The sequence below is a fragment of the Mus musculus genome, chromosome 4, assembly GCF_000001635.26.
Source record: "Mus musculus strain C57BL/6J chromosome 4, GRCm38.p6 C57BL/6J".
Lineage (NCBI taxonomy): Eukaryota > Metazoa > Chordata > Mammalia > Rodentia > Muridae > Mus > Mus musculus.
The window spans coordinates 21588796-21660884 of record NC_000070.6 but is presented as its reverse complement, the minus strand read 5'-3'; the positions used below and the strand labels follow the sequence as shown (position 1 = coordinate 21660884).

General features: G+C 41.7%; 1 non-coding gene and 1 pseudogene across 1 annotated transcript; both read right to left on the bottom strand.

The window, feature by feature from the left end:
- Positions 1-32433: 32433 nt before the first annotated feature.
- On the bottom strand, positions 32434-32580 carry LOC115490055. Its single transcript, XR_003955489.1, has one exon. It is a non-coding gene; the product is annotated as a small nucleolar RNA SNORA48 (small nucleolar RNA).
- Gm11875 (predicted gene 11875) lies at positions 33700-34593 on the bottom strand (annotated as a pseudogene).

Genomic DNA, 72089 nt, shown 5'->3' with positions numbered 1-72089 from the left:
TTCACGAGAAAACATGGCTTCTTTAAGCCACCAGTTTCTAATGAACTGCAACACCTCTAACTGGTAGATAATAACAAATGCTATATGGAACACACCTTGAACTTTGGATTTATTAGTTACTTCATCTTTAGGAACCATCTTTTTGTTGTTTGTTTTGTTTGAGACAGGGTTTTTCTGTGTGACCCTGGCTGTCTTGGGAGTTGCTCTGTAGGCCAGGCTGGTCTCAGATTCACAGAGATCCACCTGTTTCTGTTTCCCAAGTGCTGGCATTAAAGATGTGTGCCAATACTGCCTGCCAGGAACCATCTTTTGAAAACAAGGCTGGAAACAGAAAATAACAAAATCGAACAGAACTTTCTTTTCCTACTTAGTGATGGGATCAGGTGGGTGAATGTTTGCCATCCACACGTTCCAACAACACGCGTAAAAATTAATAATGTATAGACTTTTTAGCTATTTTTTTCCTTTATAGATTTCATAGATTCATAGAGTGCCAGAGTAGCTGAGTTTTGTATTTGGTATTATGACGGTTAATCTTGGTTGTGGACTTAAAACACCCGGGAAGAATCAAATCTCAACTGAAAAAGTGCCTTGAGTAGATTGGCTTGTAGACATTACTGTGCAGCACTTTCTTGATGGCTAAGTGGTGTAGGAAGGTGCCATTCCTTAGGGTAGGGGTAGGGCTGGCCTACATGACAGAGGTAACGGAATGTGAGCCTGGGAGCAAGCCAGTGAGTATCATTCCTTTGGGGTCTCTGTTTCAGTTCCTGCCTTGAGATCCTGCCCTGGATTCTCCCCAAGGGTCTAAAACTTTTAAGCCAAATAAACCCTTTCCTCTACCAAGTTGTTTTTGGTCACGGTTTTTAATCACAGCACCAGAAAACAAACTAGGAAAAGGATGTTGAGATACCTTACATAATAGCATTTTTATTAACTTGAAATATTTTCCTTTCAATACTTTAGCATATACAAGCATAGTGTTGTCTTTGATTTTAAAATGAGTGAATATATGAATTTTTGTCTTCACTCATTTTCAGGTTCTTTTATTCACTTGCTCACTCAAGCATTCACAAAACCTTTACTGAGTGTCTGGTTAGTGCTATGCAGTCATTAGCATTATGAACACGTGGATGGCCAAGAGATCGCTTTGGTTGCCGAATGGGAAGGAACTGTGGAGTGAGACTAGACCGATTACCTGGGTGATGTTAAGGAGTATATTCTTTGGGATACAAAAAGTTCAAAGTCTCTTGGGAATGTGATGGAGAACTAGATACTCTTATAGTAATAACTAGTTTTCAATGCAGTGATGATGTTAATTTATTATCAGAGTAAGATGATAGAGTTTTTAATTTGTTGTGAGTCTCCCAGATATCTCCGATGCTTATGTAGTTTGCCTTGGCATCCATGGCACATACATACACCTAATTTAGTGTGAAGTAAGTGGGTGATCTGGAAGACCTTACTTTTACTAACACGTTGTGACTTTAGACATATCAAAATGTTATTAAGTCACAGGTTGGGTTTATAGGTGGCTGATGATTGGGGCTAATGAGGATGCAGAGGGACTTGGTATGGACTATTAGTCACTCATGGTGATGTGTATATAGAAGAAGAGCCCAGTTCAGGGTCCATTTCTTTAATCAAGAACTTCTGGGTTTTCCTTGTGGTTGTAATTGCTCTTAGTGCATTTTGTACACATGTACATTTGTATTTGATAACCAGTCTGCCATCTTTATTAAAATGTCGGCTCTCCCAGGATGGACAAAGCTTCAGGGTATTGGACCCCAAGCTTTCATTTGTTAGGCACAAACTCTACTGCTCACCTATGTCTCCCAGATGTTTGCATTGCAATAGGGTCGATTTTAGTCTCATTGTGTTGATTAATTAACACATAGTAGTTCTGATTTTTTCATAGTAGGTACTGACCTTAGAACTTTTTGTGTTTTGAGACAGGGTCACATGTAGCTCAAGCTGGCTTTGAATTCACTATGTAGCAGATACCAGCATGGGAAGATTCCAGTTTTTCCAATTTTCTTGTCCCCCACTTCCCAAAAGAGAGCTGTGGTTACAGGCATGTGGCATTATGACTGGGTTGATTCTTAATTAATTAATTAGTTAATTAATTAATTTTGCTTACCAGGCAAATTGCACGTCAGAAAGTATTTCTGTGGCTTTTATATTCATTGGATGTTTTGATTATTGTCGTAATCTTATGAATCTGTGTTCACTACTTAACAGATAAGGAAAACTAATAAGTTGTAACCCCACCCCTAGTCTACATTTACATTCATCCAACAAATTTATCAGTGTCTACTTTGTGCCAGATATCCCTTAACTGTGAGTGAGTGTGGCAATCCATCCTTTTACGTACCTTACAGTTTAGTAACAGAAGATAACCAGAACAAATAAACACAGGGTCGGGGGTGGGGGTGTGTACAAAATACTGGGGCTAATAATGCAGACAAAAATTCAGCAGTGTGGCAGAAGGGATAGGGAATGTGTATAAATCATCCTGTCAAAGGGCTGTTTAATGGGGAAGTGGCATTTAAGACGAGGACTGAATGACCAGAGGAACCAGGCATTGTGTATCCAAGGGAGATTCATTAAAGCTCAGGACATGGCTAATGTGAATGCCTTTGGCAGCTATAAATCTGGTACTTCCAAAAGAGAAAGCCCATCAAGATGAGAGACAGAGTGGGATGTGCCTAGGCACCTGAGGTTGGTAAAAGGGAGGAAAGTCAGGGTCCTGGAAGTCACAACGAAACTGCTGACTTTGATTTGAGTGTGGTGGGAAGCCATTAGAGAGCTTTAGTCAGGGAAGGGAAAATTTAAGAGACTATTGACTCCTGAATAATGATTGTGTGAATCCCAGAGTGAACCAGAAAGGCTGCGTGGAACATGATTGTGGCATTTCAAGGAATAAGTGACAGTGAGATAGGTATTAGGTGAGCAGTAAAGGTTGTCCTGCAAGTAGCCAGCATAAAGTCTGGTTACTGAGAATAAGCAAATCCGTGTAGCATAACGCACCTTATTTGACATCCCAGAAGTCATGAGAATGGATTGTGACGGATGACAAATAGAGAATAAATATAATTTAATATTTAGGCAAGTCAATGCTAGTTGCTTAAGCCAAAGGTTTCATCCTGAGGTTGAATTAGTTCTTCAGTTGAGCTTTTCCCATCCCATCCTCACCACTTCTACCCTTATAATGTCAGTAGGGTAAGACTCAGCAGGCACTGTGCTGGACTTGCGGCCAAAAGATCAACAATCCTGAGTAGGTCTTTATTTCTTCCAGCCTTGTCAAAACTGACAACTGGTAATCAAAAAAAAAAAATCTGTGCTGATTTTTTTTTCCATTTTTTATTAGGTATTTAGCTCATTTACATTTCCAATGCTATACCAAAAGTCCCCCTTACCCACCCACCCCCACTCCCCTACCCACCCACTCCCCCCCTTTGGCCCTGGCGTTCCCCTGTACCGGGGCACACAAAGTCTGCGTGTCCAATGGGCCTCTCTTTCCAGTGATGGCCGACTAGGCCATCTTTTGATACATATGCAGCTAGAGTCAAGAGCTCAGGGGTACTGGTTAGTTCATAATGTTGTTCCACCTATAGGGTTGAAGATCCCTTTAGCTCCTTGGGTACTTTCTCTAGCTCCTCCATTGGGAGCCCTGTGATCCATCCATTAGCTGACTGTGAGCATCCACTTCTGTGTTTGCTAGGCCCCGGCATAGTCTCACAAGAGACAGCTACATCTGGGTCCTTTCGATAAAATCTTGCTAGTATATGCAATGGTGTCAGCGTTTGGATGCTGATTATGGGGTGGATCCCTGGATATGGCAGTCTCTACATGGTCCATCCTTTCATCTCAGCTCCAAACTTTGTTTCTGTAACTCCTTCCATGGGTGTTTTGTTCCCACTTCTAAGGAGGGGCATAGTGTCCACACTTCAGTCTTCATTTTTCTTGAGTTTCATGTGTTTAGGAAATTGTATCTTATATCGTGGGTATCCTAGGTTTTGGGCTAATATCCACTTATCAGTGAGTACATATTGTGTGAGTTCCTTTGTGATTGTGTTACCTCACTCAGGATGATGCTCTCCAGGTCCATCCATTTGGCTAGGAATTTCATAAATTCATTCTTTTTAATAGCTGAGTAGTACTCCATTGTGTAGATGTACCACATTTTCTGTATCCATTCCTCTGTTGAGGGGCATCTGGGTTCTTTCCAGTTTCTGGCTATTATAAATAAGGCTGCTATGAACATAGTGGAGCATGTGTCCTTCTTACCAGTTGGGGCTTCTTCTGGATATATGCCCAGGAGAGGTATTGCTGGATCCTCCGGTAGTACTATGTCCAATTTTCTGAGGAACCGCCAGACTGATTTCCAGAGTGGTTGTACAAGCCTGCAATCCCACCAACAATGGAGGAGTGTTCCTCTTTCTCCACATCCTCGCCAGCATCTGCTGTCACCTGAATTTTTGATCTTAGCCATTCTCACTGGTGTGAGGTGGAATCTCAGGGTTGTTTTGATTTGCATTTCCCTGATGATTAAGGATGTTGAACATTTTTTCAGGTGCTTCTCTGCCATTCGGTATTCCTCAGGTGAGAATTCTTTGTTCAGTTCTGAGCCCCATTTTTTAAGGGGGTTATTTGATTTTCTGAGGTCCACCTTCTTGAGTTCTTTATATATGTTGGATATTAGTCCCCTATCTGATTTAGGATAGGTAAAGATCCTTTCCCAGTCTGTTGGTGGTCTTTTTGTCTTATAGACAGTGTCTTTTGCCTTGCAGAAACTTTGGAGTTTCATTAGGTCCCATTTGTCAATTCTCGATCTTACAGCACAAGCCATTGCTGTTCTGTTCAGGAATTTTTCCCCTGTGCCCATATCTTCAAGGCTTTTCCCCACTTTCTCCTCTATAAGTTTCAGTGTCTCTGGTTTTATGTGAAGTTCCTTGATCCACTTAGATTTGACCTTAGTACAAGGAGATAAGTATGGATCGATTCGCATTCTTCTACATGATAACAACCAGTTGTGCCAGCACCAATTGTTGAAAATGCTGTCTTTCTTCCACTGGATGGTTTTGGCTCCCTTGTCGAAGATCAAGTGACCATAGGTGTGTGGGTTCATTTCTGGGTCTTCAATTCTATTCCATTGGTCCACTTGTCTGTCTCTATACCAGTACCATGCAGTTTTTATCACAATTGCTCTGTAGTAAAGCTTTAGGTCAGGCATGGTGATTCCACCAGAGGTTCTTTTATCCTTGAGAAGAGTTTTTGCTATCCTAGGTTTTTTGTTATTCCAGATGAATTTGCAAATTGCTCCTTCTAATTCGTTGAAGAATTGAGTTGGAATTTTAATGGGGATTGCATTGAATCTGTAGATTGCTTTTGGCAAGATAGCCATTTTTACAATGTTGGTCCTGCCAATCCATGAGCATGGGAGATCTTTCCATCTTCTGAGATCTTCTTTAATTTCTTTCTTCAGGGACTTGAAGTTTTTATCATACAGATCTTTCACTTCCTTCGTTAGAGTCACGCCGAGATATTTTATATTATTTGTGGCTATTGAGAAGGGTGTTGTTTCCCTAATTTCTTTCTCAGCCTGTTTATTCTTTGTGTAGAGAAAGGCCATTGACTTGTTTGAGTTAATTTTATATCCAGCTACTTCACCGAAGCTGTTTATCAGGTTTAGGAGTTCTCTGTTGGAATTTTTAGGGTCACTTATATATACTATCATATCATCTGCAAAAAGTGATATTTTGACTTCCTCTTTTCCAATTTGTATCCCCTTGATCTCCTTTTGTTGTCGAATTGCTCTGGCTAATACTTCAAGTACTATGTTGAAAAGGTAGGGAGAAAGTGGGCAGCCTTGTCTAGTCCCTGATTTTAGTGGGATTGCTTCCAGCTTCTCTCCATTTACTTTGATGTTGGCTACTGGTTTGCTGTAGATTGCTTTTATCATGTTTAGGTATTGGCCTTGAATTCCTGATCTTTCCAGAACTTTTATCATGAATGGGTGTTGGATCTTGTCAAATGCTTTTTCTGCATCTAACGAGATGATCATGTGGTTTTTGTCTTTGAGTTTGTTTATATAATGGATTACATTGATGGATTTTCGTATATTAAACCATCCCTGCATCCCTGGAATAAAACCTACTTGGTCAGGATGGATGATTGCTTTAATGTGTTCTTGGATTCGGTTAGCGAGAATTTTATTAAGGATTTTTGCATCGATGTTCATAAGAGAAATTGGTCTGAAGTTCTCTATCTTTGTTGGATCTTTCTGTGGTTTAGGTATCAGAGTAATAGTGGCTTCATAAAATGAGTTGGGTAGAATACCTTCTACTTCTATCTTGTGAAAAAGTTTGTGCAGAACTGGAGTTAGATCTTCTTTGAAGGTCTGATAGAACTCTGCACTAAACCCGTCTGGTCCTGGGCTTTTTTTGGCTGGGAGACTATTAATAACTGCTTCTATTTCTTTAGGGGATATGGGACTGTTTAGAAGGTCAACTTGATCCTGATTCAACTTTGGTACCTGGTATCTGTCCAGAAATTTGTCCATTTCGTCCAGGTTTTCCAGTTTTGTTGAGTATAGCCTTTTGTAGAAGGATCTGATGGTGTTTTGGATTTCTTCAGGATCTGTTGTTATGTCTCCCTTTTCATTTCTGATTTTGTTAATTAGGATTTTGTCCCTGTGCCCTTTAGTGAGTGTAGCTAAGGGTTTATCTATCTTGTTGATTTTCTCAAAGAACCAACTCCTCGTTTGGTTAATTCTTTGAATAGTTCTTCTTGTTTCCACTTGGTTGATTTCACCCCTGAGTTTGATTATTTCCTGCCGTCTACTCCTCTTGGGTGAATTTGCTTCCTTTTTTTCTAGAGCTTTTAGATGTGTTGTCAAGCTGCTAGTATGTGCTCTCTCCCGTTTCTTCATGGAGGCACTCAGAGCTATGAGTTTCCCTCTTAGAAATGCTTTCATTGTGTCCCAAAGGTTTGGGTACGTTGTGGCTTCATTTTCATTAAACTCTAAAAAGTCTTTAATTTCTTTCTTTATTCCTTCCTTGACCAAGGTATCATTGAGAAGAGTGTTGTTCAGTTTCCATGTGAATGTTGGTTTTCTGTTATTTATTTTGTTATTGAAGATCAGCCTTAGTGCATGGTGATCTGATAGGATACATGGGACAATTTCAATATTTTTGAATCTGTTGAGGCCTGATTTGTGACCTATTATGTGGTCAATTTTGGAGAAGGTACCATGAGGTGCTGAGAAGAAGGTATATCCTTTTGTTTTAGGATAAAATGTTCTGTAGATATCTGTCAGATCCATTTGTTTCATCACTTCTGTTAGTTTCAGTGTGTCCCTGTTTAGTTTCTGTTTCCATGATCTGTCCATTGGTGAAAGTGGTGTGTTGAAGTCTCCCACTATTATTGTGTGAGGCGCAATGTGTGCTTTGAGCTTTACTAAAGTTTCTTTAGTGAATGTGGCTGCTCTTGTATTTGGAGCATAGATATTCAGAATTGAGAGTTCCTCTTGGAGGATTTTACCTTTGATGAGAATGAAGTGTCCCTCCTTGTCTTTTTTGATGACTTTGGGTTGGAAGTCAATCTTATCAGATATTAGGATGGCTACTCCTGCTTGTTTCTTCATACCATTTGCTTGGAAAATTGTTTTCCAGCCTTTCATTCTGAGGTAGTGTCTATCTTTTTCTCTGAGATGAGTTTCCTGTAAGCAGCAAAATGTTGGGTCTTGTTTGTGTAGCCAGTTTGTTAGTCTATGTCTTTTTATTGGCGAGTTGAGACCATTGATGTTAAGAGATATTAAGGAAAAGTAATTGTTGCTTCCTGTTATTTTTGTTGTTAAAGGTGGCATTCTGTTCTTGTGGCTGTCTTCTTTTAGGTTTGTTGAGGGATTACCTTCTTGTTTTTTCTAGGGCGTTGTTCCCGTTCTTGTATTGGTTTTTTTCTGTTATTATCCTTTGAAGGACTGGATTCGTGGAGAGATAATGCGTGAATTTGGTTTTGTCGTGGAATACTTTGGTTTCTCCCTCTATGATAATTGAGAGTTTAGCTGGGTATAGTAGCCTGGGCTGCAGTTTGTGTTCTCTTAGTGTCTGTATAACATCTGTCCAGGCTCTTCTGGCTTTCATAGTCTCTGGTGAAAAATCTGGTGTAATTCTGATAGGCTTGCCTTTATATGTTACTTGACCTTTTTCCCTTACTGCTTTTAGTATTCTATCTTTATTTAGTGCATTTGATGTTCTGATTATTATGTGTCGGGAGGAATTTCTTTTCTGGTCCAGTCTATTTGGAGTTCTGTAGGCTTCTTGTATGTTCATATGCATCTCATTCTTTAGATTTGGGAAGTTTTCTTCAATAATTTTGTTGAAGATGTTTGCTGGACCTTTGAGTTGAAAATCTTCATTCTCATCCACTCCTATTATCCGTACGTTTGGTCTTCTTATTGTGTCCTGGATTTCCTGGATATTTTGAGTTAGGATCTTTTTGCATTTTCCATTTTCTTTGATTGTTGTGCCGATGTTCTCTATGGAATCTTCTGCACCTGAGATTCTCTCTTCCATCTCTTGTATTCTGTTGCTGATGCTCAAATCTATGGTTCCAGATTTCTTTCCTAGGGTTTCTATCTCTAGTGTTGCCTCGCTTTGAGTTTTCTTTATTGTGTCTACTTCCCTTTTTAGGTCTAGTATGGTTTTGTTCATTTCCATCACCTGTTTGTATGTTTTTTCCTCTTTTTCTGTAAGGACTTCTACCTGTTTGATTGTGTTTTCCTGTTTTTCTTTAAGGACTTGTAACTCTTTAGCAGTGTTCTCCTGTATTTCTTTAAGTGATTTATTAAAGTCCTTCTTGATGTCCTCTACCATCATCATGAGATATGCTTTTAAATCTAGGTCTAGGTTCTCAGGTGTGTTGGGGTTCCCTGGACTGGGCGAAGTGGGTGTGCTGGGTTCTGGTGATGGTGAGTGGTCTTGGTTCCTGTTAGTAAGATTCCTCCGTTTACCTTTCGCCATCTGGTAATCTCTGGAGTTAGTAGTTATAGTTGACTCTGTTTAGAGATTGTTCTTCTGGTGATTCTGTTACCGTCTATCAGCAGACCTGGGAGACAGATTCTCTCCTCTGAGTTTCAGTGCTCAGAGCACTCTCTGCTGGCAAGCTCTCTTACAGGGAAGGTGCGCAGATATCTTGTATTTGGGCCTCCTCCTGGCCGAAGAAGAAGGCCCAAAACAGGACCTTTCTCAGACACTGTGTTGCTTTGGCAGTTCCCAGGTGGTACAGACTCTCACCTAAGCAGACTAAATTCCTAAGTTCCTTGGAGTCCCGGGACCAAGATGGCGACCGCTGCTGCTGTGGCTTAGGCCGCCTCCCCAGCCGGGTGGGCACCTGTCCTCCGGTCCGGAAGGTGGCCGGCTGTCCCCGGCCCACACAGGGTGCTGCCTCAGCGCCTCTGTGCTTCTGCCTGTTCCAGAAGCTGTCAGGTTCTCTGGCGCACCCTCTCACCTGTTCAGACTAATTTCCTAAGTTCGGCGGGTCCCGGACCAAGATGGCGACCGCTGCTGCTGTGGCTTAGGTCGCCTCCCCAGCCGGGCGGGCACCTGTCCTCCGGTCCGGAAGGTGGCCGGCTGTCCCCGGCCCACACAGGGTGCTGCTTCAGCGCCTCTGTGCTTCTGCCTGTTCCAGAAGCTGTCAGGTTCTCTGGCGCACCCTCTCACCTGTTCAGACTAATTTCCTAAGTTCGGCGGGTCTCGGACCAAGATGGCGACCGCTGCTGCTGTGGCTTAGGCTGCCTCCCCAGCCGGGCGGGCACCTGTCCTCCGGTCCGGACGGTGGCTGGCTGTCCCCGGCCCACAAAGGGTGCTGCCTCAGCGCCTCTGTGCTTCCGCCTGTTCCAGAAGCTGTCAGGTTCTCTGGCGCACCCTCTCACCTGTTCAGACTAATTTCCTAAGTTCGGCGGGTCCCGGACCAAGATGGCGACCGCTGCTGCTGTGGCTTAGGTCGCCTCCCCAGCCCGGTGGGCACCTGTCCTCCGGTCCGGAAGGTGGCCGGCTGTCCCCGGCCCACACAGGGTGCTGCCTCAGCGCCTCTGTGCTTCTGCCTGTTCCAGAAGCTGTCAGGTTCTCTGGCGCACCCTCTCACCTGTTCAGACTAATTTCCTAAGTTCGGCGGGTCTCGGACCAAGATGGCGACCGCTGCTGCTGTGGCTTAGGCCGCCTCCCCAGCCGGGTGGGCACCTGTCCTCTGGTCCGGAAGGTGGCCGGCTGTCCCCGGCCCACACAGGGTGCTGCCTCAGCGCCTCTGTGCTTCTGCCTGTTCCAGAAGCTGTCAGGTTCTCTGGCGCACCCTCTCACCTGTTCAGACTAATTTCCTAAGTTCAGCGGGTCCTGGACCAAGATGGCGACCGCTGCTGCTGTGGCTTAGGCCGCCTCCCCAGCCGGGTGGGCACCTGTCCTCTGGTCCGGAAGGTGGCCGGCTGTCCCCGGCCCACACAGGGTGCTGCCTCAGCGCCTCTGTGCTTCCGCCTGTTCCAGAAGCTGTCAGGTTCTCTGGCGCACCCTCTCACCTGTTCAGACTAATTTCTGTGCTGATTTTTATACAATGAATATATGCTAGTTAACAAAATGGGGTGCATGCTGCCTTTCTGCTCCTAATGGGGCAGTGGGGGAAGTAGCAGCAGCAGCAGGCGTATGCTCCAGCTAAGAACACAGTGGAAGTTGAGTGCTATAAAACAGATATGCCAGACTTTGCTCCTGGAGTGTATTCTTGGCTTAGGCATTCACCTTGCGCTAAGCTCTTGTCAATTTTCTTAGTACTTATTTTTTTTTTTATATGAATGGTATGCCTGCGTACCACATACACTCTTACTGCCTGCAGAGGCCAGAAAAGGGTACGAGATCCCCTGCAGCTTGAGGAACAGGTGGTTGTCAGCTGCCATGTGGGTGTTGTGAATTGAACCTGGGTCCTTTGGCAAAGCAGCCAGTGCTCTTAATCACTGAGCCAACTTTCTAGCCTCAACCTCGAGATTTTACTTTTAATTTTAGGGCCCTCCCTCTTTAATTTTTTCCTTTTAAAAATGTTTACTTATTTATTTACTCATTTATTTAATGTATGCGAGTACACTGTAGCTGTTTTCAGACACACCAGAAAGGGTATCAGACCCTATTATAGATGGTTGTGAGCCACCATGTGGTTGCTGGGTATTGAACTCAGGACCTATGGAAGAGCAGTCAGTGCTCTTAGCCACTGAGCCATCTCTCCAGCCAGCCTAGCCTCCCTCTTTATTAACAGAAAAGGTTAATCTGTCTTTGAGAGAAAACATTAAAAAAATCGAGATCCAATTTTCTTGAGATTTTATGGAGGTAGTAAGGGAATCTTGTTAAAGAGCCCAGATTAGTCCAGAAAACATAGATCAGAAAACTAAAAGAACACCAAAAAGCAAGCCAAGTCCAAACTAGGGATCATTTTCTTTTCTTCTTTCCCTCCCTCCCTCCCTCTTTCTCCTCCTCCTTTCTATCACTCTTTCCATTTCTTTTTTCTTTCCTGTATGGGAGATTGAAGCCAGGGCATCACACATCTGTGAAAACTGTCTACAAACTGTAACAGGGTTATAACCTGTAAGGTTGTCTGTCCATTACTGCACATGTAGATGTGTGTATGTATGTGTGTGTGTGTGTGTGTGTGTGTGTGTGTGTGTGTGTATAAATAAAAATGAGACCCTAGTGGGAAAATGTTATCACCGGATTTTAAAAACTTAACAGTATGTTATTATATCTTTCAGCCCTAGCAGTTTTTTTTTTTAAGCAGCATCTATGAACTATCTTTTCAGAGTAGCCATAATTGTGACAATCAGGGACCTTAAATTGCTCTGTGACTCAAAGTTTTCCACTAAAAAGCTCATCTTTAGTGGTTCTTAACCTCTGGGCAGCTCTCTCTAAAATCATCAGGGTCCCATAAGGTGCCCAGTGACCCTTGAAAGTAGCTGTGAACTTGGTCCTATGATGGAAATTCTGAGAAGCTGAGCTGCTCAGATTGGCTGGATTGGCTGCTCAACCCCAATCCTGTATCTCATCAGATTGTTCTACATAGTCTCACAGGAGCAAAGGATGACAGTGTAAGACCACAAGGGCCAGACAAAAAGAGAGACGCTCCAAATAGCTTTACGGAGATGTCAGTTTGTCACACGTGTTGGAGCATCAGGCAGTGGAAGTGACATTCTAAACATCATGCTTTTTTTTTTCTCTCTGCATACTAAAAATGCTCATGTTAATTGACAGCAGATAAAAGGTGAGGGCATACAATGCTCACGAACTCATTTTAAAGCCTACAGGTAAAAGACTGAATTCTTACGTGAAATAAATGGCTTTCCACTTAATAAACTGGAGTTGTTCCAAGGACATCTTTTCATTAATGGAGCAGGTGCAGATGAAGTTTTGAGAAACTTGTACAGTATTTTAAAAAATAAAACATTTAATTAACAAGCTTGAAAACAGTGACACACTTGAAGTGGGAATAAGACAATTGTTTTATATCAAACAGTGCAAATCCAATTTGTGTATGTAACTGCATTGAAAAGCTTTAAAATATTAATAAACCACTGTGGGCTTTAAGAAAGAAGTTTTCATTTTCTTTCAAGGTTTTCTCTTGAGACAAGTTCTAAACCAGAAAGGATGTTGAAAAGAATGCAAAAAAGTACATTTTTCCTGAAGGTCCAAAAATCTTATCTACAAGAAACAAAGGCAGAAAGGAGTTAGAACGCTTATAAGCACTAAAATATAAATTGTGTGTGGATTATTGTTGTTAGAGTTACTCGGAATTATAGTCTCTCTCTAGTACTCTTCAGTAACGTGTTATTAGGATTCAACAGATTTGATAAAAAATTAATGTTAAAGATACACATTGCTTTCCAACTGATTTAATCATGGATATACATAAATTATGTTATGATAATAATAAAAAATTCAAGAAAGATATTATTTCAAGACAAGCAAATTTAGCTTTTTTTTTTAACATTAAAATTTCCATAAAGTATTCTGAGTGTAGCCTTTGCCACCGAGTGGTCTGGTAGCAGCATGGACTGTGGGTCATAATGAAGTTCACTCGAGGCTTCGGGGATTGCACAGCTCTTAGGCCATTTCTTCCCTAGTGACCTGGTTAAAATCCCCAAAGGAAATCTCAGGCTAGGCACTCTGCAAAACAGCTTCTTCTGTTTTACCTTCTTCAAGAGGGTAAACCCTCCTGAGGACAGCTGGCCTTTAGTCTGAGCTTCCACTCAGGGCCTACCACCTTTCATCTGCATCTTCCATCTGAGAAAAGAGAAATTACAGGGATGGGAGAGCCTGCAAGAAGGCTGGCCTGCACTTGGAGGCTCACCGAGGCTGACAAAAGATTTGACTCTTTGATTCCTCCTGACAAAGCTCCATCCTGGAGAAGTTATCCCAAAGCTACCAAAAGAAAAGTCACTGTGCTCAGGTTGCTGTTTCTTCAGACACTCACAGAGAAAGCCCAATCTTCTCATGTATAGGATGCTGGCTATCCTTCAGTCCTAAGCCTTTTCATAGCCACTCTGCACTCTCATGGTAGCAAATAAGTTAGACAGGGATGATGTCTGAGTAAGAGGTGACTCAGTTTCTCTTTTCTGAAACCCATGGATCATAATTCCATGTGCTTGAATTGCCATGTCTTAAAATTATAGCGCCTGGACTCTCATTCTACTAACTAAAATTTATTATTAAAAACTTTATTTTATATGTGTGGATGAATGTTTTGTTTGCATGAATGTATACACACCATGTGCATGCTTAGTGTCCAGGCAGGTCAGAAGAGGGCATGGGATGCCCTGGAACTGGAGTTTTGGATGGCTGTGAACCACCATGTGGGAATTACACCTCTATAAGAACAGCAAGTGCTCTTAGTTGCTGAGCCATCCCTGCAGCTCCCCCTAATTTGTTTTGTTTAGCAATAATAAAAAACACCATCAAAGAGTAAAAAAGTGGAGCAATAAATAGAAACGAACCAGCTCAACACAAAGCATCTTAGATATTCCCATTAAATGATGCTACTTATTGCTCATACCTTAAAGTCTCCCATTTCTCTACTGCCTGCTGAGATCCCACTTTATACAAATTTCCTGTAAAGCTGTCCAGGTTCATGTCTCTTGGGCTCCCTGTAGCATCTTTTCCTGTCTAACTCCTCAATTCTTTCCAGACCAATTGTTTAACCATTGACTCCTTAGTTTTACCATTTCTCTGTTTCCAACCTTTCGGTATCTCATGCACTGTCACACCTTAGTTGTTCTTGTCTTCTACACTGAATGGAGCTACAGAAACGTGAGATGATGCCTGCCTTTCTAAAATAAAACAGTGTTTCATATTTTGGTATTTAATGATGATGCATTGCACATTTATAAACTTCTTCTTGTCCTGTTCTTAAGAGAACATTATATACCACATGGAAGAACCATAAAGATTTTTAGAAACGGTAGCAGGTCTCATCCAGGAACCAAGAACTGTTAACTAGCTTCCATGTGGACTCTCCATCTTACTGAAGCTGTGGATACAAAGGGAGCTTGTTTGTGATATTTGGTAGAACCTTTATTTCTAGGACTGACACAACCAAATAACTCTATACTACATGTTTCATAGACTAGAATAGCATTCATATTGAAGGAAGAAGCATGTATTTAACTACACACATACGCAGCTATTAGAAAGCAATTTTGATAGGATAATTCGGCCTCTAGAGTAAATGTATGCAACTTTTGAAATAGGAAAGTCAGAGATAATTTCTTTTTATTTTATTTTATTTTATTTTTTATTAGGTATTTTCTTCATTCACATCTCCAGTGCTATCCCAAAAGTCTCCCACACCCTCCCCCCTCACTCCCCCACCCACCCACCCACTCCCACTTCCCAGCCTTGGCATTCCCCTGTACTGAGGCATATAAAGTCTGCATGACCAATGGGCCTCTCTTTCCACTGATGGCCGACCAGGCCATCCTCTGATACATATGCAGCTAGAGACACGAGCTCCGGGGGACACTGGTTAGTTCATATTGTTGTTCCACCCATAGGGTTGCAGATCCCTGCCAGCTCCTTGGGTACTTTCTCTACCTCCTCCATTGGGGGCCCTGTGATCCATCCAATAGCTGACTGTGAGCATCCACTTCTGTGTTTGCTAGGCCCCGGCATAGTCTCACAAGAGACAGCTATATCAGGGTCCTTTCAGCAAAATCTTGCTAGTGTATGCAATGGTGTCAGCGTTTGGAGGCGGATTTCGGGATGGATCCCCGGATATGGCAGTCTCTAGACGGTCCACCCCTTCGTCTCAGCTCCAAACTTCGTCTCTGTAACTCCCTCCATGGGCGTTCCGCTCCCAATTCTAAGAAGGGGCAAAGCATCCACACGCTGGTCTTCCTTCCTCCTGAGTTTCATGTGTTTAGGAAATTGTATCTTATATCTTGGGCATCCTAGGTTTTGGGCTAATATCCACTTATCAGTGAGTACATATTGTGTGAGTTCCTTTGTGAATGTGTTACCTCACTCAGGATGATGCCCTCCAGGTCCATCCATTTGCCTAGGAATTTCATAAATTCATTCTTTTTAATAGCTGAGTAGTACTCCATTGTGTAGATGTACCACATTTTCTGTATCCATTCCTCTGTTGAGGGGCATCTGAGTTCTTTCGATCTTCTGGCTATTATAAATAAGGCTGCTATGAACATAGTGGAGCATGTGTCCTTCTTACCAGTTGGCACATCTTCTGGATATATGCCCAGGAGAGGTTTGCTGGATCCTCCAGTAGTACTATGTCCAATTTTCTGAGGAACCGCCAGACTGATTTCCAGAGTGGTTGTACAAGCTTCCAATCCCACCAACAATGGAGGAGTGTTCCTCTTTCTCCATATCCACGCCAGCATCTGCTGTCACCTGAATTTTTGATCTTAGCCATTCTGACTGGTGTAAGGTGGAATCTCAGGGTTGTTTTGATTTGCATTTCCCTGATGATTAAGGATGTTGAACATTTTTTCAGATGCTTCTCAGCCATTCGGTATTCTTCAGGTGAGAATTCTTTGTTTAGCTCTGAGCCCCATTTTTAATGGGGTTATTTGATTTTCTGGAGCCCACCTTCTTGAGTTCTTTATATATATTGGATATTAGTCCCTTATCTGATTTAGGATAGGTAAAGATTCTTTCCCAATCTGTTGGTGGTCTTTTTGTCTTATTGATGGCGTCTTTTGCCGTAAAGAAGCTTTGTAATTTTATGAGGTCCCATTTGTCAATTCTCGATCTTACAGCACAAGCCATTGCTGTTCTATTCAGGAATTTTCCCCCTGTACCCATTCTTCGAGGCTTTTCCCTACTTTCTCCTCTATAAGTTTCAGTGTCTCTGGTTTTATGTGGAGTCCCTTAATCCACTTAGATTTGACCTTAGTACAAGGAGATAGGAATGGATCGATTCACATTCTTCTACATGATAACTGCCAGTTGTGCCAGCACCATTTGTTGAAAATGCTGTCTTTTTTCCACTGGATGGTTTTAGCTTCCTTGCCAAAGATCAAGTGACCATAGGTGTGTGGGTTCATTTCTGGGTCTTCAATTCTATTCCATTGGTCTACTTGTCTGTTGCTATACCAGTACCATGCAGTTTTTATTACAATTGCTCTGTAGTAAAGCTTTAGGTCAGGCATGGTGATTCCACCAGAGGTTCTTTTATCCTTGAGAAGAGTTCTTGCTATCCTAGGTTTTTTTGTTATTCCAGATGAATTTGCAGATTGCACTTTATAATTCATTGAAGAGTTGAGTTGGAATTTTGATGGGGATTGCATTGAATCTGTAGATTGCTTTTGGCAAGATAGCCATTTTTACAATGTTGATCCTGCCAATCCATGAGCATGGGAGATCTTTCCATCTTCTGAGATCTTCTTTAATTTCTTTCTTCTGAGACTTGAAGTTCTTATCATACAGATCTTTCACTTCCTTAGTTAGAGTTACACCAAGATATTTTATATTATTTGTGACTATTGAGAAGGGTGTTGTTTCCCTAATTTCTTTCTCAGCCTGTTTATCCTTTGTGTACAGAAAGGCCATTGACTTGTTTGAGTTAATTTTATATCTAGCTACTGCACTGATGCTGTTTATCAGGTTTAGGAGTTCTCTGGTGGAATTTTTATGGTCACTTATATATACTATCATATCATCTGAAAAAAGTGATATTTTGCCTTTATCTTTTCCAATTTGTATCCCCTTGATCTCCTTTTGTTGTCTAATTGCTCTGGCTAGGACTTCAAGTACAATGTTGAATAGGTAGGGCGAGAGTGGACAGTCTTGTCTAGTCCCTGATTTTAGTGGGAATGTTTCCAGTTTCTCACCATTTACTTTGATGTTGGCTACTGGTTTGCTGTAGATTGCTTTTATCATGTTTAGGTATGGGCCTTGAATTCCTGATCTTTCCAAGACTTTTATCATGAATTGGTGTTGGATTTTGTCAAATGCTTTCTCTGCATCTAAGGAGATGATCATGTGGTTTTTATCTTTGAGTTTGTTTATATAGTGGATTACATTGATGGATTTCCTTATATTAAACCATCCCTGCATTCCTGGAATGAAACCTACTTGGTCAGGATGGATGATTGTTTTGATGTGTTCTTGGTTTCAGTTAGCGAGAATTTCATTGAGGATTTTTGCATCGATATTCATAAGGGAAATTGGTTGAAGTTCTCTATTCTTGTTTGGTCTTTCTGTGGTTTAGGTATCAGAGTAATTGTGGCTTCATAGAATGAGTTGGGTAGAGTACCTTCTGCTTCTATTTTGTGGAATAGTTTGTGAAGAACTGGGATTAGATCTTCTTTGAAAGTCTGATAGAACTCTGCACTAAACCCATTTCATCCTGGGCCTTTTTTTGGTTGGGAGACTATTAATGACTGCTTCTATTTCTTTAGGGGATATAGGACTGTTCAGATCATTAACCTGATCTTGATTTAACTTTGGTACCTGGTATCTGTCTAGAAACTTGTCCATTTTATCCAGGTTTTCCAGTTTTGTTGAGTATAGCCTTTTGTAGAAGGATCTGATGGTGTTTTGGATTTCTTCAGGATCTGTTGTTATGTCTCCCTTTTCATTTCTGATTTTGTTAATTAGGATGCTGTCCCTGTGCCCTCTAGTGAGTCTGGCTAAGGGTTTCTCTATCTTGTTGATTTTCTCAAAGAACCAGCTCCTCGATTGGTTGATTCTTTGAATAGTTCTTCTTGTTTCCACTTGGTTGATTTCACCCCTGAGTTTGATTATTTCCTGCTGTCTATTCCTCTTCGGTGAATTTGCTTCCTTTTGTTCTAGAGCTTTTAGGTGTGTTGTCAAGCTGCTAGTGTGTGCTCTCTCTAGTCTCTTTTTGGAGGCACTCAGAGCTATGAGTTTCCCTCTTAGAAATGCTCTCATTGTGTCTCATAAGTTTGGGTATGTTGTGGCTTCATTTTCATCAAACTCTAAAAGTCTTTGATTTCTTTCTTTATTCCTTCCTTGACCAAGGTATCATTGAGAAGAGTATTGTTCTGTTTCCACGTGAATGTTGGCTTTCTATTATTTATGTTATTATTGAAGATCAGCCATAGTCCATGGTGATCTAATAGGATGCATGGGACAATTTCAATATTTTTGTGTCTGTTGAGGCCTGTTTTGTGACCAATTATATGGTCAATTTTAGAGAAGGTACCATGAGGTCCTGAGAAGAAGGTATATCTTTTTGTTTTACGATAAAATGTTCTGTAGATATCTGTTAAATCCTTTTGTTTCATAACTTCTGTTAGTTTCACTGTGTCCCTGTTTAGTTTCTGTTTCCACGATCTATCCATTGATGAAAGTGGTGTGTTGAAGTCTCCTACTATTATTGCGTGAGGTGCAATGTGTGCTTTGAGCTTTACTCAAGTTTCTTTAATGAATGTGGCTATCCTTGCATTTGGAGCATAGATATTCAGAATTGAGAGTTCCTCTTGGAGGATTTTACCTTTGATGAGTATGAAGTGTCCCTCCTTGTCTTTTTGATAACTTTGGGTTGGAAGTCGATTTTATCAGATATTATAATGGCTACTCCAGCTTGTTTCTTCAGACCATTTGCTTGGATAATTGTTTTCCAGCCTTTCACTCTGAGGTAGTGTCTGTGTTTTTACCTGAGATGAGTTTCCTGTAAGCAGCAAAATGTTAGGTCCTGTTTGTATAGTCAGTCTGTTAGTCTATGTCTTTTTATTGGGGAGTTGAGTCCATTGATATTAAGAGATATTAAGGAGAAGTAATTGTTGCTTGCTATTATTTTTGTTGTTAAAGTTGGCATTCTGTTCTTGTGGCTGTCTTTTAGGTTTGTTGAAGGATTACTTTCTTGCTTTTTCTAGGGCGTGGTTTCTGTCCTTGTATTGTTTTTTTTTTTTTTATGTTATCCTTTGAAGCGCTGAATTCATGGAAAGATAATGTGTGAATTTGGTTTTGTCATGGAATACTTTGGTTTCTCTATCTATGGCAATTGAAAGTTTGGCTGGGTATAGTAGCCTGGGCTGGCATTTGTGTTCTCTTTGGGTCTATATAACATCTGTCTAAGATCTTCTCGCTTTCATAGTCTCTGGTAAAAAGTCTGATGTAATTCTGATAGGCCTGCCTTTATATGTTACTTGACCTTTTCCCCTTACTGCTTTTAATATTCTCTCTTTATTTAGTGCATTTGTTGTTCTAATTATTATGTGTCAGGAGCAATTTCTTTTCTGGTCCAGTCTATTTGGAGTTCTGTAGGCTTCTTGTATGTTCATGGGCATTTCATTCTTTATGTTTGGGAAGTTTTCTTCTATAATTTTGTTGAAGATATTTTCTGGGCCTTTAAGTTGAAAAATCTTCATTCTCATTTACTCTGATTATCCGTAGGTTTGGTCTTCTCATTGTGTCCTGGATTACCTGGATGTTTTGAGTAAGGATCTTTTTGGCATTTTGCATTTACTTTGATTGTTGTGCCGATGTTCTCTATGGAATCTTCTGCACCTGAGATTCTCTCTTCCATCTCTTGTATTCTGTTGCTGATGCTCACATCTATGGTTCCAGATTTCTTTCCTAGGGTTTCTATTTCCAGCGTTGTCTCACTTTGGGTTTTCTTTATTGTGTCTACTTCCCTTTTTAGGTCTAGTATGGTTTTATCATTTCCATCATCTGTTTGGATGTGCTTTCCTGTTTTTCTTTTAAGACTTGTAACTCTTTAGCAGTGTTCTCCTGTATTTCTTTAAGTGAGCTATGAAAGTCCTTCTTGATGTCCTCTACCATCATCATGAGATATGCTTTTATATCTGGGTCTAGGTTTTCAGGTGTTTTGGGGTGCCCAGGACTGGGTGAGGTGGGAGTGCTGCGTTCTGATAATGGTGAGTGGTCTTAGTTTCTGTTAGTAAGATTCTTACATTTGCCTTTCGCCATCTGGTAATCTCTGGAGTTAATTGTTATAGTTGTCTCTGGTTAGAGCTTGTTCCTCTCGTGATTCTGTTAGCCTTTATCAGCAGACCTGGAACACTAGCTTTCTCCTGAGTTTCCGTGCTCAGTGCACTCTCTGCAGGCAAGCTCTCCTCTTTCAGGGAAGGTGCACAGATATCTGGCTTTCGGACCTGCCTCCTGGCAGAAGATGAAGGCCTGCAACAGTGCCTGTTCCAGAAGCTGTTAGCTTCTGTAGTCCACACTCTCACCTGCATAGACTAGTCTAAAATGGATCCGGGAATCAAGATGGCTTCCTTAGGTGTGACTTTCCATTTGTTAGAAATGCTGTTATAAAAAGATGAATGACAGCATAATGGCAAAACAAGGATGTCATACACTGAGGATAGGGATGAGGACTTACAGTTCCAGAGACATAAGAATCCATCATCACCACAGCCATTGAAACAGAAGCTAAGAGGTCACATCTTAACACAAAAGCAGAGAAGGTGACTTTGAAATGGCCCAATACTCTAAGCTGAAAACCCATTCCCTGAGACATTCTTCTTCAGCAAGGCTGCATCTCCTAAGCCTGCCCCAGCAAGCAGTCAACTGAGGAAGTATTTAAATGCCCAAGGATATGGGACACATCTCATTCAAATCACCACATTGCATTAGATTGTGTTTGTTTTTTGCTGTGGCAAAGTACTTGAAACAACTTCAGGGGAAGAGTCATAGCTTTAGCAGTTTTGGGTTTGGTCTGTAGTTCCTGACTCCCATTGGTTTCTGGATCCACAGTGAAGCAAAATACCACAACAATGGTTTTCTTGCCAGAGGCTACTTACAGCTTGGTGAACAGGAGGCAGAGAAGGAAAGGGAATGTGACCTAGTTAGTTTTTATTGTTAACTGGATATAAACTAGAATCATCTGGGCAGAGAAAACCTCAAAAGAAAAAAGAATGCCTGGATCAGATTGGCCTGTAGGCATGTCTGTGGGACATTGTCTTGATCAATGACTGATGAAGAAGGGCCCAGCCCATTGTTGGGAGGTCCACTTCTAGGCAGTTAGTCCTGAGCTGTATAAGAAGGCTAGCAGAAGAAAGTCCCAGAGACCTGGGATGTGAGAGGCTACCAGGACTCAGTGGGTGTGACATTAGTCAAAATGCCCAACAATGGGGAGATGAAACAGGAAGAGACCACCTCTAGTAGACATGGCCCCCAGTTGAGGCAGGGAGCCCCTCACCCATCTTCAAAACTTTTAACCCATAATTGTTACTGTCTAAAGGAAATGCAGGGAGAAAAATGGAGGAGAGAGTGAAAGAAAGGCCACCCAGTGACCTGACCAACTTGGGATCCATCCCATGAGTGCACAACAAATCCTGACACTATTCTTGAGGCCATATTGTGCTTGCAGACAGGATCCTGGCATGGGTGTTCTCTGAGAGGCTCTAGTAGCACTGCAACAAAGGCAAATACTTAAAGCTAACCATTGGATTAAATTTGGAAGAGTTAGAGGAAAGGACTGAAGGAGCTGAAGGGGAATACAACCCCATAGGAAGAACAACTGTTGTCAACTCACCTGAACCCCTCAGAGTTCCCAGAGACTAAGCCAAAAACCAAGGAGCATATCTGGGCTGGTTTGTGGTTCTGGGCACATGTGTAGCAGAGGACTGCCTTGTGTGCTCCCAGGGAAGAGGGATGCTGGTGGGGGTGAGGTGGGTGTAGGTGGAGCACCCTCTCAGAGGTAGGGGATGGCTAAGGGGTGAAGAACTTGGGAAGGAGGGACCAGGAAGGAGTCAACTTTTGGAGTATAAATAGATAAAGTAATTTAATAATAAAAATAAAGAAGGTTGGCTGAGCATAGGTTAGTGTGGTCTCTCTGTAGATTTTGCATTATTTCCTCTTTAAGTTTCTGCTCTGATGCTGGGTGGTGGTAGTGCATTCAGGAGGCAGAGGTAATCAGATCACTATGAGTTCTAGGCCAGCCTGGTCTACATAGTGCTAGCTCCAGGATAGCTGAGGGATACATGGAGAAATACCAGTCTCGAATAATTAATAATAATAATAATAATAATAATAATAATAGAGTTTAAAAAATTCGGCTAATAGATTATGACTAGGAAGTAAAAGCTAAACAATCTCTTCGCTCCTTAAGTTGTTTTGTTCAGAGTGCTGCTGCCTCTCCCTCCTCTCCCTCCTCCTCTCCCTCCTCCTCCCCTCCTTCCTCTCCCTTCTCCTCCTCCTCCTCTTCCTCCTCCTCCTCCTTCTTCTTCTTTTTCCCCTCCCCAGCAATAGAAACTAAACTAGAACAAATCAAGAACATGGGATAACTTTCAACAACATTCTCCTGTGTCAGTTAGGTCCCATTTCCTAAATTTCCTTCCAAATGAGATCCACACCAGCCATGGATCAAAAATTTAACACATGAGCCTATGGAACATTTCATACTCAAGAGGCATTTTCTGGCCCTTTATTTTTAATAGCTGTATGTGTACTACATGCATGCCTGGTGCCCATATTGAGGTCAGAAGAGAGAAACCAAAGTTAGGATGGCTGTGACTCACCATGTGAGTGCCACAAAGTGATTTCAGGCCTTCTACACCAGCAGCTATGTCTTTAGCCCCAATCTTTAGTGGTTTTAATAATATTCAGAAGTCCAAGTTTAAATTTATTTTTTTTTATACTCAAACTAACCTTTTAGAAGCAACCACCTGAAAAATCAAAAGAAATTGATATTATTTTAAGAAGCAATTCTACAAAATGAATAGTCTCATTCTAAAAGAGAGTATGAGGAGAAAAGGAAGAAGAGATTCTACCAGAGAAGGGCTGAGACCCCATAGATCCAACACTACATCTTGTAGCACCATGCCTGGAATCTAGCCTTTCTGTCTCCATTGCTCCTTAATTTTTGGATTCTGGATGCCTACAAAACTCACATCCCATGAACAGTGCCAAAGACTACTGCAAATCTGAATGGTATTTGGAATTCTTGAATAATGGCTTCGCATGTGGGTTGCTGAATCTTGGAGAGACAGCTTCCTAGGTAGTCCTGTGTAAGCATGATGAACTCAAGAGGTGACTCAGACATGCTCTTTTCTCAAAGGAGAGCCTCTCAAATGAGTCTACACTCTCATTCCCCTTCAGTTAGTAATTCATGGGGTTTTGCCATTTTCTAAAATGCCTTTGAGGCATCCTTTCTGTTGTTCCAATGAAAAGTATTTTAGGCTGCCTCCTCCTCTTCTTCCTCCTTTTCCTCCTCCTTTACCTCCTCCTCTTCCTCCTCCTCCTCCCCCCCTCCTCCTCCTTTTCTTTTCTGAGACAGGGTTTCTCTGTGTAGCTCTGGTTGTCCTGGAACTCCCTCTGTAGACCAAACTGTCCTTGAACTCACAGAGATTCACCTGCCTATGTCTCTTGAGTGCTGGGATTAAAGGCACCACTGCCAGATTTTTGGGCTTCTTTTTAATGGTACTAATTTCTTCAAACATCATGATTTCCTTAGTCTCAAGTTCACATTAAATTTCCAAATCAAACTGCAAGTCTCTCTGCTCAATTTTTTTCTCCCAAGTCACACTGTCCTTTTAGAGCAATAGGGGTTGATTCTAGGTTGTGTCATGTAGACAACAAATACACCTGGCTAAAAGCAGGTAATGATAATCATGTCATATCCTGAGTACTGAACTGCATTGAACTTGGTTCTGCCAGACCAGTTAGACAATCACCTTTCACTCAGCCTCAGCACCAAGTCTCAGGACATAAGTAAAGTGTAGACAAGTTCTTTGACACAATATAAGAGGGATATCCTCCAGTACACCTGAAACTTCATGGTCACAGTCTTTGCTGCCAGCCTTCTTATTGGCATTCTGGTCTGCTAAGCTCCCACCAAATCACCCAAGCTCTGCCCAGAGAATTTTAGGCTTTTGCTACCCCAATTCTCCATCCAATGCCCAATTCCCTCCACAAATATGTTCCAAAGGTTTAGTGACCAATGGTCAGGTTTAATCAGAACAATGGTCATACCGACAGTAACAAATTTCTATTAGTGTTTTCAACATTGAAACAATGCCTTCTAGAGACAACTTCAGGAGAGGAATAAAACTTTTGGCTCATAATTTCAGAGCTTTCATTTTATAGCCCTTGGCTCTGGTTCTGAGCAAATGATGAGGCTGGACTCTCACAGATGCAGGGGCATGCCACAGAGGCTGCTCGTATGCAGATGAAAGCAGAGAAAGAAGAAAAAGAGAAGAGGTAAACATTTTCAAATGGACCCCTCTTGTGATGTATTTTCTTCAGCTACAATTCCATCTCCTAAAGTTTCCACCGTCTCCAAAATGATGCCTCTAGCCAGGAACCAAGTTTTCAATACAAGAGTCTGGTGGGGGGGCACTTCATATTCAAACCACAGAAGTTATTCTTGTTAATAAGAGTGTGCCATACTTATGAAAATAACTAAATCAGAGAGTATACTTTAAATCTACTATCTCACCACAAAATTGATAAGTACATGAAGTAATACATATTGTGATTACATCATCTCAGAATGCACATATATTTTAAGCTTTTGGTACATGATAAATACATACTGAAGGAGTTACACTACATTACAACAGATACTCAGGTACCACTGAAATGGGAATAAGTATCCCTGATTTATATGTACTCATGGATAATTGTGTTTTGTTGCATTTCTTTTTCTTTTTCTCCTTATTGACGTCATTTCTGATTGTTATCAGTTTCTTCTTCTCATTTTTTTTTTCCAAGACATGGTTTCTCTGTGTAGCCCTGGATGTCCTGGAACTCACTCTGTAGACCAAGATGGCCTCAAATTCAGATATCCATCTGTCTCTGCCTCCCAAGTGCTAAGATCAAAGGTGTGCACCACCACTCTCCGGGATCTTTTTGTCAAGCGAAGAATGGATACAGAAAATGTGGTTCATTTACATAATGGAATACCATTCAGCTATTAAAAATGAGGACATTATGAATTTTGCAGGCAAATGGATGGAACTAGAAAGTATCATTCCTGAATGAGGTAACTGTACTGGCTAGTTTTGTGTCAACTTGACACAGTCTGGAGTTATCACAGAGAAAGGAGCTTCAATTGGGGAAATGCAGCTGTAAGGCATTTTCTCAATTAGTGATAGAGGGGGGAAGGGACTGTTGTGGGTGGAACCATCACTGGGCTGGTAGTCTTGGGTTCTATAAGAGCAGGCTGAGCAATCCAGGAGAATCAAGCCAGTAAATAACATCCCTCCATGGCCTCTGCATCAGCTCCTGCTTCCTGACCTGCTTGAGTTCCAGTCCTGACATCCTTTGGTGATCAAGAGCAATGTGGAAAGTGTAAGCTGAATAAACCCTTTGCTCCCCAACTGCTTCTTGGACATGATGTTTGTGCAGGAATAGAAACCCCGACTAAGACAGTAACCCAGACCCAAAAGGACATGCATGGTGTATATTCACTGATTAGTAGATATTAGTCAAAAAGTACAGAATACCCATGATACAACTCACAGAATGTAGGAGGCTCAACAAGTGGGAAGGCCCAAGTGTGGATACCTCAATCCCACTTAGAAGGGGAAACAAAATAATCATGGAAGGCAGAAGGAGGGGGAGATCTGGTTGGGAGGGGAAAAGCAGGGCAGGGTCAGGTATTGGGTAGACAGGAGAGAAGCCTAGAGGAAGAATGAACAGAAATATGCAGCTGTGGGGGTGAGAGGGAATCTCTAGAAAATCCCAGAGACCCGGGAGGTGAGAGACTCTCAGGCAGGACTCCATGGGGATGACTTTAGCCAAAATGCCCAACAGTGGGAAGATGGAACATCTTCCATCAAAGATCACCTCCCGTAGATAGAAAGGGTGCTCAGTGGAGGGATGGGGACCAACCTACCTTCAAAAATTTGACACAGAATTGTTTCTGTCTAAAAGAAATGCAGGGACAAATATGGAGCAGAGATGGAAGGAAAGGCCATCCAGATAGTGGCCCAATTTGAGATCCATCCCATGCACAGGTACTAACCCCCAATACTACTACTGATGCCATGCCTAGCACAGCTGTCCTCTGAGAAACTCTACCAAGCAGCTGACTGTGACAGAAGCAGATACTTATAGTCAACCATTGGACTGAGGTCAGAGGTCCCTATGGAAGAGTTAGGGGAAGGACTGAAGGAGCTGAAGGGGATTGCAACCCTATAGGAAGAACAACAATATGATCTAACTCAAACCCCTGGGAGCTCCCAGGTACCAAGCCATCAACTAGGCAGCATATAAGGGACTGGTTCAAACTTCCCACCTCTGGGAGTGCCTAGAGACTAAGCCACCAACCAAAGAGCATACATGGGCTGGACCAAGGCCCCCTGCACATATGTAGCAGAGGACTGCCTTGTCTGGATTCAGTGGGAGAAGATGCACATAATTCTGTAGATACGTGATGCCACAGAAAAGGGGTGTGAAGGGGGGGGCATGAGACGGGTGGTGGGTGAATGAGGGGTTGGGGGATGGGGTAGTGAGTACTGTCTAAGAGGCAAAGGGGAGGGGGTGGAATGAAGAACTCTTAGAGGGGGGACTGGGAAGGGGAGCAAAATTTGGAATATAAATAAAACAATTAAAAAAGAAAAAGGTATTTATATTTAATAATACATTATATTTAATTCAAAATATATTAACATGTAGTGAGTATATGTTAATGATATATTTTATATTGTTTCATACCAAGCCTTTGAGATCTGATATATTTATTTTAATTAGCAGATATTTAGATGTTTAATTTAATTAAATTTAAACACTAAGGTTTTATTTTTATAGATTCCCTCCATTTTGATTTTATAAAATTTATGCCTGAATAAATACTTGTTGTTCCATACATATTTATGTTTTCCAGTAATTGAAATGAGTATCAGTTTTTAAGTTAAAGTTGATTGAAATTAAATTAAAAATGCATTTTCACATCTCACTGGCCATGTTTTAGGTGGTCGGTAGCCATGGAGACTTTACTAACCTGAATTACCATGGATGCTTATTGTTCTGGTTAGGGTTCTATTGATGAGATGAAACACCATGACAAAAAAGCAACTTGGGGAGGAAGGGATTTATCGGTCTTACATTTCTCTATCACTGCTCAGCAGCAAGAGAACTCAGGACAGAAACTCAAACAGAGCAGGTACCTGGAGGCAGGAGCTGATGCAGAGGCCTGGAGGGTGCTCCTTACTGGCTTGCTAATCATGGCTTCCTTAGAGAATTCAGGACCACCAGCCTAAGGATGACACCACCCACAGGGGGCTGCCCCTGATTCTCAATCACTAATAAGAAAATACCCTCCAGGTTTGCCCACAGCCTGATCTTATGGAAGCATTTTCTTAACTAAGGTTCACTCCTTTCAGCTGACTTTAGATTGTATAAAATTAACATAAAACTATCAAGCACACTTATGGAACACCTGTGCTAGGCCTCAGACTAGAGATAGTTCTGGCTGGCACAGCGATTGATTGCCAGGGGCTGTCTAGGCATTCTCCACTGCCGAATGGGGGTGCTGAGAGGAGTGTGTCCCCCTCTTCTTATAAAATGACTTCATAGCAAAGAGTATGATTTTTGTGGTTGTTTTTTAGTTTCCAAGATGTGTGAAGTTGTGGACTGTCTAACTTCTCTGTAAATGAGCTACTATTTTATATTTTGTTTTTGTACACGTGCGAGAGTATGCACAATCCATGTGAGAAAACATTTTCAATTTAAGTGTGGCTTTGATCATATGGTCTCAAAATTCCTGAGGCTCATTTGATTTTTTTTTTTTTTGCTACAATGTATACACTTGCTGGTTATTTTAGCTCTCTGTCCATAGCACTTTTCGCTGCAGATTTCTATTTCATCTCGTCTCTCCAAATAAGCTAGCCTTTTTTTTTTTCATTATTTTCTGCTATTGAGTCCAACGTTCCACAGAAAAGTTGATTTGTTAATTAGTTTAATCGCCTCTTCTCATAATGGCAGGGTAAGATTGGTGAGGAAGCTTGTTATCAATCCGTGCTACTGGTAAGCAGTAATTACGGATAATGACACTTTTGTCTTGCGGCATTCTGAAGACTGTCTTGAACTCCTCACTGAATTAGCAAATGGACTGTCAGTTGAATTTTCCCCTGGTTTCTTCTCCAACTTGTTCTCCCCTCTCCCCCCAATGAGACAAAATTGCAGCTTGTTAGGTGGAAACTCATTTGAAGTCTCAATTTTCTTGAGTATTCAGCTCCTCCACAAAGTACCAGGTGCTCAGACGTGGCCACAGCCCTCTCCTTTGGCTTCAGCTTCTACTCAACTGGCATCCTACAAGTCTTTGATTTTTCCTTTGCTTGGAGAGGCATCGGTTGTCTTGACAGCAGCGCTAAGGCTTTGCCCTGGTACTTTGATACACATTGTGGTACAATCTAATAATTAAAGTCATTTGTCAAGAAACAGGGCATTCACACTTTCCTCTGAAGAGATCGTAACAAACAGCAGATTTCACATGGACAGAAGCCAGGACAGCGACCATCACTTTAAAAATATGCTTGGAATGCTGGCCCAGAATAGTTTAGAATCTAAGTTTATATATATATATATATATATATGTGTGTGTGTGTGTGTGTGTGTGTGTATGGCTTTATATGGCTTTCAATAGAAAAAATTTCACTTCAGGAAAGTGTCTCTCTGTCTCTGTCTGTCTCTGTCTCTGTCTCTGTCTCTGTGTCTCTGTGTCTCTCTGTCTCTGTCTCTGTCTCTGTCTCTCTCTCTCTGTCTCTCTCTCTCTCTGTGGTGTGCTGCAATGTCTGGAGATGATTTTGGTTGTATAACTGGGAAGGGAAGGTGCTACTGACCTTTATTTAGTAGAGGTGAGGATTCTGCTAATCAGTCTGCAACCAGAAGGGAACTCCTTCATAATTTGGAATTCTCTCTATTGACAGTACAGTGACTATTTGATCCCTGCTCCCAATAGTCAATATTATACAATAGTCCAGGGAGTGATTTGTTTTGTAGGAATATTGGAACTATCTGCAACGAAGATGGATTTTCCTGTCTTGCTATGTGACATCTTATGAACAAACAATAAAGAATAATAATAAAAAAATCCTTATAATTACCTTGTAAACTTTCTTTGATTTTTTTTCAAATTTAGGAAGAATGCTAAACACGGACATACTCCAGTTAGGAACAATTTTTTACCAGGGAAATGACAAAATGATAAGTGCCATAACCTTATACATTTTGGCTAAAGTCTGCTTGAGTTTTTCACCTTGTAAGGTTGGTGTACCTTCTGGATTTGACACTAATATCAAACCTTGACATCAATTCCAGTCTTATTGACAGCAACTTAGAGGGAGTCATGCAGACATTTTTCTTGCCAAAGTAAAGTGCTTGTTTAAACAAACTCCATTTTTAGGAATTTGCTGGATGAAAGTGATTTTAACCTTGGAACTGATAAACGCCATCTTGTCTGAGTATCAGTGAAATAAACATCAGTCTATCCTTAGAGCCTGACATGGAGGAGGAATGACATCTTAACTTCTTTAAACATCTCCAGAGTCAATAATAGAACAGTGTTGTCTTTGTAAGTAGGATACTTTGAATCGGTACTCTTCATGAGAGATAGGAAATTTTCATTCTCCTGCAGGAAAATTCCTGGCTAAGGCTTTAGGGCTCAGCCTAAAACACATGAATGTTTTGTTGTCTTGATTTGAATTTATCTTAGATGATGTCTGAAGGTTTATTTATTTTTTTTTTTTTAAATAATTGGAATTGCTAGTTCAGTGCTTCTGGAGTTGGTGCTTAAGGACTTAGTTTTGCAGCCTCACATTTCACAACTCCCTCTTCTTCTTGAATATTTCCCTGCTTGGTTCTATATTGCGCGTGCCCAACTGGCCAGGAAGAACGACACTGCAACAGGATCCTTCTGCACACGTTTATTCAGTCCTGTTTCTTCTTGTTTATATCTCCCTCGAACCCTGGGCCTCTCACTCTTTTATACTCTCAGTTCCCATCCACGCACAGCAGGCCACACCACCTTACCAGGCACGCAGCTTCAGCTAATCAGGGCAGCAGGGGCATATCTCCATCAAAATGGATTCACCAGTATCCTGGTACACCTGCACAGCTCTCAAGATGTTTGTGGCTTATATGAGGAAGTCAGGTGCAAGTCATACGACTTAGCTGCAGTCCCTGGCACCTTTGGGGCTGCCGCCACACCCGCTCCTCACAGTTCTATCCATTGCCTTCTTCATAGCTGCCTCTAGAACACCACAAAGTGTCTGCTCTGTGCTCAGGACACAGTATTGCTTTCCAGTCTCTCACTCTAGAATGTTCTGTGCAAACTTAACTCAGACTCAGCCTTTCAGAAAACCCTTTCTTATTGTTCCACATTGAACCAGCTGTTTTTTCCAAAGCTTTTTATTGTCTCCTTGTGAGTTTCACATTATGCATTCTAGCTCCACTTATCTCCTCGTCCTCTCATATCCACCCTTGCTCTTGCTATCTCTCTCTGCTAAATGAACACACACACACACACACACACACCCCAAAGCATAGAAAACCATCTCATTGTGGAAGCTGTAATATGTCACAGTATGTCCCACAGTCTAGCCCTCTGTCCACACATCTTCACTTGCAAATGTTTATTGCAATGAGTCATTGGTCTCTGGTTTGAGACCTCTGGCTTCTGTGACACCATCAATATTAGATCTTCACTGGGATTCCTCCTGGTTACCGTGTTGTTGCCCTGTGTCATGGGGACCCTCAGATTTGGAACTGCAAAACTGGCCCCTTCATGCATCCCAACCATTCACAGATGATACAGATTTTGGGGTGGGCTAAGTCAGAGCCTTGGATTTGGCCTGGGTGGTATCTGAGCTGGTCAGTGTGCCAGATCTCCCTCATCTGCACCACTATGGTGAGCTCTCCAGCACTGCTCCCGATAGGTCACCCAATGCTACCATCAGCAGGAGGCAGGGAGCTCTCCTGCTCTCATGCCATCAGGACCCCCTTACCTGTACCCATGCTCCAGAGCCAGGTCCACTGTGCTGCCCAGTCAAGGTGCAGGGCCCACTCTCACAAGTGCTTCAGCCTATGAGGGGCTGGGCCAGTTCTCTCATGCTCACACCCCGGGACTGACTCACCTGTGCCATCAGGGACCAGCTCCACTGTGTTGCCCTGAGGACTACAGAGAGTAAGGGTGCAGGGTCAGCTCACCCACTCTCAAGATCCCCGAGGCCAGTTCTTCTGACTGCCTCCATTGGCAAGGGGTTAGAGGGCCCCCCTTACCCCAGGCCATTTCTTGGCAGAGGAGTGGCAGTTTATGACACTCTGGGCAGCTTTCTGGACTCTGTAGTCAGCTTTCCCACTCTCACACACTCAGGGCCAGCTTATTCACACCCCACTACCAGGGACAGCTCCACTGGGCTGCTTGTGTGAAGTGCAGGGTCTGAGTACTGTGACTGGTGAGAGGTGGTCAGATCTCCAAAGTGCCACAGCCAGTGAGAGGCAGGGCCAGTTCTGCAGAGCCCCTGGACATACGTGTGGTCCCCATGGCTGCCATAGCTAGGGATATCCCCATGTTCTCTAGTGGTGATAGGTGCCACAGACATCAATACTGGCTGTATAGACCCAGACCCAGACATTGCCCTTACTGGCAGCTTTGGCTGGGACCTCAGAGTGGCCCCAGGTGGCAGGGCTGGCCAGACTACCCCTCTCTGACTCTCTTCATAATGCTCAAACTGCTGCACTTCTCTTTCTTTCACATTTGTCCACCAAATTTTGCATATTGTTCTTGCTTCTGCTGCAGGCTGGCCACATGGCTGTCAGAGCCCTGGGTGATATCCTTCATCCATGCTGTGTGGTGTGGCAGCAGGTGTGTGCCTACAGCCTGGCCTGTTCTGTGAGGTGGAGGGCAGGTCTGTGTGTGCCTTTTCCCACCAGCACCACATGGCATGGTAGAACACAGGTCTCTGTGTATCTTCATCTTCCTGTGCTACACTGTCTCGATTTGATTTGATTTTTATGAGTCCTAGGCATAAAATAGCTTTGTCCACTAAGTCAGGCATCAAGCTAGGGTGAACAAAGGACTGCCATCTGCTCTGCCCCTGACTGATGTAAGAACACGACCACCAACAAAGTGTTTCTTTGCCCATTGTCGGCAGGAGGAAGGCAGCTGTTTATTTTTCTCACCTTCTTTCCCTCTCCCGTTTTTCACTTGAGTTATGGAATATGAGAACATAGCGATGTTTTTATAAGACCAGGTATTCCAGCAGTAAATAAATGCCTTTCTATTATAAGTTTTGTTTGTACAAAACTTCATCTCCTTTAGTTTGTATTCTTTTAATTTTAGAACAAAATAAAGCAAACAAGAACCCCACAATACATAATACCTAACTCTGCTATTCTGTAGGAGGGGATTTTCCTGCCTTAAGGCACAAGGATAGGATAGATAAGATCCTCTAGACAGGAGCAGAAAGCCAGGTGGGGGGGTCCCCTAATCTACTTCTTCCATGGAAGAGGCATTCTTTTTTTTTTTCCATTTTTTATTAGGTATTTAGCTCATTTACATTTCCAATGCTATACCAAAAGTCCCCCATACCCACCCACCCCCACTCCCCTACCCACCCACTCCCCCTTTTTGGCCCTGGCATTCCCCTGTACTGGGGCATATAAAGTTTGCGTGTCCAATGGGCCTCTCTTTCCAGTGATGGCCGACTAGGCCATCTTTTGATACATATGCAGCTAAAGTCAAGAGCTCTGGGGTACTGGTTAGTTCATAATGTTGTTCCACCTATAGGGTTGCAGATCCCTTTAGCTCCTTGGCTACTTTCTCTAGCTCCTCCATTGGGAGCCCTGTGATCCATCCATTAGCTGACTGTGAGCATCCACTTCTGTGTTTGCTAGGCCCCGGCATAGTCTCACAAGAGACAGCTACATCTGGGTCCTTTCAATAAAACCTTGCTAGTGTATGCAATGGTGTCAGCGTTTGGATGCTGATTATGGGGTGGATCCCTGGATATGGCAGTCTCTACATGGTCCATCCTTTCATCTCAGCTCCAAACTTTGTCTCTGTAACTCCTTCCATGGGTGTTTTGTTCCCACTTCTAAGGAGGGGCATAGTGTCCACACTTCAGTCTTCATTTTTCTTGAGTTTCATGTGTTTAGGAAATTGTACCTTATATCTTGGGTATCCTAGGGTTTGGGCTAATATCCACTTATCAGTGAGTACATATTGTGTGAGTTCCTTTGTGAATGTGTTAGGAAGAGGCATTCTTATCACCCTAAAGTGATGAGGGGGATCTGGCCCAAATAGGCTCAGTTTTATTCAACTCTTCCTGATCAATGTGTGTGTCCCTAAACATTTTCTTTTTCTTATCTTTGCTAACTGTCATCCTCCTCGTCTGATCCCACATCTCAATCTTAGGCTTCTCCTCATTATCCGTATCTTCTTCCTCTTTCTCACCATTCTCTTCCTCTGCCTCATTCTCACTGATCTCCTCTCGTTCCTTCTCCAAGTAGAGGGTGATAAGATAGTCTATGAACTATGAGTGTTTCTTTACCACTTCCTTGGCCCTCCTCTCCTCTAAGTAGTTTGCCTGGTCATCTTTGAGGTGAAGGATCACTTTGGTACCTCAGTCCATGTGTTCACCATGGTCTGCAGAAACTGTGAAGGATGCACCAGCAGGAGATCCCCGGGCATACTGCTCATCATCATTGTGCTTTGTGATCACAACCACTTTCTCTGTCACTAGATATGCTGAATAGAATCCAACACCGAACTGCCAGTCTTGGAGATGCCTGCACCAGCTTGGAGAGCCTCCATGAACACCTTCATGCCAGACATAGCAATGATTCTCAACTTACATATGAGGTCACCCCTGATCATGGCAATGCCTGTGTTCACTAAAGTCACTGTGTGCTCCCACTCTTATCTTGTCCAAGGCATCAGAAGCATTAGAGATCAACTCCAGAAGGAGAGATTCCCTTATTTGAATAGAAAGTATTGATGATAAAGGACATGGGCTGAGAGATTTCTGCCTGGAAGGCAAAGGTCTCTCCCTCTCCCTCTCCATGGTGCACTTCCTTAGGCATCTTGACAGGAAAACCAACTAGTGGTACAGAGCAGAGTAGTCCTGGACCACACCCGACTCACATGCCAAGCTTACCTTGCAAAGGAGTGGTTCAAGAGAGCTCTCTATTGTAATTTTTATGGTTTTTGCATTTAATTCTCAAAAAGAACTTCTTTACCTTCTTGGAGTTCGTGATGATTAGATTATTTAATACTCAGTGTATTTTGTTACACCTTGCATCTATAACTATACTTTAAGTTTTCTAGACCATGCATTTGCTTAAGTCTTTTTATGTTACCCTTTACAATCTTACTGTTTTGATATTTGCCTGTATTGAGCAGGCAATAGGTGATTAATAAACAGAAGGACAGTGGATAGAGGTGATCTGATCAGCACCATATGTCAGTGATTGCACAGAGCAGGGTTTTCTGCCAGGATAATACGTGTCCGATGCTTTTGAATTGATCTATCCCCTTGTATAAGTAATGTTGGGGAATTCCATGCTCCAGTTCTATTTTGCATTCTCTATTTCCCTCCATACCTCTCTTCCTTCTTCCTTCCCTCTCTCCCTCCCTCCCTCCCTCCCCACTCCCTCTCTAAATCCCAAAAATGTTAGTGAGGTATGTTTATATGCATGTGTCTATGGATGCCTTTGCGTGGAACCCATAGGTTGATATTGATGTCTTTCTTTATAGTCTTCCACATTACTTATTTAGTTTGAAATAGTTTTGTCAGCATATATTAATTGTACATAATAATGTTCACTATGCTATATTGATACATGTACATAATATATTTTGGTCTCATTTACTCTCTCACTCTCCACTTACTCCTGTTGTTTTCTTTCCTACTAGCCTCATATCTACCTTTTAGGCTTTCTTTCTTGTCCTTCTGCAACTAAATGAATTTCACTAGAGTTGCTTACTTGAGTGTGGGTCAGACTTACAGGAACTTGGGCACCTTACCAGTGTGACACTGAAGAAAATCTCCCTCTCCCTGTGATCCACTGTTAATTGTACAAACCCTCAGGGAGAAGTGCTGTTGTTGCAAGAGCCCTTTCCACTTCCTTGGTGTACTGGTTAGTTTTGTGTCTATCACAGAGAAAGGAGCTTCAGTTGAGGAAATGCCTCCATGAGATCCAGCTGTAAGGCATTTTCTCAATTAGTGATCAAGGGGGAAAGGACCCTTGTGGGTGGTGCCATCTCTGGGCTGGTAGTCTTGGGTTCTATAAGAGAGCAGGCTGAGCAAGCCAGGGAAGCAAGCCAGTAAAGAACATCCCTCCATGGCCTCTGCATCAGCTCCTGCTTCCTGACCTGCTTGAGTTCCAGTCCTGCATCCTTTGGTGATGAACAGCAGTATGGAAATGTAAGCTGAATAAACCCTTTCCTCCCCAAATTGCTTCTTGGTCATGATGTTTGTGCAGGAATAGAATCCCTGACTAAGACACTTGGCAAGATCATCACAGGGTGATAGGGTCTCTCACTGAACATGGGGTTCACTGACTTGGAAAGACTAAATGGCGAGAGAGCTCCAGGGATCCCCTCTTTCCAGGGATCTTCCAGCAAACCCTTGGCCTCCTCAGGGCTGTCTACAGGAATGCATCCCAAGCTTGGCTTTCTACATGGTGCTGACGACCTGAACTCAGTTCCTCATGCTTGAGCAGTGGGTACTTTACCTACTGAGCTATTGCCACAGCCCTTCATTGTCTTCCAAGAGCTAAACAGAAGAGATAGAGTTAGCAAGGCTTAGAAAGAAATGAAGAATAGGTGTGAATCTTTCAAAAGAATTGCTGAGGTATAACAGCCACCCCGCCCCCATTTCTTTGTAAGAAATAGGTAGCAATTTCAAAATGTTAGTAGATATCCCATTGTCTTTCTTCCTTTAATGTGACCATGGCTAGAGCCACTGACACCATTCACCACCTGAGCCTACTTCTGCAGAGAGAAGGATGCTGTGCAAACCTGTGCACATTAGAATAATGCTACCTTTCCTGGATTTGGACACAGTGGCTATTTTGCTGAGCATTATGCTTCCAGAGTCAGCTTTTGCTTACATCTCCATAAACTTGGTGTCCTAGGCACATTTAAGCACTAGTGTTGCTTCTTAGGTGAAGTTTTTTTCTTATTAGGAGTTTGGTCAGGTTTTCTAGTGAGTTGTATGGTTTCTTTTGTAGGTTTGTAATTCAGTCCTAATCTATAGCTTGATAACAAGAACCATTTCCACGTCCTCTCGAAATCACTGGTCCTTTACATTTGGGTGCTTCCCTTGGAGTCCTTTGTGCAAGTAGAGTCAATGGAGCTATCAGATATTTCCAGTTCTTTTGCACCACATGTGCATTCTAAATCTCTTCTACTTCTCAGGCTTGGCCATGGAATTGTCATAGCCAAGGGCATAAAACTTGAGGTAAACTCGTGATCCTTTTCTGGCTCAAAACATACAATACATAGTGCCTTGCTTGAATTGTGCTTTACAAACTTAATTTGGGTGACATAAGTAGCCTATGTAATTTACTAGAGGAACTTCATGGGATGTTTAAAAGATGGAGTAAATTTTATTTTTGTGTTTCTTCCAAATCCGTTTGCTGAAATCGTGGCTTCCAGTGTATTAGAAGGGAGTTTGGGGAACTAATTTAGGTAATAGAGGGGTAAGTTTTTTTTTTTTTTCTTTCTTAAGACAGCGTTTCACTGTGTAGTCTTCAGGCACACACTGTGTAGATGGGACTGGCCTCAGACTCACAGAGATTCATCTGTTTTTATTATATACTTCTCTCCAAATATTTACTTTTAGAGTTAATTTTGAATTTTGTGTCATTAACTGCCTACAAAACCACAACATTTTGGTTGTTGGGCTAAAAGAAAGTATTGTATTGTATATCATTAAATTGTAAAACCCCTTTTCAATTAAATGGTATGAATGGAAGTAGCTTGAGAAAGACTTTAGAATTGGTAACTTTCACCAGAATGGAACAGGGGGGAAGATCAGATGTTACGTTTACAGTGTGTACACGCATATACGTGGGCTGGAAGAGACAGGGGAAGGTGGGAGGTTTTCCTTGTGATTAAACATATGCTAAGAACAGACTGAAATACATTTGCTTCTCAGTTTACAAGAGTGGACCCCAAAAGAAGAGGGACACTCTTGGGAATGTTTGCCTTTGTCAACAATGAGTAGCAAGGGAATGATTCTCGGTTCTCCCATAGCAATGAAAATGTCACTCAAATTCATATTGTTAAAAATACTCAGAATTCTGTCACAATAAAACCTCTCTGAATTCTTTTGGAAACTTTCCTGAACGTGGAGTTGGCTAACATTACTCCTTAGATGTCTGCTGAGAACTGGGTTATGACAATAACCACATAGGAATACGTTCTTGTTTTAATCAGATTATTTTCCTTCTGTCATTCTGCCTCCATACCTCCTCCACCACTTCCCACTCTCTCTTTGTCTTCCTACATACTTCATGGTGGCCTCTCTCTCTTCATGCTCCTGCCTCAAACCAAACCTCAACAGATTACAGCTGTGCACTACCCCCTCCGGCATTGAGATATACTTCAGAGGTTAGATCAAAGGTTTAAAATGCACATTGTTCATATGCCATTTAAAGTAGTGACATATTTCTTAAAGAAAAATGAAAAAATATACAAATACAAAATAACCAAAATGTTGTTTGTATAGTATTTTATAAATATAGTGGAAAAAATAGAATGTAGGGTCCTGTGCGTTCATCTCCTTGCTGGATCCAAAGCAGCGGAGTCACATCTCATCTTACTTCCTGCATGGAAGTCATTTTGAGAAAATGCTCTTCTCTGCTTACCATTATTCATTTGTTGTAATATTATAACTCTGGTGTGCATGTGTGATGCATGTGTGTGTGTGGTACATGCACATGAGTGTACATGAGTGTCCACCCTTGAATGTCTGTGTGCAGGTTAGAGATTTCCTCTCTCTCACTGAACCCATTTCAGCTGGGTTGGCAAGTCAAAAGCCAGGTGGGACCCACCTACTTCTGCCACCCTGGCTTTACAGGCACATACCTCCAATGCACAGCCTGTACACTGTGGTTGGAATTTAAACTGAGGTTATAGGGCTTTTATAGCAAGCCCTGGCCCATTGAGCATTCTCGTTCGCACCCATGGCGACAATTCAAGGATTATAAACATTTTCTTGCTGAGTCAGAGTATTTCAATAAACATCCTCTCCCCCATGTTTGCATCCCTGAGAGTAACAGAGACTGCTTGCTCTGTAGATGAGAGTGGAGCTGATCTACTCAGATGGAAACTATCCCCATGGCTCCTTCCTTCTATTGCTTCTGCCTTAGCTGTATCCAGTGAGTTGCTGCTAGATATTTTCTAAAGGGTAAGAGAGATTTGTGTTTTTAAGTGGTGTTAGCTTAAAGTCTTGGCTTTAAAAAGTCTTGGCTGTCATTTTTCCAGCTGCCTTTTTTTTTTTTTTTTTTTTTTTTTTTTGCAGAGGGTGAAGACTGGTAGCCACGGAGCATGTCTGACCCCTAGAAATATTTTACCTCCATCCCCCCACTCCACCATTTTTTGATGAGAATAGTGAGCAGCAGAGGGCCTGGCTCTTAAGGAGACACTTCTTCCCTGAGCACCACCTCTTTGTGTTTTTACTGTCTCAGTTGTGTGCCTACAATGGAGAGAATAGCTCAGGAGACCCTTTGGCTAAGCTGCTATTCCATCTGTCTTTGGCAAACCAGAAAAATCTGTGTTAGGTCTTGCCTTATGGCAAATTTAGATCTCCAGTTGTTGTGTTCCCACGCTTATTTAAGCTTCTTTGCATATATCTATGGGTACAAAAAAGCCCGAGGGCCTCCTTCTGAGTGTGAGATACTTTTATATATCGAGACCCTCTGGCCCTGCCTCTAGCAGATACAAATAAACAAACAAAAGGCCCCTTGAGCTGCCTTCAGCAGTAGATACTGGTTCATGGCCAGGAGACAAGAAGGAATATCAGAATGGCAAGTGTGCACTCTCTTTCCTCCAGAGATGGGTGATAGTTTGTAAATCTGGTGGATGGGGGTTGGTACACTGACTTCTTGTGTAATCTTTTAAAATTAATTGTTAAAAAGGAATTTAGTTTGGCAAAGTGACTGATTTTAGTTGAAGACTAGTTTAAAATTGCAACATGGTTGGAAAAGAGTTGAGTAGTTCTGATACATTTGGTGGAACTACTTAAAAGATAAATGTTGCTTGGCTCTTAGGAACATACTTATAGAATGTGGAAAGTATACATTCATGTCTTAGCATCATGTCTTGTTACACTGCATCTAGCTTTGGGTTGCCTTGATGTAGTTTTGTAACCTTTTTGCTTCATGTGTCAATATCCAGGATTGACCTGAATACTTCATGGGAAATGAAAGATTTAAGTAAAATGAAATGTTTTATGGTTCTCAGTAATTCATGGCTTATGATTCTTTCATCTACTATTCTTCCATCCAAATATAGGATGATCAGAATGCAGTGACCATGAGGAGAGATAGCCCAACACTGACTCCTGTAATCTATGGAGTCCCTTCAAGCCACCAAACTTGGGACTTCTGGTCAAGCAAAGCAAGATTCTTGGCTGGGTCTGGTGACATAGGCCTGTAATCTCACTTACTCTGGATGTTGAGGCAAGTTGTAAGGTGAAGGCCAGCTTGGGTAATTCTGGTACTTTGACTAAGAATGGCCCCAGAGACTCACATATTTGAATGTTTAATCGTTAGGGAGTGGCACTACCTGAGAAGGATGGCCTTATTGGAGTAGGTGTGGCCTTGTTGGAGGAAGTGTATCACTGGGAGTGGGCTTTGTGGTTTTGAAAGCCCAAGCCATGCCCAAGGTCATTTTCTTTTTCTGATGTCTACAGATTAAGATGTAGAACTCTCAGTTCCTTCTCTAGCACCATGCCTGCTTTCCTGCTACAATGCTCCACACCATGATGATAATAGTACAGTTTAAAACTTAAATGAGGTATTTTACATATTGCTATTTTCTTAAGTATATTGCCTAATCAGGCATGGTGGTGCTTGTTATTGTTGTGTTTTGTAAAAAGAAAGACCAGAGATGTGTTTGGTGGAGGTGAGGTATGGTGTGGGGGAAGGGGATGCCTCTGTGGGCCCATGCTGAGGCTCCCTTCCTCCTCTGAGGTTCCAGCCACATGACTGTATAGTGCAGAATAGTTTATTCAGGGCATTGGGATAGGAGTTGAGAGAAAGAGAGACAGAGAGAGACAGAGGGGGGCAGCCATGAGCACCAGGAAAGAGAGGGAGGAGGGGGTGGAGAGAGAGAGATAAGGAGTAGGAGCAAGAGCAAGAGAACAAGAGAGTGAGAAGGGGCAAGCAGCCCCTTTTATAGTGAGTCAGGTACATCTGGCTGTTGCCAGGCAACTGTGGGGCAGAGCCTAGACTAAATGCTAACACCTATAATCTAAGCCCGTAGAGGTAGAGGCAGGGAGCTAGAGATATGGTTCAGCAGTTAGGGGTACCGACTGCTCTTCCAGAGATCCTATGCTTGATTCTTTGCACCCATTGATAGTTTATTAACCATTTATAGCTTCAGTTCAACAGGACCTCCACAGGCACCAGATGTACATGTGGTGTACAAATATATATAACTTCCCTAAACATAAAATAAAAATTTAAAAGAGAAGAGGAGGAGGAAGAGGAGGAAGAGGGAGAGGAGGAGGAGGAGGAGAAGGAAGAGGAGGAGGAGGAGAGGCAGGAGGATCAGGAGCTCAATGTCATTCTAAACGATTGACTACTTAGTGAATTCCAAGCCACCCTGGGCTACATGAGAGCCTGTCAAGCATGGAGACATCCCTTTCCCTCAAACATCAAACAAAGGAAACAATAAGTTTTCTTTTCTTTTTCTTCCTGATCACTCCCTCTTTTTCTTCCTCTCCTTCCTTTCCTTCCTTTCCTTCCTCTCCTTCCTTCCTTCCTTCCTTCCTTCCTTCCTTCCTTCCTTCCTTCCTTCAAGACAGGTTCTCACTGTATCTTTGGTTGTATTTGAACCCACTCTGTAGACCAGGCTGGCCTCGAACTCACAGAGATCCTCTTGCCTCTGCCTTCCAAGTGTTGGGATTAAAGGTGTGTACCACTATGACCAGCCATAAATCCTTTTTATAAACAAAGTGGTAAGCCTCATTTTACAGTGTAGGGATGCGAGCAATGTTAGTTACTATGGTTACATTTATGTATACAAATACTCTGGTACTGAGCAGAGCTTGCTTGATGACTATGGCACATGCCTTTGAGACAGGAAGAGGGAAAGGTGTATCTGCATTTGTCATTTGTGGGATGCTAAAACCATGCCAGGAAGCTTGGTAAGGTAGAGTGGGTTGAGATCCAGAGACTAGGTGGGGACACACTTGAGGCTTAGGCAACTTCCTGCTCCCTGCAAGATTCCTGACCTGGATGGAACAGGTGTCATACTCCCCACCTAAGGAAACATGACCTGTGGTAGGCCCAATACAGAGTTCCCCATGCTAATGAGGTACCTAGAGGCCCAGAGGGCTTCGCCAATAAGCTTCACTTCCCAGACATTCGTCCCTGCAAAAGTTATTTAATCTTGGGTCCACTCTGACAAGTGGGTACAGTACAGTATGCATCCTTTTCCCACAATGAGCAGCCAATAAATGATATGGATAAACACGGACTGTCTCTTTCATCTACCACTGCCATGGGGAACATGCAGAAGGTCTTCACCTTCAGGGCCACAGCTAAATCTCCTGTAGAAGGCCTTTCTGCACTTCCATCCTGCCTTGCCAAGCTAAGGACAGTCATCACTGAGCTATGCCGGAGATCCCCACCCCCAGGGACCAGAAGCTGTCCCCAGGCCCTGCCTCCCCCCCCCCCCCCCCCCCCGCACTCCTGTTCATGGCTCTTCCAATACTCCCAGAACTAGCTCCACTTTCTCCTTCATCTTAGACTGTACTTTCCTACACCAGGAGCAGTGACTTGGCACTTCCCTGTCCCTGAAGCCCAGCACTCACCCAGTGGGTGGGATAAGAAAAATCAAACTCCATGAGCAGCCTTTGGAGTGGCCTTGCCCTGAGGAGGTGGGGGCAGGGGGGAGAGGCACAGTCATTTGTATGGATGTTCTAGAAATTAGTGGCAAATGCAGCCCATACCTCCCTAGTTTGCTCTGTCTTTCTTCCCTGCTTCCAGAACAAATTTCTACCTTGAAGCTTGACTTAATTAGAACATCGAACCCAATAGTTGTATCTGAAACTTTTGAGAAATGGAATTTGAACATTTCATGAATGTGTAGAACAAATAAGAGTCCCCACCATGCTGGTGGTCTCTGGTGCCAGGGCCTGAACTCTAAACAGAGCCCTGCCATGCTGGTTTTCATTTGTCTGTCTTTCCATGTCATTCACAACTCTTTCAATAAAGTTTGTATTCTCTAGCACTCTGTCTTAGTGTCTGTCTTGTACTTCCCACCTGAGGCCATTTAGATATAAGCTGCCTACTACCAGTGCTTCCCTGGGAATTTGTGGCACACCCGTGTGTTGACATGCAGTAGTCATTTGCCCATTTCTCTTACCCAAGGATGCTGACTTCTTGAGTATAGTTACTTTACCTTGGCACCGGCCTTTTTCATATGACATTTCTGGAGAGTTGGAAGTACACTATGCCTGCATTACTGTGTGACATTAAGAGCACAGACAGCTGGGAAGCCAGCTCATGTTCACTTTCCGGGACTAGTCCCTCCCTCTTCTGCAGTGAACTCCTATAACATCCAGGTGGACCTCAGGATTTAGCTTGTGCTTGCCAAAGTCTATGCAATAAAGTGGGGCTTTGTAATCAGATATGCTGTTAAAATGCTATATCAGATACTATTCTCTTAGAATAGTGCATATTAATATAATTAAATCTTTGAGAAATCCTGCAGTAAAGGTCCTGCCCCTCTGCATTTGAATTGGTGTTTTCAAGGCTTATTTAACCTTGAAATCTACAAGTTGTCCTTGCTTATTAATACCTTTTGGGATTTGTATTCAAAAGAATGCTCTTTTTAAAATTTATTTTAACTCAGGTTCTTTTTTGTGACACAAAAGATGACTTAATTTAAAATGTCATAATGAAACCAATTGCTTTGTACACTAACTTAGACGTAACATGTATTTAAGCAAAATAAGCATTTTCTCCTGTGATGAATTCCACATCCAGTGCGAATTAGTTAACAAAAAGAACCCACAGTTATAAGGGCTGAAGAGAAATTTAAATATATGTTATCTCAGGTGTTAAGGCGGCACATATGGCTTTTGGTGCTGAGTTCTTTGAACTTTTTTTTTTTTTTTTTGGTTTTATTATGAGCATGGATTGAAAGTAGATTGTGGTAGAGAGCAAACACTGAGACATTATCTACTCCTCTCGGTACCTTAGGTCTGTCATAATGGAACAACAACCAGTTAGAAACAAACAAAGTGTCACTAATACCATAGTTATATGATGGACTTCAAGTTTCTGCTTTCGCAGGGTTTTATTGTGGCTCATTCAATCCAGAGCTTTTTAGGGGGAAGACTCCACCTCTTCTCAGAATATAATCATATGATAATCTAGATGATAACATTGTCTTATACAGATCCGTTGTTAACCTTCTATTGTCCAAGGATTTCTCTGAATTGGTTTAGTATATTTAGTTTCTACTGGATGGAATTTATACCTTCAGTTGGACAAGAGCGTCTGGGCCATTGTCATCTGCCACCCCCTCCCTCGCCCCCGTGTGCCTCACCATATTCTTATTACTGCTTCTGCCCTGCAGAGGTATTGTCCACAGTGCCACCCTCTCTGTCTTATCCAAAGGGCTGTTTGCTCTGATTAAGTTTATCACAAGTTTATGAACAACTGCTCTTTCTCCAACATTAGGTTAAGAGTGAGGAAATGGAGATGACACAGTTCCCTCATGTTTTAAAGCCAATTATATAAAGGGAAACAGGCAAACAAAAGGACTGTTTAAATATAAGGTGGAAGGTGTTTCATCCGAGATAAAGACAACAGGAAAGGAAACTCAGGGAAGCTTTTCCGTAGACAATGACTTGAGCCTGGAATGATGAGTGAGCCCCACCCCACTCCGGCAAGGCTCGGAAAACAAGGCGCAGAATAGGGTTGTAGAGAATGTAAGAGCTGGAGGGTTGGGAGGAGTGCTGGGAAGCTAAGTCTTCAGGATGTGACATGGCCATTACACTCATGAACTGGCAGAAGCCATGGATACCTGTGCAAGAGCAGTCAGTTGTCATGCTAGCAAGTATGGGGGACAGGTTGTGATGTGCCATCCCTAGCTGAGTAACTACCAGTTGGCAATTGCCTACTGGAGAGGAGAGAGCCATTTTTTCGTTTTCCTTTTTCTTTTTTTCTTATTGGATATTTTCTTTATTTACATTTCAAATATTATCCCTTTTCCAGGTCTCCTCTCCGGAAACCCTCTAATTCATCCCCCCTCTGGTAGGTTGCCCATGTTCAGGTGGGTGCCCTCACATCCAAATGCATCGAGGGAGCACGGATAGATTTGAGTGGCCTATAAAAATATTAGAGGACATGAAGAGGTGAGGAGGAAAGTGTTGGGGGGATAAGAGGAAGGAACTAGGGTGGGTATGATAATGATACACTGAATACATATATGAAATTGTCAAGAAATAAATAAAAATATTCCAAAAAAAAAAGCAAATGAATTTGGGTCTACTGTTGAGGGCACATTTTCTAGGTAGAGGAAAGAGTGAACTGTGGATATTTTGATGCAGCCGAAGTATGGCCTTTGCTGGTAAGGATGGCAGGAACAGCACCCCTGGTTCCTGTTTGCAGAGTGACTTGGCTCAGGTGAGTAACTTTTTGAAAACTGGCAGCCTTTATTTATGCTAGGACCCAACTGCAGCAAGGAGAAAAGTAATCCTGTCATTTAAAAATGTCACCCAGGGTAAAGTGAAGTCCCCCAGTCTCCTGGGATGTTTCCCCATTTTCCTTCTGTACTTGAATAAGCTGTACTTTATGTGACAACTGTTTTTATTAGATAGCAAACGGTGGAGCACATAGAAAGCACTGTCCCATAGCCACAAGTTGTACGGAGATATCCTGATGACAGCAATGAGATGTCATCTGTGCAGTTTAACCTTGGTTTCATAGGTGCCTTTCTCACGGACAGACACTGCTGTTGATGCTGGATGTATTTTATTGAATAACTCAGAGAGCTTCTTGTTGCCCTGTGTTCAGTGGCAAGGGAGAATTAATATAATTGTGATGTTGTCGTGAACAGAAGGGAACTCTGCTATGGGATGAAAGTGTGATTAACAATGCTATTTTCAAGTATAAGTGGCAGTGTGAGCAAAAGAAAGTATTTCCAAAGAGGCTACTGCGCTAGATGCTAATTACTCTGTAGCCACACTCATTAGTGTTGGGATATCCTATTATAAAGAGAGGCCAGAACTGTTGTGCAAAGCCTATCTTAGAGACAGACACTTTTATGTGTGAGTGCAATTTCTAATAATAAAAAATAATTTTGTAAGAGATTAAAATCTTTATCAAAGTCTGGGGATATTTTAACTTAGGGCTCCATCTGTCAGTAGGAGAGCTTGAGTGTGGATTCTCAGGGGTTAGGCAATTCTGCCAGAAGCTCACCAACTGAAGCTTGTGACAAATGGCTGACCCCTAAGGCCACCAACTCTGCTGCCTGGTGTTCTGCTCGGCCCCTGCCTAGTAGCCCCTATTCTCTTACCTCGGACTAGACCACTCTTCTAGCCTGAGGCAGGTATTTTCATTATGATCCATAATTAAGTTGAATAGACTTTGTAATTGAACAAGCATCATACACTGGGGACGTTTGATGGGCTTAGCTCATCAGGACTGCAGAGGGCTGTGTGAGGGAGAGGGAATGGTGGGGGCTGGCATTGCTTGCTCACTTTTACAGGCATTTGTTGACACAGATCAGGCATCAGCCTGTTTTCAGAGACTAGCTTTTCAGTTCCCTATAGTATGGAATTATGAACAATGGTGGCTAAAACCAAACTTCCTGATTTGCAAGATGAGCTTCCTTGTACCTTGCTTATGAGGCAAAGCTGTTCTTGTGTCAGGATGCTCTTCTCTGCATGTTTCATGGACACCAGAACTTAAGTGGAGTGAGACAGTCTTTGTCTGGGGTAGAGACATGTGGTGAGAGCAGGGAAGAGGCAAAGCTACATGTCTTTGCCTTCTTCCCTGGGCTAATTATTGCTTATGTTTTCCATCAATCAAATCCTTAGCCAGTTCACCAGTGACTGATGAGACACTTTCCAGTGGGGCTACTACTCAAAATATTGTGAACAATGAATCAAGTTTAATGAATTGCATAGTCAAAGGGAGAAAGAAATGAAGGGTATATAGTGAGTGAGGTGAACAGATTTATTATTGCTAGATCAATATGATTTTCTTTATAATACACAAGAAGTAGCACAAATCATCCCAATAAAGGAAATTAACCCAATCTTGGATGTGGGTTAATTTATATTTCAAATTTACATATTTGCATTACGAGAGGTCACAGTACCGTACTTTATTCATTTAGAGCCCTTGGTAAATGTTTTTTTTATTACTTGAGCTAGCAAATAATTATTTTATCTCTAAAATATAGTTTGATATCAACACATATGTATGTCAGTTAAAAAAATCAGTATGAAAAAAAGACACCTGATTGAACCAGACCTCATGAGAGAGTCAGAGGGTGGCTGAGGAGACCTATGCATTTTGATCACTGTATTACTCATTTTTCTTATGATGTAATACAATACCCAAGATAATAGATTTAAGCGTAGGAAAGATGTCTCTTGTCTCACAGTTTTAGATGTTTCAGTTCTTAGACACAGTCCTGTTGCCTTAGGCCTGAAGCAGTATAGCACATCGTGGTAGAAGTTTACATTGGAGGGGACTGTTTACATCATGGTAGCTGGGAAGCAAAAGAGAGAGAGAGAAGGAGGGACCACGGTCATTCTATCCCCTTTCATAGGCATTCCCAAAGTGACCTAACCTCCTTTTGCATGGCCTTACTGCCTATAATTCTCACCATCTCTCAACAATAGCACAGGTTGGTGACAAGCCCATGACACATGGAACTTTTGTGAACATTTCAAATTCAAATGTTGCAGCCCCAATGGGATGGGGGAGTTCAGTGTGAACTCTAGGAGAGCTGGGAGTCCAGTTTGAAGTTCAACACTGCATTCAGTTTTCAAGTGAAGGGATCATGGCAAGCCACTGGCCAAAGAAGGAGGGAGTAGAGGTCCAGGTGTGAACCACCCATACGATGGAGGTACCAGGGAGGTACTGGCTGTTGTTTTAGAAATGATGAAGAGCTGAGGTGGCACAGGCTGATGAAGCACATGGCTACAGAAGGATTGCATGTTGTCTATGAAGGTCTGGAAAATCTTGTATGAAAAATTAAATGTTGATTGGGGATTTGGGGAACATGTAAGAAGTACTTCTGTGTTATAAATAGTGGAGTTACAATTAAGGTGGCTCAAAAATTGAAACAGATAACAAAGGCTTACAAATAATACCTGTGCCAGGAAATGCTTAGGAGTTTCCTCTACAACAACATGAGTGCATGTCCTCTGACGTGTGCTTTTAGGACTGGATCTTTTTAAAAACTCTGTAATGGTTTAAGGAGTTCCCTGGTTTTGCCTAAAAGAGCACATAGAAGTTTTGTGGCTTACAATAGGGACTTTATGAAATGGTACAGTGTGTGGTAATAGATGTGGCAACTGATGTGACTGTGGTAGTTGTTTCATAATACACGTGCACATCAAATCACATTGTGTTTTGAGAATACACAGGATTTGTATTTATCAGTTAGACCTCAATAAAGCTGAGAAAAAATGTCTTGGAGATGAGTTATCAAAACAAATTTTGGGGATTGCTTATAACAGTGCTGGGAAGGAGTGAGTAGAAAATTTCAATGTAACCAAGTAGATTGGTATCCATCTGTGTGTTTTCTCCAGGGAATCGCTGCTTGTGCCATCCTGGTGGTACAGTTGCTAAAGAGAATGCTTTCTTTTAGAAAATAATCTGTGTGGAGCACGGAAAGAATGTGCACCATCTATTTAGGATCAGTCCCTAAAACCTAGGCTGGTATAGGTCTTCTGTTAACTCAAGAGATCTGAGCTTTTTTGTTGTTGCGATCTTTATGACTTGTTATGCTATTAGTTTATCATTGGATAGCCAGGAAGCAATTTCACTATGCATAATAAACTCCGTACTACTTTACAAAACACACCATGCTTTAACTTCCAGTGGTCCGGGGTTGCAGGCAGTGTAAGACATGATTGTACAAATGGCTACCACACACACACACACACACACACACACACACACACACACACACTGCATGCACTTTAGTCTGGGAGTCCCAGACTGGACTGAAGAGCAGGTGGTGAATTTCTTATACAAAATTTAATAGCCAATTTCTGTACCTATTCTTACCAAAATGTCGACAATCATAGGATTCTTCTGATTCTCATTGCAATGTAAATTTATATATTGTAATATTTGTTTTGAAAATTTATATACTGGCTCACCATATGAACATGTTCTCATTGCCTACTTGGGCCTTTGAGCAATTTGCAGTCTTTTGTTAGCAAATAAAGGCCCTCAGAGCCCCCTATTTTGAGCCCAAGTTTACCAGCTGCTATCCACTACTGGGCCTCATTAGGGGCCTGCTGCTCTGCTGAGAACCACACCACATGCTACACCCTCTCTCGTCTACATATTAGCCTGTTGCTGCTCTTTAAATTACCTGATACAAAGGCTTGCTCTATTTCTCCACAGAGAGCTCCCACTCCTGTCCAGTTTGAAGAGCCTCTATATCATGATCTCTCAAACTAATTAAGGTTTGTGGGCAGGCCACAGGTTGCTACAGAGGAACCTTCCTGAAGCCTGATATCCATGAGTGTTTTTCTTTTCTTCCCCCCCTCTACCGACACCCATTCTTTTTTTCTTTTGCAGAAAAATTACTGCTGCATCTCATGGTCAAAACCCACTTTTAAAAGGCAAAAATGCTTCCTTTTATTGATCTAGAGATATAAGGCATTGCACATTTTGAAAATATGAAATTAAATATTTGAAATAAAAATATAAAGTATTTATAAGGGTCAGGCTAGTAAATAACTGGGAAAGCATTTCCATAAATAACAGATTAGACCCAGAATTTATGCTAATTATCAGCTAATTTGGTAATTTATATTTTAAAAGAAAAACATGAAAGATTTTCCCAACAATTTTTTAGGAGATTTGTTTGTAGTTTAATGGATTAGCAAATGGATTAAATGGTGTCTGTTTCTTATGCCAAATTATCAAAAGAAAATTTGAAGTTTCCCGGGAAGAGAATTTGATATTTTGAGAAGCAAGTGTTTCTCTCTGCAGATGTTGCGCTTTTTTTTTTTTTTTTTTTACAAAATGAGTTAATGAAAGCCTATGTCAGCCCAAAACATAAACTACTGAGTGATGCACCATTAAGAATTATGGTTAACAGAAGGAGTCAGTCGTGTGGCAAACTCCTCTCATAAATATAATCCAGCTCATGGAAACTACTGGCACACTGAGAAGCAGAGAGGTTTGAGTTAGGAATCAGGGTCTGGCTTGTCAGCCTCCTGCACCTATCACCCCACCCCAGTTGTCCACACCTGCTCATTTTGTGGACTCTGGAGTGTTTTTTCTTTCTCTGCTTTGGTCTCATTTCTCCTTGCTGTTAATTGCCCTTCTGCATTTATTTCATACTTACTGAAATGTGCCTTTCACATTTTTGCCTTTTCTAACATTTTGGGGGAAGTCATATCATTGCCTGGTCTTTTCTGCTTATAATGGTCACCAGGCAGGCTAATCTAACTGGATACTCTCTTTGCCACTACAAAAGAAAGAGCAACAGGACCTTTGACAACCCAACTTCAAATATGCTAGGTGACACTTTGAATGACGCACATGTACTTAATTTGTGAGTATACACAGCAAATACATTTGTCTGTGACAGCTTAATAAGGACAGTACATCATCAAACATTGTTATACACAGGGGAAGATGATCTGACTAACAAGTTTATAATGGATTAATTAAATAATTCCTGAATCATGTTTATTTACATATGCGAGGGAAGAAGTGATTTTCTTTTTCTGTCTGTGAAGCTTCAGAGATTCAGGTTTTGGATGAACATGGCAATGAAGAATATTTAGGTCATGCTATGCAAACATGGGCTCAAACAAACACTTTCCAAAATGCCTGTAGATAAGGACAGAGACTGTGGCAGCTTTAGCTGTGACTGTGGTATACAAAGTAACTCAGCAAATGTTGATCAGAAAGGAACTTTCTGGGACTTATGGATGCTGTTGTATCCTGTGACATGGATCTATTCTTGGAAGATGGCCCTTACACATTAATTAAAAAAAATTTACTAAGAAATTACTATGCATCAGGCATTGTATTAAGTGTTTTCAGGGCAGCAATAACCGCAACAAAATACAAATATGTCCTCATGTAGCTCACAGGCTGGGAAAAAATAGAGACAAGCAGAAATTACCCTCTGTGTGCTAATTGGAGTGGTCATGGCCAAAAGCAAAGTGTGCTGAGAAGACAGATTGGTCCTGCAGGTAGCAGAAAGCATCCATGTGTGGGCCGGAGAAAAAGGCCTGGGGACTTTGGCCTTCACTCTGCTACTGGGAATTTTGGGTCTGAAAGCATCAACTTTCACCTGCGGTTCTACAAGCAATTATTGCTGCTGTTATCCCAGAATTTAAGACTCTTCTGCTCTTCTTAGTACATCAAAGTCCTAGTGCTTGTTGTACAACAGCACATATGCCATTTGAATGTAACCTGTAGAAGTCATCAGATTTTAGTTGGTGTCTCTTAAAAAGGAGGCCTGGATCTAGAGATATGACTCAGAGTTTAAGAACACTGTTTTCTCTTTCAGGAGATCTGGGTTCAATTCCAAACACCCACTTGGTAGCTCACAATTGTCTGTAACTCCAATTCCAGGGGATATACCCTTTGCTGGCCTTTGAAGGCACTGAACACATATAGTTCACACATTTAGTGCAAATCACACATACAAATAAAAATAAAACGAGGGAAAAGAGGCTTATTTCTACACAAATCAAATCATTCTCTCTTAAAAAATTATCAAACCAAAAAAAAATTATCAAAAACTCAGTAAAACCTTTTAGTAACTAGAGTTCATTTTAACATTTCCCTAGCTGTTTTCAGAAGGCCTTCCTTTCTTCCTTTCCCTCCCTCCCTCCCTCCCTCCCTTCCTTTCTTCCTTCCTTTCTTCCTTTTCTTCACCCCCTTGACTCAGGATTTCACTCTGTAGCTCTGGTTGGTCTTGATGACTGGTAGAAGACTCCCCATTTGTCTTGGCTGTTGTTTTTTTTTTTTTTTCCTAGAAGGGAAAACATTTACAGAGTTATATCATGTCTCAGACTTGACCCTGAAGTATATTATATAATCTTGTAAATCCCCTTTTGATAGAATTATTCTGATTCTAAATACAAGAACAGAGAAGTTCTAAGAAGTTTACACTTCGAACTTGATAGAACTAATTTGGACATTTCCTGTAGAGATAGCTGGTAGGAGACTAGACTAGAAGATATACTTGCCTGACTCAAAAAATGCAGAGTTTTTCCAGGCTTCTGTTATATGTACTAGGAGGAAGGATGGTAAAGTTTTCTCATGATTGTCTTTGCTCCTCCTGACAAGTGCCCTAATCAAGGCTCACATTTCTAATTTACAACAAGATTTGTGAACTGACAAAGTGGAAGTCACAAAAAGAGAAAAAAATTTCAATGCAAAGCATGGGTGCGTAAGCTAGAGACAAGGACACTATTTCCTGCTTGGGGACTTCGGTGCAGCTTCCCTCAGCTCATCATCCCAAGTTCTTTTCTTCTGGGTTCCGTATCTACTCCTTCTGTCAGTGTCATGGGAACTGGGTTTCCCTCTGGTGCAATGTCTGGATCCTTTCCTTTTTCCTTTGGTGTTGCCTGTAAGATATCTGTTCCCATTAATATGAACTATCTGTTCCCATCAATATGAACTAACCAGTACCCCAGAGCTCTTGACTCTAGCTGTATATGTATCAAAAGATGGCCTAGTAGGCTATCACTGGAAAGAGAGGCCCATTGGACACGCAAACTTTATATGCCCCAGTATTGGGGAATGCCAGGGCCAAAAAATGGGAATGGGTGGGTAGGGAAGTGGTGGGGAGGGTATGGGGACTTTTGGGATTGCATTCTAAATGTAATTGAGGAAAATACATAATAATAAACAATATTAAAAAAAGATATCTGTTCCCACTCCTTCCAACAGGCTTTGCACAGCGATCTTTCTAAGATATTATTCAGTAGATTGTTTTGGACTAGGCATTTGAGGCAAGTCAGGAGTATAAAATTATTTTGAGTTGTGGCTGTGGGACTCTTGGGGGTATATAAAATTGTGTGATTTATCTAATTAGTTACATCAACCTAATGAATTAATGACTGATAACTATTTTGTATCAATAGTGATAAGAAGGAAAACCTAAGAATTAGTGCTGAGTTGTTCTGCATTAGTTGTATACACAAGTACTTGCAGAAATGTACAGACTTGGTCCGAGTTGTGTCTGAAAAGGAACTTTATATGTTTTTAGCTGGTGTGAGAAGGCCTCACAATGCAGGTAGTACTGTGAGGTTTCAGTGGTCTGGTTGTGAGTCCACAACGATGCCAGCTCAGTCAACATATTTGATTACAAAATATCTTGGAGATAAAGTTTGCTCTCATAATGTTAGGGCTGGGAGACATAATCTAATTTAAAGTAGTAAAACAGAATCCAATTAAATAACTACATTTTTTTCTATCTCATTGGCAGAGAGAGGCATAGGAAAGAGGAGTGCTGTGATTTGTTTAGGTGCCTAGAAAATTTGGAAAGGGGAACAAAAACCCAAACCACCTGTGAAAAGAATGGCCTGGCTGCTCTGGCTGAACCTCTGAACAAGAATTGGCAGTATGTCTAGGTAGAAAGTACATGGTAGGGACGGTTTGGGGATTGTTGGACTTGGGAGGGTTAGCTTTCCTGCAGCTCATGGCAGGAAGTTGCCTCCGTCTTTCTCTGCTAATGCAGATGGTGCACAGTGGAGTTTGTGTTGACTCTTTGTAGCCTTGTATGCAGCAAAGACATGTTTTCTCTGCACACGTCCATTCTCTGCATGGAATAAGATGCCTCAAGCAAAGTCAGAAAGACATTGATTATCCAAGCTATGACAAGTTCATTGAATTTGGATAGGCAACTGCACACTCCAAATTCATTCCATTTTGTTCTAGGCAAGAGTAGATTTTAGACCTTTAATATTTTCAGAGGCTTAGATCTATTTGGAATAAAGCGACATGAAGTGTCCCCATCAAACCTGATCCAACTTCTGGCTTTCTTAAAGAGTTGTAGAGGAATGTTGACAAGTAATATTCCCAGGGTGTTAGGTCATGATGAAGAATTACTAAGGATGACATTTTAAAAAGAGGAATTATGCTACTTCTCCACCTATTTGTTGAAGTCTTAATCCCCAATACCTTAAAATGTAACTATATTTGGAGAGAATCTTTAAAGGTGAAAACGATGTTATGATGGAAATTAATCCAATGTGAATGGTATCCTTATAAGAGGAGAGATCTGGAGCCATGGAGAGATGCTAGGAATATAGGTAAAGAAAGGTCCTTGTGAGGCCTGATTGAGACAATGACTATCTGAGGACCAAACCTCTAACTGATTTTGGAACATTAGCTCCAAGACCTATAGGGAGTAAACTTCTGTTAAATAATTTGGTTTGGGGCATTTTGTCATAACAGCTCGAGAAAACAGTAGAGTTGATTTTACCCAATTTCATAAAGGAGTACTTTCTTTACAGACTGCTGGTCAAATTCTACTCAGTGTTTTATAAGCCTTGTTATGTCTGTCTCTGTATCTATCTATCTATCTATCTATCTATCTATCTATCTATCTATCTATCTTAGGGTCTTACTATTAGCTTACATGAAACTTGAACTTACTATGCTGTCTTCATATTTACAATCATCTAGACTCAACTCCTAAGTGCTGGGGGCTTGCAGACATGAACCACAGGAACTGTTCCATTTATTAATAATTTTATATGAGGAAAGTATTATGAGTATGTTTAATTGTAGAAAAATGTGAACACATTAAGTATGTGGAACAGTTAGTATCCATGCACTGACTACTCAATTCTGGGACCCACATCACAGTTTATCTGTTCCATTCACTATGATGTCACTACTCCCCAAATTATTCTAAAACAAATTCCAAGCAAGCCTCTTCATCTAAATCAACATCTAATACTTTATAATAAATCTTTAATATGATACACATATGGTCACTATTTAAATTACACTTGTTTTTGTTACAGGCTCTTACTATGTAGTTCAGGCTAGCCTTTAACTTTTGGTGATCCTCCTGCCTCTGCCTGTGAGTGTTCTGATTACTGCTAGGGATACTATGCTGAGTTTCAATGTGATAGCATTTTGAAAGTTTCCCTGAATTGGCAATTCAACAATTATTAATAATGTTTAATTTATGATTGTAAAGAATAGACTTTTTTATGTAAACAATAGACTTTATTGAATTGCCAGTTCTGCAAAAGCACATGTAATATCTGGTGCAGGATTTTCCCTGTCCAATCACATTAGGGCAGTGGAAGGCTTGTGATTGGGCAGGAGAAAGGAGGCAGAGTGAGGAGCTGAGGAGACAGAGAGGTCTGAGGAGGAGAGGGAGAACCAGAATGGAGGCTGATGTGGCTTTATGCAAAGGCTAGAATAACTGTGTGGTGCTTCAAAAGGTTAGAATAACTGTGTTAAAGCTTTATCATTTGGCCCTGAAATTATTGTATTGGCATCTTGTAAATTGTGTCAATATTGATACATAAATCTTAGTGGCTAATTTAAAAAGTGTTTCCCTGAGGGCTCGGGAGATGGCTCAGTTGGAAAACTGCTTGTTGTTCAAGCACAGGAACTGAGTTCTAATCCCTAGCCCCTAAATAAAAAAATGAACATAGTTCTGGGAAAAGTAGGGGACAGGTGGATTCCTGGAGCTCACTGTCCAGTCAGTCTAGTCAATCAGTGAAATTTGGTTCCAAAGAGAAAGGGGTGACAAAGGAAAGAGGATCAGGAGTTCAAAGCCAACCTTACCTATATGATACTCTGACTCAAATATCAAAAACCAAAGACCAAAACCAGCCCAAAGAGTAGCATTAGTGATTTGTAATTCTAAGCACATGTGATGTATTTTAACTTACTATAATTATCTTTAATGATGTTGAACATATCTCATCTTTGGCTAGTGAGTCTTGATGAATAGGATTCTAAGTTCCTTTGAAGTGAGTCTAATCGTCTCAGAGAATTTCTGAAGTACGAACGAAGTACATGTTTGGTAAAGATTTTCTAGGTGTGAGCACATTTCTAGCCTTAACCATAGAGAGATCTCCAAATTCTTTGTGCTACTAGGTTGGTCATTATTTTTAAGACTGGGAGGCTTTAATGACTCCTTCTGTAAACCACCAGGAAGAGATGTTTGTATTATGAACCTAGACAATGTTGGCATGTAGTTCACATTCTCAACGTCTTAAAAACTTCATTCTTTGGGTTTCAGGGCAGAATATTGAGTGTTTGTTCTTTACTTGTTCTGTTATTTCAGAAAAATCCAATGGAAAGAGAGTAACATTATTGGCTTCTTAGGGTTTTATTGTTATGAAGAGACAGCATGATCACAGCAACTCTCATAAAGGAAAACATATTTAATTGGGACTGGGTTTCAGCTCAGATATTCAATCCATTATCATCATTGTGTGAATCAGGGTGGCACACAGGCAGACATGGTGCTGGAGAGATCGCTGAGAGTTCTACATCTGGATGTGCAGGCAGCTGGAAACTACAGGTCGTCACTAGGCATTGTTTGAACTTCTGAAACCTCAAAGTTCACACCCCGCCAGTGACACACTTCCTCCAACAAGACCACATCTCCTAATAGTGCCAGTCTCTGTGGCCTATGGGGGCTATTTTTATACGCATCACAGTTGCCCTGGTGATAATCAATCAGTAAATTTGCCCTTTAATTTCTTTCAGAGAATTATTTGGTGACTTTTATGTGCAGTCTACTATAATGCAGCATAACTGACCATTTAAAAGAGGAATAATTTGATCATCATAGTTTTGGTCTACCTTTTCCAATCATCATACCAGAATTTACTTTATCGATGAAACAGATATTGGTGACAATCACAGTGCAAGCAAGCAGGGCACATTAATGTATACACATGTAAACTGCTACCAGTTCCCCAGGGAAGTCAACTCTGCCTTGGGCTGGGCCAGCAATTTGCCAAAGAAGTAGCAGATCATTGTTTATGAAAGGATGATTAAGAATTTCCCAGATGGAAAATCAGGGCTTCAGAGCAGGCGTGACAGCCATTGTGGTTGACCATTTTGTTTTCTCCTCATTTTTCTCCCCTCCCCTGACAATGGAAGCTGGAAATACTGAATTCTGTCACACAGTTTTTAATTTTTAATATTTATTTATTTATTTATTTATTTATTTTTAGGTTTTTCGAGACAGGGTTTCTCTGTGTAGCCCTGGTTGTCCTGGAACACACTCTGTAGACCAGGCTGGCCTCGAACTCAGAAATCTGCCTGCCTCTGTCTCCCGAGTGCTGGGATTAAAGGCGAGCGCCACTTAGATTGCTCATGTGATATAATTTTAGACTAGGAGTTAGAGTTCAGTCTTCTGGGCTGAAGTTCAGTGGAGATGGAAAGACTGGCTGCCTTTCTTCCTTCTTCCTTAGAATATTCTAAGTGTTATAAACTGACCCTGAGGTGGTGCCCTGGTAGCAGAGAGATGGCAGGCCGGAGGACAGGGAAGAAGAGCTGTGGTGTATGGCAGGTGAAAAACGAGTAAGGCAGAACCTTACAGCCCTTTTGTGAAAAGTGAAATATGTTCATTTTTAATCTACTGTTGATCAGAGACTCAGCTACTGGTAGCCAAACGTGGCCAGTGTGAAGACCGACTTGTTGGTCGCTGCATTTGCAGATTAGCTGTATCATCGAGAAGCCACTCAAAGGGAAGCCACATCTTAGGCTTTTGTTAGAGAGGATTTGCTTCTTAACTCTGTGAAGTAATTTCATGTCAGGTTTGTGGATGTCTCAATCGTCTCCTGTAGAACATTTTATTTCCTGAAGCTCAAATCCTCTAACATGTCAAGATATTTCTGGGACAAACAGAGTTTGGAGTTTCTCAAGTAGAAAGGGTTGGAGAAATTTGTCATTCTTCATTGTGTCACACTGAAGGGTGAAAAACTCTAAGGTTTAGAAATGACTCGGGTCTTGCTGTGAGTATTTGCGGCATTCTGGTCTTTTCCCTGTTAGCCATGGTGTTGCTGAGGCACCGGTTGTGTTGCCTGACGACTGCTGTTACTGAAGACGTGGTTAGATCACAGGTATAAGGTAAAAAAGTGATAAAGCCGATCCAACCATCCTGCTATGAGAAAAGTAAACAGCAATTATTAAAACAAATGCATTGTTTATGTAATTAGACTAAGTATTCAAGGCACTCCTCTAAGGCCTTACAGCTGTTAAGCTTGGTATAAGCCACTGCAAGCCCTGCTTCATAGATGAACACACTGGGGCACACAGTCTGTAGTGATGTGTCCCATCCACTTGGTTTTCTTAGCTGTGGACCTGGTTCAAATGCATACAGTCTGGTTGAAGAGGCCATATTCTTAAGCCCTACATTCCTGTGCCTCCCACCATGGATTTATATTTAAGAGAAAACGCCATATAAGGCATGCATTTAGGATATGGTTCATGGTTTTATTTTCTGAAAGGATGTGGGTGACCTGCTTTTCTTGAACTCCCCAGGCTCTTATAGTTTGTTATGACATTATTAATAACTGTCTTAACAATTGAGCCCTCTTTCTTGAGCTGTACAGTGGCACAGCTGTGTAGGAAGATCAATTAGAGTTTAACAAAGAGATGCTAATTGTTTATGGATGCATCGGGAAGAAAAGATTTCAGATGTTATTGTTACGGTTACTGAAGGCAAGATGAAAGTGGTGGCAGATATTTATAATAATTTTATCTGGTATCCCTCTGCTAAATGTTCTGCTAGCTATAATTGATGCAGACTGTCCATACAATCTTGTTTTGCTACAATCTTCAGATGTTGCTTTGCTGTATACACAGGCCAATCAGCTTTTCACAGCTCCCAGAAACTAATAAAGTTTATCTATCTTTAATGGAGATGGGAGAGTATTGTATTAGGCCTTCTTGAAAAAAATGCATTTTGTTTTTATTTAGAGAAGTGGGCTGTTTATTTTTGATTGTTAGTTATTGATTGCTAATGATTGAGATGTTAAAGTTTATATGGGAATCCAATGATGAAACAAATAATTTCAAAATGAAGCTGATAAGTAGTTATTCATATAAAAGTAATGTCCTTTTAAAATCTAGTTTTATCAGAGATGTTTTACTCTCTTGTCTTAGTCAGGGTTTCTATTCCTGCACAAATCTCATGACCAAGAAGCAAATTGGGGAGGAAAGGGTTTATTCGGCTTACACTTCCATACTGCTGTTCATCACCAAGGAAGTCAGGACTGGAACTCGAGCAGGCCAGAATTCAGGAGCTGATGCAGAAGCCATGGAGGGATGTTACTTACTGGCTTGCTTCTCCTAGCTTGCTCAGCCTGCTCTCTTATAGAACCCAAGACTACCAGCCCAGAGATGGTTCCACCCACAAGGAGCCTTTCCCCTTTGATCACTAATTGAGAGAATGCCTTACAGCTGGATCTCATGGAGGCATTTCATCAACTGAAGCTCCTTTCTCTGTGATAACTCCAGCTGTGTCAAGTTGGCACAAAACTAGCCAGTACATCTCTCTAACAAAAAAACAGAAAAATTTGAAGGATTTACTTCCTAATGTGATTTTTTTCTGAGATTGTGTTTAAGGAAGGGTAATAGTTTGGGGTCTCTTCCATCATTCACAGTATCTGTCTTAGGGTTTTCATTGTTGTGAAGAGATGTCATGACCAAGGTAACTCTTATAAAAGCAAACTGTTAATTGAGGCTAGCTTATAGTTTCAAAGGTTCAGTCTATTATCATCCTGGCAGGAAACATGGCAGCATCCAGGCAGACATGATGTTGGAGAAGGAGCTGAGAGTTCTACATCTTGATCTGAAGACAGCCAGGAAGAGACTGTCTTCCAGGCAGCTAGTAGGAGGGTCTCCAAGCCTACCCCCACAGTGACATATTTCCTCCAGTAAGGCCATACATACTCCAACAAAGTCACACCTCTAATAGTGCCACTTCCTGGGTCAAGCATATTCAAATCACCACATTCCATTCCCTGGCCACCATAGGCTTGTTCAAATGCATGAGTCTATGGGACCATACCCAGCCATAGCATAATACAAACTATGTTTATGCTAACTGGTAGTCTATAACAGTCTCAACAATATGAAAAGTCCAAAGAACTAAGTCTCCTCTGAGATTCTTGCAATCTCTTAGCTGTAATCTCCTATAAAACCAAAATAAAAAAGCAGATCACACACTTCCAGCATCAAAGGATATACATTACCATTCAAAAACAATCATAGAAAATACTGGATGAAAGCAAAACCAAAAATCAACTGGGCAAACTCCAAACTCCACATCTCCATGTCCAATGTCAAAGCACTCTTCAGATCTCCAACTCCTTTTGTCATTGTTGACTGCTGTTGTCAGATCTGACATTCAGCAGCAACAAATTTCATTCCCTTGGGCTGGTTCCTTTCCTTGTTTGCAGATTTCCTTGGCAGGCATCCCACAGCTCCAACATCTCTAACATTTTGGGGCCTCCAACACAATTTCAACTTTATAGGTTCTTGTTCCAATGTCTGGGACCCACACGGGATCGTCTGGGCTCCTCTCAAGCAAGCACTTGGGTCATTTCTCCAGCTCTGCTATCTGTAGCACTCTAGGCTGTGGTTGACTCCTCTCTACTGCTGCTCCTATTCTTGGTGGTCATCCCACAGTACTGGCATCTCCAGTTTGCTGGAGTCTTCCACTGCAAGTAGGCTTTATCAATAGCCTCTCATAGGCTCTGATGTGGTGCCAAGCCTCAACTTCATTCATGAACCCTTCAGTCCTGCACTATCAACTGCAACTGAGGCTGCACCTTTACCAGTGGCCTTTCCTGACCTTACAGTGTCAAGCCTCAGCTACTCTCTATGACCCCTTTAAAACTAGTACCATTTGGGTGATTCTTACAAATTACCAAGTCTAGCTGCAGCCTGATGTCCTCATTTTTAAAAGCTGAAGGGATTGGTAGGATTAGCAGAGTAAAATGGCTATGTTACCAAAAGCAATCTACAGATCCAATGCAGTCTCCATTAAAATTCCAACATAATTCTTTATAGACATGGCAAGAGCAATTCTCAGCTTTATATGGAAAACTAACCAACCAACAACAGCAACACTGCCCCCCAATCCAGATTAGCCAAAACTATACAATTCTCAACAATAAAAGATCTTGGGGGGGGGGAATCAGCATCCCTTATTTGTAATAGCTAGAAGCTGGAAACAACCTAGATGTTCCTCAAGAAAAGAATGGATACATAAAATGTAGTTCCTTTACACAATGAAATACTCTTCAGCTATTAAAAACTGATATTCTTTTTGAAAAATTACATTTGTTTGCTGTGTGTACTCTTGTCATGACACATATATGGGGAGGTCAGAGGACAACTTTTAGAGGTCAGTTCTCTCCTCCCATCCTGTGGGTCCTGAGTATCAAACTCACATTGTCAGGTCTTTGGTAAGTGCCTTTACCTGATGAACTCTGTAGTCAGCATCTCATATTCTTCACAGTAGAACTCCTAACAGTCAAGCAATGATAACAAGGGATAAGCCCATTCACTGATGAATGGATAAAGAATGCATAACACAGATAGAAAGAACGAAATCATCTCATTGGAACCCAATGGAAATAGAGGTCATTATGCTAAATGAAATAAGCCAGGGACAGAAAGACAAGCATCACACAATACCACTCAGTTATGGACTCTAAAAAAGCAAATACAATGACAATGTGTATGCATCTCAAAAAAGCTTGAAGAAAGTATTTTGAATGCTTTTATGATATGAAAGATAAATGTTTGAGGAGACAGACATATTTGACTCAACTTAAATATCAACTTAAAACATAACATAGGATCCCATAAATATGTACAATTTTAAGATTCAGATTTAAGAGAAAAAGGACTAAGAAGGACTGAATGTAGGCAGAAGGACTCATGAGCCAAAACCGAAGTGATAAAGGTATTTTTTTCTAGGTTCAATTCAGTCACAATTTTTCCTTTTTTTTTGTGGTAGGTAGGTGAATAAAAATGTAATTGACAGTCAGAATGAAAACTGAAAGTGGAGCTTCATTGCTTCAGAAAGGCTTTTTTTTTGTTTTTTGTTTTTTGTTTTTTTGTAACTGTACAGTTCATTGAGAGGTATAACGAGTTAGAGAGTTTGGACAAATTTCAGGGGCTTCTTTAAAGTAGCTATGTGATGCTTTTATTAGTGAGTTGGTTAGAATAAAGCAATCTTACTGAATAAAAAGATAAAATTGAAAGGAAAAAATAAAAGGAAACAGAATCTAAGTTTTGTATATCCAGCAACTTAGCAATTTCTTTTCTTGCTGGCTTTCTGGGATCCTTTATATTACCTTGTCTCTGAATAAAACCTTCTTTATCTTTGTCCAATATGCATATCCTCCTCCTCCCCCTCCCCTCCCCTCCCCTCCCCTCTCCTTCCCTCTCCTCTCCCCTCCCCTCCCCTTCCCTCCCCTCTCCTCTCCCCTCCCCTCCTCCCCTCCCCTTCCCTCCCCTCTCCTCTCCCCTCCCCTCCTCCCCTCCCCTTCCCTCCCCTCTCCTCTCCCCTCCCCTCCTCCCCTCCCCACTCCTCCTCCTTATCCTCCTTGCTTTATTGCTCTGTCTAGGATATTTGGTTCAATGCTGAGTATGAGAGTGAAATTTGGACCTCATTTCTGAGGAACTCATGGCCACTGCAGTAACTCTGCTCTCCCACACTTACTCAGTCAAAGAAGAGGATAAATAAGGGCGTACATATATCAGGGCTCACATCTTGTTAAAGCACCCAGAAAACAACAAGTTCCAAAAGCTTTTCAAGTGTGCCCTCTACTGGAGTGGTGGAGGAACCTCAATCTTATAGATCAGGTATTGTGACATGGTAAAATCAAAGGTGACCAGAATTAAGCTGGGCTTGTGATTCACAAACTTCCTTTTCAATATAGAAATTGCTCAGCTCTTCAAAAACAGACTTGCACTTCCAGGGTATAGCAACTGGAGCTTCGTAAGAGGCCAGTGGCTTTTTTGAAGATATCAAATTTGTGTATTATCTGTGCAAACTTATAATAAATTTTGCTCAAGGATCTCCAGTTAGCTTGCTGCAAACTTGATGATCATGTTTAAGAATCCACAATGAGGGCAGATGGCTCAGTGGTCAAGAATACTGGCTACTTTTCTAGAGTTCCTGAGTTCAATTCTCAGCAACCACATGTGGCTCACAACCATCTGTAATGGTATGTCTGAAGACAGCAACAGTGCAGCCATATACATAAAATAAATTAATAAATATAAAAACAATCCACAGCAAACATACTACAGAGAAATAGTAATAAAAACCACATGGTATTGGCATAAAAACAGACAGGCTGATCAATGGAATTGAATGAAGACCCAGAAGTAGACCCAAAAACCCATGGACACTTGATTTCTGACAAAGAAGCCAAAACCATATAATGGAAAAAAGAAAGCACCTGCAACAACGAATGCTGGTCTAATTGGATATCTGCATGTAGAAGAATGCAAATAGATCCATATTTATTGCCTTGTACAAAACTCAAGTCCAAGTGTATCAAAGACCTCAACATAAAACTAGAAACATTAAATTTGATAGAAGATGAAGTGGGGAATAGCCTTGAACACCTTGGTAAAGGAGACAATTTCCCGAACAGAATACTAACAGTTCAGGCACTAAGATCAACAATTAATTAATGGGACCTTATGAAGCTGAAAAGCAAAGGAAACTGTCAATAGGACAAAATAGCCTATAGATTGGGCCAGGATTTTCACCAGCCCTCCATCTGACAGAGGGCTAATGTGGAAAATATATAAAGAATCCAAGAAGTTAAATGCCAACCATCCAAATAACCCAATTTTAAAGATGGGGTACAGAGCTAAACAGAATTCTCAAGAGATGACTCTCTAACGACCGAGAAGCCCTTAAAGACTCAATGTCTTTAGTCATCAGGAAAATCAAATGTAAATCAAAATGACCCTGAGATTTTTATCTTACACCTATCAGAATGGCTAAGATAAAATACTCAAGGGACAGTACATGCTGGCAAGGATGTGGAGCAAGGGGAATACTCTTCCATTGCATTCCAGTGCAAACTTGTTCAGCCACTTTGGAAATCAATTTGGCAGGTTATCAAAAAGTTTAGAATAGTTATACTTCAAGACCTAGCTAAACCTCTGCTTCTGAAGTAGAACTTTCTGGATATGTCAGGTGAGGCAGACTCATGTGTTGTTTTGTTGAGGCAAGACCAAGGGAGTACATGTGATGTTTGGAGAAAGTATAAATAGGACTCACTGGACAATGATGGGCGCTTGCATACCTAGCTTTGCAACACTTCACTGGTCTTGAGTTTCACTGATCTTCACTTCATTGAGAGAGGCACGGCAGAGAACTCCTGGCATTCTGGCTGGTCCTGCTGACTGGTGTGGAGTTGGTGGAGGCCTGGCTGTTTCTGCTGGATTGTGGAAGAGCTGGAGGAAGGATTGAGGGAGCCAGAGAGGTCATGGACACCAAGAATACCTACAGAGTAAATTAACCTGGGTCCATGGGGGCTCACAGAGACCAAACTACTAACCATTGGATGGACCTACGATCCCTACATATATGTAGAAGATGTGCCATTTAGTCTTCATGCGGGTCCCTTAATAATTGGAGCAGGACCTGCCTTTAGATCCCATTCCCCTAGCTGGGTTGTCTTGTCTTGCCAAAGTGGGATAGGATGCACTTAGTCCCACTGCAACTTGTGTGCTGGGGGGTGGGAGGGGAGGCTGGCACCCATACAGGGCTTCCTTCCCCTTTTCCAGAAAATGAGAAATGAGGGGAGGGGGTATGAGGGTGTGGCTGTGAGGACAGAAGGGAGGAGGGCTGCAATCAAGATGTAAAGTGAATAAATAAACACATTAATGAAAAAAAAAGATTTCACCGCAAAGGGGAAGATTTCATTTTTCATAACAGTTCTCTCTGACAGGAATTTGGTTATGGAGAGCTGTGGCACAGGGTCATTTCCTGGATGCAGATGGAAACCAGAAAGATCCTGTCCCTGGTTGTTCCTTGGTTTCTGAGTCCTGATGGCTCTGGTGAGTCCCTCTTAGGCCAGGAATTTGAGCAGAAGTGGTGGTCTTACCTGTACTCACAGGTTTGTCAGCATTCCTGGGTGACCAGCTCTCTCCAAGCGGTATTTGGATATGGAGAGCTGTGGCACAGGATCGACTGTGGGTGCAGACGGAAGCCAGAATGCTTTTTTCAAGATAAGGTTACTTTGTGTGTGTACTGGTTAGTTTTGTGTCAACTTGACACAGCTGGAGTTATCACAGAGAAAGGACCTTCAGTTGAGGAAATGCCTCCATGAGATCCAACTGTAAGGCATTTTCTCAATTAGTGATCAAGGGGGAAAGGCCCCTTGTGGGTGGGACCATCTCTGGGCTGGTAGTCTTGGGTTCTATAAGAGAGCAGGCTGAGCAAGCCAGGAGAGGCAAGCCAGTAAAGAACATCCCTCCATGGCCTCTGCATCAGCTCCTGCTTCCTGACCTGCTTGAGTTCCAGTCCTGACTTCCTTGGTGATGAACAGCATTATGGAAGTGTAAGCCGAATAAACCCTGTCCTCCCCAACTTGCTTCTTGGTCATGATGTTTGTGCAGGAATAGAAACCCTGACTAAGACAAATTGGTACCAGCAGAGTGGGGTATTCCTGTGACAACCTGACCATGTTTTGGGGAGGACTGTGGAAGGACTTTGGAACTTTGAGCTTGAAGATCCATCCGTTGTTAAGAGCTCTGTCGGATGTTGTGTAGGAGCTTGGAAGATAATGTTGAGAACACTGCAGAAGATGGAGGTTTGGTTTGTGAAATTTCAGAGGGAAAATTAAAGACGTTTTTCAGGGCCATTGCTGTTTTGATTGTGAAGATTCTGTAGTTCTGGTTAGCTGGGGCTGAAGAATTAGCTGTGATTAACAAGATACCAGAACTACTAAAGCAAAAACTTTGCATTACTGGGACTATTGATGCTGGTTAGCTGGAGCTAAGAAATTAGCGGTGATTAAGAAGAGACCAGCATCATTGAGATGACATCTTCTGGGAAGTGTTTTCTGAAAACACAAAGAGGCTGTGTTCCAGAGATGGCCAAGGTTGTACTCCTGCTGCAGCGGGACTTGGTAATATGTAAGGGTCACCCAGGTGGTACTGGTTTTGAAGGCATGAAGGGGTCATGCAAAGCAGCTGAGGCTTGGCACTGTGAGAGGCCATGGAAGGCCATTGGTGAAGGTGCAGCCTCAGTTGCAATTGAAAGGCCCAGGACTGAAGGGGTCATGCAGTGTTTTGGAGATGCCAGTACCATGAGATGACCACCAAGAGCATCAGCAGCAGTGGAGTACAGGCATCTGGAGCCTAGAGGATGATGTGTGTGCTACAAAGGGCATGGCTGGAGAAGTGACCCAAGCCCTTGGAGGAGCCCAGAAGATCGTGAGTTGGATCCCAGACATTGGACAGTTGGAGATTGATTTTTGCTTTTGATTGTGACTGTGCCCTGATATTTTCCCTCTTGAAGGAAGAAACTGTTTTATTGGAGCCCACAGTTAAGAGACTTTTAATTGTAAAAAGACTTTGAATTTTAAAAGAGATGGATATTATAAAGAGATTGAAATTTTAAGAATATGTAAAGACTGTGGGACTTTTAAAGTTATTTAGATCTTGGGGATGAATAAGAATGTAAGGGTTGAGGCTTACTAGTGATGTGTTTGTGTGTCAAGTTGACAAGGGGTCAATTGTACTGGTTAGTTTTGTGTCAACTTGACACAGCTGGAGTTATCACAGAGAAAGGACCTTCAGTTGAGGAAATGCCTCCATGAGATCCAACTGTAAGGCATTTTCTCAATTAGTGATCAAGGGGGAAAGGCCCCTTGTGGGTGGGACCATCTCTGGGCTGGTAGTCTTGGGTTCTATAAGAGAGCAGGCTGAGCAAGCCAGGAGAGGCAAGCCAGTAAAGAACATCCCTCCATGGCCTCTGCATCAGCTCCTGCTTCCTGACCTGCTTGAGTTCCAGTCCTGACTTCCTTGGTGATGAACAGCATTATGGAAGTGTAAGCCGAATAAACCCTGTCCTCCCCAACTTGCTTCTTGGTCATGATGTTTGTGCAGGAATAGAAACCCTGACTAAGACAGTGTGACAGCCTTGGCTGTTTTGTAAATCAGGCTAGCCTTTAACACACAGAGAGTCACCTGCCATTGCCTCTGGAGTGTTGGGATTAAAAATATGTGTCACCAAACCCAGCCTTCTTTGAGGTTTTAGGTAGTTGTATTTTAAGAGACCTACAAATATCACCACTATCACTATTAATATCATCATAAGTATCACTATCTATATCTTGGAAAAATTAAAATATAATAGCAAGTAAAAGAGGACAAGTTGCTACCATAATAATTGATAAAGATTGCATTAATCTGCCAACAGATGTACTGTGTGTATTACTGAACACCCACCTCAGAGAGGACTACCCATCAGGTGACAGGAATCACCATTTGGAATAGAAGGAAGGCTTGTTCCTGGGAACAGCAGCATAGAGCTCTTTAGTGCATATTCCCTTTAAACTCTTGGTAAATAACACTTTCTCCCCTCAAATCAACTGAGCTCACAAATGTAATTTGCATAGTTGACTTCTTTCAGCTCTTATATAATACTCCATTGTTCATGTTATAACACAAAGCCCATAAAAACCACTTCGTGGTCCTGGTGACTTTTTTCAGGTAGGCTGAGCTTAGGTGGAGATCCCAGTCTCAGCAGTGGTCTGCCTCAGCCACTGGCCTGAAACATGCCTTCTAAATGTCTAATTTCCTTCCCATGAGTGAACAAAATCTATCTGTGGTTTATGTGTAGATCCAAAGGCTTCTTCCTTCCTTCCTTCCTTCCTTCCTTCCTTCCTTCCTTCCTTCCTTCCTTCCTTTCTTCCTCTCTCTCTCTCTCTCTCTCTCTCTCTCTCTCTTCTTCTTCTTCTCCTTCTTCTCCTTCTTCTTCTCCTTCTTCTCCTTCTTCTTCTTCTTCTTCTTCTTCTTCTTCTTCTTCTTCTTCTTCTTCTTCTTCTTCTTCTTCTTCTTCTTCTATAGATTATTTTATTTACATGCCAAATGTTGTCTCTCTTCCTGGCCTTCCCTCCGCAATCCCCCATTGCATCCCCCATCCCCTTTGCCTCTAAGAGGGCACCCCACCTCCCCTTTAGCAGCCTTGCTCTTCTGATGTCCTTCATACCCCTGGCTGTTACAATGTTTCCACCTCCTCTTTTGCAGGACTCCCTGAGTTCTGAAGGAAGGGATTTGATGAAGAAATATAATTTAGACTCTTTGTCTTTGGGTAACGTCTGTCTGTGGTCTCTGCATCTGTTCCCATGCTGGAGAAAGATTCTTGGATTATGCCTGCAAAAGGTACTGATCTATAAGTATATCAGAATATCATGAGGAGTTTTTTAAAATATATTTTTTAGGTCAGTAGAGTTTGGTTTATCCTAGGTATTTGGGCTATCTATTCTCTGGTTCTTGGTTACCCAAGCAGTGTTGGGTTTGAGTTCCATATTGTGTCAACATTGCCCTAGCATATTTTGCAGGCAGGACATGTCATAGGTCAAAGGATTTGTGGCTGGGTTGGTATCCATCTTTCATTTTGGGTAGCCTGCAGAGTCCTTTCCACAACAAAGACACTAGAATGTAGGGGTAAAGGCTCCATTTAGGTACCAGTTCAATTTCTCAATGTTCTATGAGTTGAGTGGATATTGTCTACAGAAATGGGGCCTAGCTATCAGTTTGAAGAGCAACCTTTTTGTTTTAGCAATAGCCTGGGTTATTTGGGGATTTCTATGGACACCCTTGACCAGTAAGCCCAAAGAGTGCAACCCAGTCCCACCATTGGAAGCCTTGATGGTGATGAGAAATGGCTGGTTGACAGTTCGTAACCCCTATTACTAAAAGTCCTCATTAGGACAAACTTTATATATTCTAGGAAGTTTCCACTGTGTTAATTGGAATTTCCCCAAATGCCTGCAATTCTACTTGTCCCTTCCACACTCCCTCCCTCACTCCCTCCCATCTTGACCCTCCCAACTCCTGTTCCTATGTAACCCCAGTCCACCAGTAAAATCTATTCAATTTTTCCCCTCCCAGGAAGATCCATGTGTCCTCCATATGCCTCAGCTCTTCATCTAATCTCTCTGGGTCTATGAATTGTAGCTTGGCTATCATTTACTTAACTGCTAATATTCACTTATTCATGTCATATATATCTTTTTGGGTCTACATTACCTCACTCAGAATCATTTTTTTTTCTAGTTCTGCACATTTGCTTAAAAATTTCATGACGTCACTAAAAAACTGCTGAGCAATTTTATCTATTCTGCTGAGGAACATGTAGGTTCTTTTCAGTTTTTGGCTATTATGAATATACCCACAATATTATGAATAATAATCACAATGAATATGATTGATCAAGTGTCTTCATAGTAGGATGGAGTGTCCTTTGTGTGTATGCACACAAGTGATACAACTGGATCTTGAGGTAGATGGATTCTCAACTTTCTAAGGAACCACAGTACTGGTTACCAAAGTGACTGTACAAGTTTGCACTCCTACCAACAAAGGAGGAGTGTTCCATTTGCTCTATATCCTCACCATCATAAGCTGTCACTGGTGTTTTTGACCTTAGCCATTCTGACAGGTGACAGATGAAATCTCAAAGTAGTTTTGATTTACATTTCCCTGATGGCTAAAGAAATGTTGAACATTTCTTTAAGTGTTTCCCAGTCATTTGAAATTACTCTATTGAGAATTATGTTTAGATCTGTATCCCATTTTTAATTGGATTATTTGGTTTGTTGATGTCTAGTTTCTAGAGTTCTTTATACACTTTTGGTATTAGTCCTCTATCAGAAGTGACATTGGTAAAAATCTTTTCCCATTCTGTAGGCTTCTGCATTGTCTGATTGACAGTGTCCTTTGCCTTGCAGAATTTTTCAGCTTTATGAGGCCCATTTATTGGTTGTTGTTCTTAGTGTCTGTGCTATTGGTATTCTATTTAGAAAGTTACCTGTACTATTAAGTCCAAGGCTATTCCCTACTTTCTCTTCCCTCAGGTTCAGTGCTTCTATATGGTTTTATATTGAGGTCTTTGATCCCCTAGGACTTGAGTTTTATGCAGAATGATAAGTATGGTTCTATTTGCCTTCTTCTGCATGCAGCTGTCCAGTTTGAGCAGTATTATTTGTTAAAGATGCTATATTTTTTCATTGTGTATTTCTGGATCCTTCATAAAAATCCGTTGTCCATATACTTGTGAGTTTATGTCTGGATCTTTAATTTTATTCCATTGATCAATCTGTCTTTTTTTTTTTATTATATCTTGAAATCAGGAGCAGTGAGACCTTCAGCAGTTCTCTTATTGTTCAGGATTGTTTTAGCTATCCTGGGCTTTTTAATTTTCCATATGAAGTTGAGAATTATCATCTCAAGGTCTGTAAGTAACTGTGTTGGAATTTTGATGGGGATTGGATTGAATCTATCTGTAGATTAGTCTTTGTAGAATGGGTAGTTTTGCTCTATTAATCCTATTTATTTATGAGTATGGGGATCATTCCATCTTCTTATAATTTCTCAATTTCTGTGTTCAAGGGCTTGAAGGTTCTTTTTTTTTTTTTTTTTTTTAATGTAAAAGCATGAGGTAGTTTAATGACAGAGCTCCGGGCTGACACATATCTCCCGTAGGAGACAGAGGTGTTGACCACATGGTGGAGCCATAATGGTGGAGCTCCGGTTCGAAATGTATCTCACACAGGAGACAGTGGTTTCGGCTTGGAAGCTAGGGGTTTTTATAGAAAAGGGGTGGGGCTGGGGGAGGAATTGGCGCAGTTTCACATGATTGGTCCATTTAAACATCAACAGACTGTCAGAAGGGCAGGAGATAGGGAGGCACTAGGCCAGTCAGGGCATGTAACAACGGGCCTGCCCGGGCATGTCCTGGTCTGTTCTGCTATGTTCTCAGCCCCAGGTTTCAAAGCTCACAAACAACTCTTTGGGCTATTTGACATAAATTACATGAATCACATGTCTCAAGTTTTATTTCCTTTCATTACCCTCTTCTTCTACTAAGTAATTCTAATCTTAGAATTTTAGAAGTCTATATCTCTATGTGGAGAACAGAAATCAACAGAATAAGAAGGGATGGTAAAAAGAACTAGGCAGGGATCCTTCTAGTGAGGCTTGAGGGTCTGGGCATGATGTAGGTGTACGTGGATCAAATCTCTGGCTGCAACTGGTGAGATGTCTTTTGTGGTACCTGACTTGTTCGCTGTAGCCAATTGTGACCAGCCTTCTTTCTGCACCACCTGCAAGCCTTTTAACTTAGCATACAGATTATTATTACAACAACATGTAGGTTTAAACACATCATTTAAGACAGTTATGGGCATGGGGAAGGAGCACCAAGTCTGCACCAGTCTCTTTTAGAATTCTATTAATCTTTTCTACTTGTCCTGAGCTTTGGAGCCTGTATGCACAATGTAACTTCTAACCAATCTCTAATATCTTGGCCAGTCCCTGATTTACCTGGGCAACAAAGGCAGGTCCATTACCTTGGGAAGATTTCTTTTAGGATCTTCTTGGCTATCACATTTGCCGTCTCAGTCCTTCAACTGCGAGGCTACTGCCATCCGTGTACCAGCTCGAACTCTCAGGCCAAGGCTGATCTGCTCCTTCAGATTATTTTGAGTACCAGGTTTTTCTGCCAGAATGTCAGCGCAGTGATGAGTAGGTGAAGTCTCAGGCAGTAGTGTAGTGAGATTAAGGACAGCAGGTGGAGTGAAGGTCACTTGTTCAGTCAACAAAAAGCTCTGATGTGTCACAGGAGCGTTGGTCGTCATCCATCAGTCAGGGGGCTTTAAGATAATGCTTTCAAGAGTGTGGGATGCCACTACAGTTATTTGCTGACCCAGAGTGAGCTTATTAGCATCCTTGACAAGCAGAGCTATGGCAGCAATAGCTTTCAGGCAAGAAACCACCCGCTGGCAACAGGGTCTAACTTCTTGGAGAGGTAAGCCACTGGCCTTTTTCAAAGTCCCAAAGTTTGAGTAAGGACTCCTCTGGCGACCCGTGATCTCTTTTCCACATAAAGAGTGAAAGGCTTGGTTAGGTCAGGCAAAGGCTGGCCATCAGTAGGGTCTTTTTTATTTTTCTAAAGGCTTTCTGGTGATCTGGGGTCCACACAAACAC